The sequence below is a fragment of the Pipistrellus kuhlii genome, unplaced genomic scaffold (genome assembly GCF_014108245.1).
Source record: "Pipistrellus kuhlii isolate mPipKuh1 unplaced genomic scaffold, mPipKuh1.p scaffold_m20_p_8, whole genome shotgun sequence".
Lineage (NCBI taxonomy): Eukaryota > Metazoa > Chordata > Mammalia > Chiroptera > Vespertilionidae > Pipistrellus > Pipistrellus kuhlii.
Genome location: NW_023425584.1, coordinates 36,013,480 through 36,085,568, shown reverse-complemented (window position 1 = coordinate 36,085,568; position 72,089 = coordinate 36,013,480). Strand labels below are relative to the sequence as shown.

The following is a 72,089-nucleotide window of genomic DNA, read 5'->3' as shown; positions in this document are numbered from 1 at the left end:
AAACAACTCCACTAACCAAGTTAACACATTGGAACAATTTATTCAAATGAAAATTCTAAATCATCCTATTTTAGGCTTTTCTATGTTGAAAACAATGCATTTTTTTATGTTTTTGATAGATTTATGTTTTGATTTTGTGCTTCTTTAAACTCACACATTATTCCTCAGTGTAACCACATCTCTAAAACAGGAATAATGTAGTGATGTCATGGTAAGAACTGGAAAGACTTTCAAAACAGAGATAACAAACATGCTATTCTGTCTACCCATACATTCACCGATACAGAGTCAAACCTAGCGGGAGGAAAATTTTGGTTAACCTTGTGACCTTAGTTTGCAATGCTCACAGCTGGTTACTACACAGCCTTACGCTCTCTTTGGGGAGTTTTTTCCTGATCACTTTCTAAAGCAGGCTCTTTACAGGTGTTCTCTCACGTAACCCTATGCTTTCCTTGTATAGTTCTTTATTAATTAGCTCAGGGTGCCATAACAAAGTACCAGAGCCTGCATGGCTTAAACAGTAGAAATGTACTCTCACAGTCCTGGAGGCTGAATGTCTGAAATTGGGCTGCCAGCATGATCTAGTTTTGGTGAGAGCTTCCTTCCTGGTTCCCAGGGGGTTGTCTTCTCTCTGTGTCCTCACAAAATGAAGGAAGAGCTGTGGTGTCTTTCTCTTCTTATAAGGACACCAGTCCTATCAGATTAGGGCCCCACCCTTATAACCTTAACTCTAATCACCTCCTGAAAGGCTTTATCTCTAATATAAGTGTGTGTGTGTGTGTGGGGGGGGGGGTGTTTAAAGCTTCAACATAGATGAATTTAAGGGGGGGCATTCATAGCACAAATTCAGTTAATAGTAACTACCACGGTTTGTTTTGTTTTTTTATTACCTAATAAGTTATTTATTTGATGTCATCCTCCCCAACTCAATTATAGGATGTAGGAATCGGGCACCACTGAGTGTGAGCACTAGCATAACACCTGGTACAATATATTCTCATTGAATATATATATATTTTAGAGAGAGAAGAAGGGAGAGGGATAGAGAAACAGAAACATCGAGCTCTAAACATGGGCATGTGCCCTGATCCACAAACAAATCCATGACCTCTTGATTCATGGGTCGATGCTTGTTCACTGAGCCATACCAGCTGAGCCACAGCTACATCTTAAGTATATACATCAGTTTCTATGGAATATGCTCATTACATGTTTTGGGGCACTGGGTAAATTAGTTTAAGAAAATAACAAAGACAACTAAAATGAAAGACATAGTATATTCATTGTTCATTCTCCAGAGCTAGTTGCTATTACTAGTAATACTTACACTTTAAAACAAAGGCTCTATTAGCAAGAGACAAACAAGGAGCCAGCAATTCCACTCTGGGTATTTAGTCAAAGAGACTCAAAACAATAAATCAAAAAGACATATACATCCATATATTCATTACAGCCTATATTACAACAGTCAAGACATGGGAGCAATCCAAGTGCCTATCAAGAGATGAATGGATAAACAAGAAGTATTCCATATATACGATGGAATATGACTCAGCCATAAAAAAATAATGAAATTTTGCCATCTGCAACAACATGGGTGGACCTAGAGAGTTTCATGCTGAGTGAAACAAGTCAGACAGAGGGAGGCAAATGTGATATGATTTCACTCTTATATGTAATCTAAAACAAAAACAAACAAACAAACAAACAAAAACAAAGGATCAAACAGAACAAAAACAAACTCATAAATTCAGAGAATGCTTTTGATGGTTGCCAGATGGGAAGGAGGTTGGGGGAATGGATTGAAAAAGGTGAAGGGATTAAGAAGTACAAAGTTAGTAGTTAGAGAATAGTCATGGGGATATAAAGTACAGCATAGGGAACATAGTTAACTAGAGACCCACTTGGGGCAGGGGGATAGGGTCCCTCCTCTTGGCCTGCGCCTTCTCACAGTCTGGGAACCCTACAGGGAGCAGGCCTAAGCTGGCAGTCAGACATCTTAGTGCTGCTGCGGAGGCAGGAGAGGTTCCCACCAGTTGTGAACCCCTGTGGGAGCACACTGACCACCAGGGAGCAGCTCCTGTGTTGAGTGTCTTCCCGCTGGTGGTCAGTGTGCATCACAGAAACCGGTTGTTCTGCCATTTGGCCATTTTGCATATTAGCCTTTTATTATATAAGATAATATAATAATAAAAATAAAAAGCTAATGTGCAAATTGTCCCCTCAGGAGTTCTACCAACTGGGAATTTGACCGCTCGCTATGATGTGCACTGACCACCAGGAGGCAGCATGGAAGGAAGGAAGGAAAGAAGAAAGGAAGGAAGGAAGGATGGAAGGAAAGAAGGAAGGAAGAAGGAAGAAAGCAGGCAGGCCCTGATTAGCCCTAACCACTGGCCAAGTTTTGTGCACCAGGTCTCTAATAGAATAACTATGTATGTTGTCAGATAGGTATTAGATTTATTGGGGTGATCACTTAGTAATTTATATAATGTCCAATCACAGGGTTGTACACCTGAAATTAATATAATGTTGAATGTCAATTGCAATTAAAAAATAAAAAGTTATGTAAAGTCAAAAAGTAATTCCTATAAAGAGAAACATGAGAAATTATCGATAGCTGCACTGGTTAAATCGATATCTAAAAAATAATTATCTTGGTCTATTGGCCTCATAACACAGAAATGATCTAAGCAGCATCTGGAGAGGAATTGTGGTGTCAATTACATCCAGTATGCGTTTTAACAAAACACTCCTGTGTTTTACCTTCCCATTTTACTCAATCTAATGTATTTCAAAGTTTTATGGTCACCTTTTATTTAGTTCCACCAATACAATCAAGGCTACTTTTTTAAAATTTACCTCAAACAGCCTCCATTACCTGCTCTGATAGAAACGTCTATTTTAAAGATTCTGAGACATCCAGATATAATGGCAGAAGCACTGAGCTTAATTGATATGAACTTTACCTTTAGTATTACCACATCTTATAAACTAGATCTGTTCCTTTAATTTTACCCTTTTTACTCATCTAAAAATTGAGGATAATAATACTTTGATAAAATTAAATGAGGAAATTAACATAAAGAGCTTTCAACTACAGAGAACTTTACAAAGTTAGGCAATTATTGTCATTATTTTCACCAAAGTACTATGAATTAAGGCACTAGCGTAAAGGATTTATGTTCACAAAATTGCATGAAGCGTTAGTGGTGGAACTATTACTTCCCACTTTTAATATATTCCCCCATTATGACATTCCTGGCTTCTTGCTACTCTCTCACTCAATTTGCTTCAGGCAAATTGGGATCACTAATCAGATTGCTGCATTTAGAGAAAGAAATTTGGTACACATATTTTGGCCCCACCTTCCTTTTTTTTTTTTTTTTTTTTTTTTGTAATGAGTTCTGTAGAAAGTCATGCATTTTCTCTACTGCAGTAATTTTCAAGCCTTTTCATTTCATGGCACACATAAACTAATTACTAAAATTCTGTGGCAAACCAAAAACATATTTGGGGCTGACAAAAAGAAAATAGGTATGGTTTTGATTCCTTCACACTGGACAGCTATTGTTGTTTTGGCTGTTGTCATATTTTTATTTTATTATCTATGAGAAAAGAGGTCAGGTATTGCATCATGTATGCCACATCCATTGAAAATCACTGCTCTGCTGTGTTCTCCCAGGGCAAGTTCAGGGATGTACGGAGGAGGCCTGCCCCAGTTCAAGACAGCTAGTGACAGAAGGCTTGGTAGCCAGAACTCAACGTGGTCATCAATTATTTATGCACTTTAGTATTCTTGCCGTTGTGTAGTCCTATCCCACACTGAATGAATCTGTCTAACTTGTAAAACCAATAACATAATGCAGAAATGACACTGTGTAACTTTAGAGGCGAAGCCATGAAAGCAACTGCGACTTCTCTCCTGCATTTTCTTGGGTTACTCCCTCTGGGGGAGGCCACCTGGCAATGTCATAAAGACATTCAAATGGCCCAATGGAAAGGAACTGAGGCCTACTGCCAACAGCCAGCATCTGCGCATCAGAGATATGGCTGAGCTCTCTTGGGAACAGATCCTCTAGGCTCAATCAGGCTTCCCACTGTAGCCCAAGCCAACATTTTGATTGCAACTCCTCATAGGAGACCCTGAGCAAGCACCAGCCAGCTAAGCCACTTCTGAACTGCTCATGCTTAGAAAAGTGATAGAATAAGGGTTTATTGTTGCTTAAGCTGCAAGTCTTGAGATGTTTGCACAGCAATAGAGAATTAATGTAAGAGATGAAGTGCTCTTACATTTTATATCTGTTAGCAGATATAAACTATATTCTCCAGTATCAGCTTGAAATATCAGGGGTGAAATTTTTCCTTCCAAGCACTGAATCTTTTCTGTTTATTGTCATTACCTCAGAACTTGAGCAGGAAAAATTTTTGTGTGTGTTTTTTATTGTTATTGTTGTTGTTGTTGTTGTTGTTTTCTTTCTAAGCAGGAAATTTGATACTAGTTATTGAGCCCTCTCAAACATCTAAATATGATGCCTTGCATTTTATCAGTTATCCATCTATTCAACAAGCATTCTATTGAACATCTACTAAATTCCAAGTACAGTGCAAAAGCTGTGAATGCCAAAACATTTAGAACTTGAATATGAACTTCCATTGAATCTGAGCTTTCCAGAGACTATTAAAAAGGGCAGAACTTTTGTACACTACTAAATAATATCATAGAAAGTCAACTTTTAATCAATGGAGAATGAGGACAAGAAGAAATTTCAGGAAGTATAAAACTGATTGGCTATATTTAATTTAATTTAAGTTAACTCCTGTATGCATACATAATGTTGTATATGCCTGAAGAACAAAGCACAGTACTGGAGTCAGACTGTCTCAGTTTCTGTCGTGGCTCTACCTTTTGGGACCCGTGTGACCTTGGGCTACTTACTTCAGCTTTCTGTACCTTCCTCAACTGTCAAATGGGGTTATTTGAAGGACTTAAATGAGTTTATATATGTCAAGTATTTAGAATAGTGTCTTCCACTATATTATTGTTTTATATTACTATCAGGATTTATAAAATAATTTAATTATGTTGACCATGATTAGTCTCAACTTCCTCAAACTGATTCATGTACCTAAGAGTCAAATTACTCATCAAAGTTATTTTCATTAGTTAGTTTGCCAAAAGATATGTTAGAACTGTTATCTAACTTCCCGTGATTTTTAACCTCTTTAAAGTTTTACAAAACTGGGCAAAAATGCAGAAGAAATAGACTGATCATTTATCTTTTTTTAAGTAAAGAATCAATCAAGCAATCCCTAATTCATGTCCTAATTCAAGTTGTTCTGTAATCCCTTCTTTTTATAGTTTTTCTAAATTACTACATATCTTTTCTGAATACAAAGTACAGCTATTTTTCATCGAATCAAACTTTTAATTACTGAGCTATATATTTGATGGGCAAGAGAGATTAGCTTTACCACTCCATATTAGTTATAATATAGCATTTTTTGCTCATTGTAATATAAAATAATACAAGTTTTTACTGACTCATAGGAGTTTGAGATTTTTCACTGATGCACTGTCTATTCTTTTAACTTTGTGTAAGCTGAAAGTTACTTCTTCTTTCCCTGATTGATCAAGATTGTAAAGTGACATCAGCAAAGTGATGGGGTCAGGAGGTTTCTAGCCTCTTCACCCCAAAGAACACCCGTCTGACAATCACTCACAGACAAGAATACCTCTCAGAAGTCTAAGGGTCCAGCTAAGAAGTTCCAGCACACCATTGGAGAAAAAAAAATTTGAGGTTGGATACATATAAGATTGTAGGAAGTAGAGTTTCGCTTTACTCATGTCAACCCAGCAGAAGACAGTGCAACTCAGTGCCAAGAGAGATCTCCTTGCCTGAAATTTTCCTGACGGGGGAAGTGAGAGTATATGAGCATCTGGCTTCCCACTGTGTGGGATGCTGACCAAAAGACTCACTTCTCTCTTGCTCCATCCAGGATACTGAGGTGATCTGCATGACTGGGGGTGTCAAGAAGGAGCTGGAACATAGCCTAAACCTCACTAATCATCAGATAAATGCAAATACAAAATTCATTGAGATATCACCTCACATCTGTTAGGATGGCTACTAACAAAAAGGTAAAAGGTAACAAGTGTTGGAGAGAATGTGGAAAAAGGAAATCCTACACATTGTTAGAGAGAATGTAAATCGGTGCAGCCATTATAGAAAACAATATGGAAGTTCCTCATGGAAGTAAATAGAACTACCATATGATCCAGCAATTTTGCTTCTGATATATATTTTTTTTAAATGAAATCTGTGTCTTTCAGAGATATCAGCATTCCCTTGTTCATTGTAGCTAAGATATGGTGACAAACAAAGTATGCATAGGCTAGGGGTGTCGAACTCAATCAGAGAAGGGGCCAAAATCTAAAATCCAGCCTAAATCGCGGGCCGAATGGTTTACTGAACAGTCATAAACTGTCATTGTGATGGAAACGCAGCGGAGTGCAGTGATGACAGTGCGGTGCGGGCCACATTGCAAGGCCTGGCGGGACGGATTTGGCCCGCGGGCCTTGTGTTTGACACATGTGCAGATAATGGATAAGGAAGATGTGATGTTATTTATATGAATACACATAGATATATAATGGAATATTCTTCAGCAATAAAAACAACAAGGAAATCTGCCATTTGTGACAACATGCATAGACCTAGAGGACATTATGCCAAGTGAAATAAGTCAGAGAAAGACAAATACTGTATTACCTCACTTATATGTGGAATCTAAAACAAAAATGTCAAACTCATACAAAGAACGAAAAGGTGGTTACAAGGGACTCATGACGAGTAATTGAGGAGATGCTGATCCAGTGATACAAGCCTTCAGTTATAAGATAAGTTCTGGGGATCAAATGTACAGCATGGTGAATACAATTAATAATACTGTATTGTGTACTTAAAACTTGCTAAAAGAGATTAAGTCTTAAGCATTCTCAATTTGGAAACAGCCTACATGTCCATCAGCAGATGAGTGGATTAGAAAACTATGGTACATCTACACAATAAAATACTATGCTGCTATAAAAAAGAAGGAATTCTTACTATTTGCAACAGCATGGATGGACCTGGGAGCATTATGTTAAGCGAAATAAGCCAGTCAGAGAAAGATAAATACCACATGATCTCATTCATTTGTGGACTATAAAGAACATTAATAAACTGATTAACAAAAATAGATACAGGGGCAAAGAAGCATTGAACAGACTGTCAAACTATAGTGGAAAGACAAGGGAGGATTGAGGGGTGGTGGTAAGAGATCAACTGAAGGACTTGTATGCATGCATATATGCATAACCAATGGACGCAAGACACGGGGGCGGGGGAGGGCATGTGCCAGGGAGGCCAAGGGGAAGACAATGGGGGAAAAAGAGAGATATGTACTACTATTTGTAATACTTTAAACAATAAAATAGCCGAAACCGGTTTGGCTGAGTGGATAGAGTGTCGGTCTGTGGACTGAAAGGTCCCGGGTTCGATTCCGGTCAAGGACATGTACCTTGGTTGCGGGAACATCCCCAGTGGGGGGTGTGCAAGAGGCAGCTGATGGATGATTCTCTCTCATCGATGTTTCTAGCTCTCTATTCCTCTCTCTTCCTCTCTGTAAAAAATCAATAAAATATATATTTAAAATAAATAAATAAATAAAAATTTAAAAATCTTAAGCATTCTCACCCTCCCTCTTCCCCCCACCCACAGTCTTCTATGTTAGGTGATGGATGTGATAATAAACTCACAATGTATATCAAATCATTAAAATCATTACATTGAACACTATAAATATACATAATTTTATTTATTCAATTATACCTAAATAAAGTAGGGGGAAAATATGAAAGAATAAAGTGACAGTAACTGTAAAAAGAAAGTATGTGATGTAGGCCTAAATAAAGTCTTAAAGAAATACAGGAGATAGCATACTTTTAAACACTGAAGGACATCTGGAACAAAAGACAAATGAGCTAATGAGCATGACAGCTGTGTGAGGGCCATGATTTGCATGTAAGGTGGATTAGTATTTAGCTCATTCACTACGATTGGTAAACTTTTGCCCAAGGACTAAATCTGACCTGCCTCCCGCTTCTGTAAGTTTTATTGGAACACAGCTACGTTCATTCAAGTAATGGCCATGACAGCTTTCACACTCTGCACGCAGGGTTGGTAATTATGATAGAGATCATGCGGGCTGCAAATTCTGAAATATTAACTATCTGGCTCTTCACAGAAAAGATTTGCTGACCTTTGCTATAGATGACAGCATCAAAGCCAAAAATGTTGAGCAGAGGAGTAATAAGATAACTTTTAATGTAATGTGGGTTTTTTTCCTTAATATTAGTTTTTAGAAATATAATACATTTATTATTATTTTGGAAAGATAGAGAGGGGAAATATTGATATTTTGTTCCATTTATTTATGCATTCGTTAGTTGAATTCTTATATGTGCCTTGACTGGGAATCAAACCTGCAACCTTGGTGTATCAGGATAACGCTCTAACCAGCTAAACTACCCAGCCAGGACCCAAGAAAAAGAATTCTTCTAAATAAGTAAAATGTAGGTACAGTCATCTCCCTTTACCTTTGTGGAATACGTTCCAAGACCCCCAGTGGATGGCTGGAGCCTGGATAGTACTGAATCCTATATATATATATATATATATATATATATATATATATATATACACACTATGTTTTTCCTGTACCAGTACATACAAACCTATGATAACGTTTAATTTATAAAGTAGGCACAGTAAAAGATTAACAACATAACTAATAATCAAATAGCACAATTATAACAATATACTGTAATAACACTTGTGTGAATATGGTTTCTCTCAGAGAATCTCATATGATTATACTTAACCTTCTTCTTGTGCCCATGTGAGACGAAAAAAAGCAAAACCCTCGTCCTGCATCTGTGCAGCCACCCCTCACTTGCAGCAAAGGCTTGGGCTCACCTGAGTCAGGGCTCCCCGCTGACGCCTCTGTACAGGCAGGCTCATCGCTTTCAGGTGCAAAGCGTTGCAGTCCCGCAGAGCACGTCTTCCGTTCATGTCTCCCACCACAAACATAATGCCTTTGCCATTTTAACCAAGCATGCGTCAGGCACTGTGGCCACGGCTTTGGCAGTTTGAGGTGCAACAGCAAAACTATCATGAACTTCTTTTTCCTCAGTCGCAGTTTCATGAATAGAAGATTCGTTCATGCCATAGATCTTAGCAGCTTCGGCATAGGACGTTTTTCCTTTCCTTGTCCAGTAGAAAACTTTTTACCTTTCGTTTAGAGGAAGCACTTTACAGCTTCCCCTGGGCGCATCTGAACCCCAGCATCGCTGCTCTTACACCCTGGGCCATTCTGAAGTAAAACAGGGGTCAGTTGGACACAGCCAATTTGACAAGGTGGCTGCTGCGGGGCCCGCAGCGGCCTGCAAGGGAAAGTCAGCGGGAGACGCTGGCAGACGGGTGGGCCAGGTCCCCGCAGGTGCTGCGAGGTTTCATCACGCTCCTCGGAAGGGCATGCGACTTAAAACATGTCTTGTTTATTTCTGGAATATATATTCCATTTCATATTTTCAGACCATGGTTGAAGGCTAGTAACTGAGACTGCGGAAAGCAAAATTGATGCAGGGAAGGGCTACCGTAGTGGTTTTATGTGTATTTTCTCGTTTAGAAAAACTGCAGAGTAAATATTGTTTTATAAATCCATTACCTTGGAGTAGGTAACATCTAATCCATCATATATATATTACATATATAAATATTACATTAGTAAATTATATATATATATATATATACATTTACTTTAGCAAAAATTAAGACAATGAAGAAATTTGAGATAAATAAATTTTAATGGAAAATGAATTGGAGAGGTGACAAGATGGAAGAGCAGGAAAATAGGTGTTGGAGAAGGCAAGTTTCCCATAAGTGCAGAAAGAAGCCAGCAGCAGCTAGATGGGCAGAGGAGGAGACTGGGAAAGAAGTTGTTAAGGAAAACTGGATGAGTCATGAGAAAGAGGTAGGGTGCTGAAGAAGAAAAGCCACCCACATCACAATTTTCCCCTGAGTTCATGCTGGATTTACTTTGATGCTTGAAAGCGTTGCCTGTAACAGCTGTAAAGTGTTAAAATTAATTAAAGCTTCAAGAGCTAATGGTTGTTTTTCAATACAATAGGGAAAGCTCCAGTTAGCTTCAATGTCACGAGGAGAAAGAAGTTGATGAATCTTAAGAAATCTTTGGCAGAAAACTTGAAAAGTGTATTAATGCAGCTCAACAAACCATGACCATGAACAGCTTCTACAGAAACATCCCCACAAATACTGAGTATAATCTTGATTTTTATTATTTTAACATTTGAATGATATTTTTATTCTGATAATAATAAAAAGCTTACAATAAAAAATAGATGAATTTGACAAAACTCAATCACAGCATCCAGAAATATCATTGTTAACATTTTGATGTATATTTTACCAAATATATATATTTTTTGTATACAGAGTTGAAATCACACCATACAATTACATATCTCTATTTGCCATTTTGCAAATTAAGCAGAGCCCAAGTTTTATTTAAACCCTATAATACCATTTGATAGCACAGTATTTCATCATCTCAATATACTAAGCCTCAACCATTCCCTTATTCTCGACATTTAGGTTGCTTCCAATTTTTCACAATTATAAATTATACAACCTGATAATGAACATCTTTATGCCTGAATCTTTAACAAAATATAAAATTACCTCCTTGGACTAGATTTATGGACATGTGATTATAAGATAAAAGGCTGTGGCCCAGGCCAGGTAATTTAGTGGATTCCAGCATAGTCTGGTATGCTAATGTTTGGGTTTGATCCATGGTCAGGGCACATTCAATAATCAACCAATAAATGCATAAGTAGGTGAAACAACAAATCAACCCTTTCTCTTTCTCTTTCTCTTTTTTTCTCTTTCTCTTTCTCTTCCTCTTTCTCTTTCTCTTTCTCTTTCTCTTTCTCTTTCTCTTTCTCTTTCTCTTTTTCTCTCTTTCTCTTTCTCTTTCTCTTTCTCTTCCCTCCCCCACTTCCACCTCCTCAATCTCTAAGTCAATAAATAAAGTTTTAAAAAAGAAAAGAAAGATAAAAGGCTATGAATATTTTTAAGTATTGTGATCCTTTATGCCAAAACTTTCCCAAAAGAGGTGGATCATCTTACATGATCTCCTCCCAGCAGTGCAGGGGAGTAAATAGGCAACATTATGATGTGAGTGAAACCAAGTTCAAAAAAGGAAAGACCAAAATCCAATTCACTGGCAAATTTTAGCCTCAAGGGAAAGGTTAGGAAAAGGGAGTGGAGCTTCACCTTTTACAAAAGGGTTATAGAAATAGAGCCTACCAGGAATTCTTCCAGATGCAATGCAGAAGTTACCTGCTTTTTCCCTCTGCTCACCAACCTGGGCGACTCCCTATTTTCACTCCTCTTAGGACAGAGGGCTGGTCAATGGCACCAGCCAGCCCCCCTGGGGACAGAGAGCCTTGCCCATTAAGTTCATCACCCCAAAAGACGGTAGGAAGGGACCTTAAAGATCCTTCAATCCAACCCCTCACTTTATCAGATCAAAGATTAGGAAAAATCGTGGCAAATAAACACAAAAAAGGTCCTCCACATCATATGCCATCAGGGAAATTTAAATGAAAACAACAAAGAGATACCACTATACATCTATTAGAATGGCCCAAGTCAGAAACACTGAAAACACCGCATGCTGATGAGGAAATGGAGCAACAGGAACTCTCATTCATTGCTGGTGGGGATGCAAAATAACACAGACATTTTGGAAGATAGTTTAGTACTAAATTAAGCTTACTCTTAACATACAATCCATCAATCACACTCCTTGGTATTTACTCAAAGTAGCTGAAAACATTTGGCCACATAAAAACCTTCACATAGATGTTCATTGCAGCTTTATTCATATTTGCTAAAACTTGAAAGTAACTGAGATGTTCTTCAGGAGTGAATGGATAAATAAACCGTAGCAAATCAGACAATTAAATATTACTTAGCACTAAAAAATAAATGAGCAATCAGGCCATGAAAAGACATGGAGGAAACGTAAATGCATATCACTATGTGAAAAAAAGCCAAGTTAAAAAGGCTGTCTTGATTATTTTAAAATATATATATTTTATTGATTTTTTTCAGAGAGGAAGGGGGAGGGATAGAGAGCTAGAAACATCCAATGATATACCTGCAACCAATGTATTTACAATGCCCTTGACTGGAATCGAACCTGGGACCTTTTAGTCCGCAGACCGACATTCAATCTATTGAGCCAAACCTATTTTGGCAACTGTCTGATTCTTTAAAAGGCAAAAATGTGCAGAAAGTAAAGGATTAGTGGTTGCCAAGGGTTTGGGAGGGGGTAATGAACATGTAGATAGGAGAGAATTTTTAGGTTAGTGAAACTTCTCTATATATTGCTGTGATAGGTACATGTCATTATAATTTGTCCAGACTCATAGAATGTATCACACTCAGAATGAACCCTAACGTAAACTATGGATTTAGGGTAGGCAATGTTGATAATGGGGAGACTATGCATGTTGGAGGAAAGGATTTATGTGAAATACCTTCCTCTCAAATTTGCTGTGAACCTAAAAGTGCTCTAAAATATAGTCTTTTAAAAATAAATTGAAATAAAGCAATAAATCAAATTGCTTACCTGAGACAGGGGTATTATTGCACAGAGGCACTATGATAGACCTTTCCAGGTAATGGTAATGTTTGTTCCATATTTTAATGGTGGTAATGCTTAAATGGGTATATAAATTTGTCAATGTGGTACAATTATATGCAAATTATACTTTGTTAAAGTTGATTTTTTAAAGTAAAAGATGTAATTGCCAAATGAAGAAAAATTTAATAGCCTTTATGAGATAAAAGAGATGGATACTCTGAGTAAGTAGTATATATATTTAAAAAGTAGTATATAATAGACATAAAATAAAGTATAGGGGACTGGTACAAACCATGTTGTCAATATAGTAACTCTCTTCATAGAAACAGTCAATATTACTCAAAATAAATACGGACTGAGCCTTAGAAGGGTACTGTGCTAAAGGGAAGAATCCTGAAGCTTAAGAATCATAAGCTTCCATCTGGTATTTACATTTCTCATGAGTTGAAACTCCATAAAGTTATATCTTGTGAAGTCTAATTTAGTAGAATCTGGCTCATTCAGGTTTTTAATTAAAGTATGTTTATGGCCCCATGTGCTTTATAATGAGAATAATTCCAAATAATATATTAAGTTTCATTTTATTTGTAAATAAAATTGGGAGTTAAAGGCAGAGAGAAAGGAAAACTTTGCTCAGTTAAATTTGCAGTGTTGTAGCCTAGGAAATAAAAGAAGTCAACGGGAACTGGTTTGTGATCTTTGTTTTTTCCCTTTTCCAAACACATTGCATCATTCATTTAACCCCATTACTAATCCTATTTAAAGTGTTTTCTTGATGTGATGTTCAAAGGATTTGGGGTTTCTCTTTTCTAATCTAAAGAATGAAAAGTCTCTAACAATGATGTAACTGAAATATTCTCAGTGAAGTTCTAAAGTCTGATAAGATAAACGTAAGTGTTATTTCACACAACAAGATCATCCCAATGTGAAAACATTTCTCTAATAACATGGAAATTGCTTGCAGTAATGTGGGAGCAAGAGGAAATAAGAAAGCACAGCCACCATTTTAACCTCTCTGGCCTTTTCTCCACTATGTATTCAAGTCAATTAAAAAAGGGAGCAAAAAGAAGTCTCAATGGCATATCTCTTGTAAACAAGTAAAATTAGCAATTGGAAACCAGGAAATGAGCCTCCCTAGGTTTAAGATGGGAAATGGTGTTTTATAACACAGACCTTGTTTAAAAAAAAAAAAAAAAAAAAAAAAAAAAAAAAAGCTAAACTATTTTGAATAATCTGAATACAACTTGCAATAAAAAATAATTGATTGTATATCTGCATTTAGATCAGTTACTACTAAACTTTAAAGATAAAGTAAAACAGTGGTTCTCTTGGCAAAAGATGGTCATTTACATCATAGTCTTTGAAAATTCTCACCTACCTCACACTGTTTTCCACACTATCTTCCCTGGCTCCCACAAAACAACCTAGATTACTGGAAAGTCCTGGTGTTGGGTTGATGACATTGATGTATTTGGCACAGGTTTATCCTCTGTGCCAAACCTCTGTGCCAACGTTTGTTTCATTTTCCCCTTTTGCTTCCAAAAGCCACTATACGAATGGACACAGTGTGCTGGGATCAGAGAGAGATAAACTATGATAACCCTAGAGATGGCCCTCGATTTTTAGCACATTGGCACCAATCGTTTAAATGTTATTCTTACTGTAGACAGGCATCAATTAAAGAAATTAATTATAAAGAAAAATGGTTGACAACACTAATTGAAAAGTATGTCTGGCCTCGAATTGGGAGATAAGATTGTAGACATCAGAGCACCCTAGGAAGATGCTTGCGCCAAGAGGAAGGAGAGTCATGAAAACCAAATGAGAACACATCATGTCTTTACCTTTGAGTGGCTATGCTGTTTATGATGACATCACTTCAAAAGTGTTTTTAAATTTCAGTTGTATTTATAATGTATGGATCATATTTAACATGTTTCTTTAGGAAACAAAAATATGCTTGTTGATGTATGTATAATAAGAAAATAGAGTTCATATGCAAGAATAAGAAAATATTGAATTCCTGTTTTTCCTATTAAGTACACAAAAGTCGAAGAATTTCTGAAGAAAATCAAGAAAAGGTAACCAAGATTTCATTTAATGTTTTTAAATGTGGCTGTAACTGAAAGGCACTAGGCCCTGCATACATTTTCTTATCCAGAGCCTGTCCTGTGAAGCGTAGCTTTCATTGTTTTATTTTCTAACCCACTGATTTAATTAAATGCATCTGCAAACTAAAGAGAACTTTAAAATTATAAATACACATAATGGGGGAAACTCCAATGGTTCATCAAGCACATTTTGCCATTTCCCCAACGCTGTGAGTTTAATGAAAAGAAAACTATATCTGGGTGATTCATCTAAAATTTCTTATTGAGAAATTATCTTTTCTTCTTTTTTCTTCCACAATAGAAATACACATTTCTTAAGATAGCATATTCTTTAGGAATGTACTCTGCAAAACTGTCACAAAAACTTCAGCACCATGCGAACCAGGTCACCAGAATAGTTCCTACAAGCTGTCCTTGCTGTCCTGAGTCCATTAGAATTATGAGATTTTAATTTTTCCTCAGTCAACATAGTTTACTGATGAAAAAATCTTTTGTTAGCTAAATGGGATTTTTAAAAAAAGAATAATTCTTTAAAACAACAACCACCCATTTTATTCATAGAATTAGCATAGTGATATGCCCAGGAGGCTCTGCCCTGAGCAGGCCAGTCCTGGCTATGGTGTGCTACCATCTCCTGCAGGGGATAGTCTAGCAGCATGGAAACTTTATGCAGAGAAAATTACAAAGTAGTAATCAGAGATCCAGTATTAGATATCACAGAAGAAAAGCAGAATGTGAAATGAACTTAAATTTAGCTAATGTGTGGAAATAAAGCTTTAATTTGATGATAGTAAGATGTATGGAGCTTGTGAATACTCTGAAATTACTTAAGAGTATCACTGGTCTATAAGGTGGGAACCACTAATAGGATATTGCCCGATTCAACGGTTGTGGTATAAAATATATTCATTTTTTATTGACTTTTAGTACTTCTTACTATTTGATATATTTTTTGTTAAGAACATAAATTTTGCATATCATCCCAAGGACAGACACTCCTTCATCCTTTCACTTTAACAGTTGCAGATTTTAAGGGCATTGGGATGAAAAAATGGTGTTACTCATTATTAAAAAAAAAAGCCAACTTATTTGTCCTCATCATTGAAAACAAACATAAATATGTTTCAAGGTGTCATATTTAGAAACTACAGAATGTTGTGTTGTTTTCTTAATTTAATGAAGTAGTACATTTAGGCAAAATTTAGCATTCTATGTGTGGTGTTAGTTACAAATTTTACTTTTTATTACTAAAGAAAATTGGAAGTCTGGCTTTATTATTGTTAATTTATAGTCATTATTCATGGCTATTTCTTTGCAGTGAACAAAGATAATGTTTTTTATATCCTAATAGATGATTTGACAATTGAATATATGAGTTAAAGTTTTAGAAATAAAGAGGTTCACATCCTATAATTCAAATTAATTTATTCCTCAATTCATTTCCATAAGAATTTATCACGTGCCTATTGAATGACTGTATGAAATACATTCTGCTACAGTGTTTTTAAAAATTTTATATTTTTATTGATTTCAGAGAGGAAGAGAGAGGGAGAGAGGGAGAGAGAAAAATATCAATGATGAGAATTATTGATTAGCTGCCTCCTGCACTGGGGATGGAGCCTACAATCAGGGCATATGTCCTGACCAGGAACTGAACCATAACCCCCTGGTTCATAGGTCAATGCTCAAACACTGAGCCATGTCAGCAGGCCTCCACCAGATTCTAAAGGCACACATTAAAAAAAAAAAGTCTAAAGCAAAGTAGATAAACACAATGCAATTGCTTTAATGAGACATACACAGAAGAAGAACTCAGACTGCTGGAGGAATCAGGAGAGGTTTCACAAATAAACTTAAAGCTGAAATGTGAGAGTTTTTCTGGTGAGTTGAAGATGTGAGAGCAAAGAATTCTACAGAGAATACTTCTGCAGGCATGGAAGTATCAAGAGCTCAAATAATTGAGTGCATACAGAGCATACAAGGGAAAAAAGCCAAAAGATAACGTGGACTACCAGTTAGGTGCCCTAACAGGAAGAGCTATAAATATGTTAGGCGTAGCCAATTAAAAAAAAAAAAAAAAAAAGAACAGAGGAGCAAGATGTCAGCTTTTTGTGTTCCACAGACTATTTCGCAATAGTATGGGAGATGGAATGCATGAGGTTGAGGCTGAAGTAGGAAGACCTGGAGAAATGAGAATCTGAACTAAACAGTAACAATGAGAAACAGAAGTGAGGACAGATATAAAAGATAAGGAGATGCCAAAACTGGTTTGGCTCTGTGGATGGAGCATCAGCCTGCGGACTCAGAGTCCCAGGTTTGATTCCATCAGGGCATGCACCTTGGTTGCCGGCACATCCCCAGTAGGGGGTGTGCAGAAGGCGGCTGATCTATGTTTCTCTCTCATCACTGTTTTTAACTCTATCCCTCTCCCTTCCTCTCTGTAAAAAAATCAATAAAATATATTTTTAAAAAATAAATAAGATAAAACAGCATCCACTTATTATTTCACAATGTCTGCACAACAGGAGTCCAGGCAGTCTCAAGTGGGTTTATGTATTCAAGGTTGAAATCAAGATGTCTACTGATTGTGTTTTTATGAGGAATTCAAGGTCCTCTTCCAGGCTCATTCTTTTTTTCTTTTGTAATGTGTTTTTATTGATTTCAGAGAGGAAAGAAGAGGAGAGAGAGAGAGAAAGAAACATCCATAATGAGACAGAATCATGGATTGGCTGCCTCCTGCATGCCCCACACTGGGGACTGAGCCTGCAACCTGGGCATGTGCCCTTGATCAGGAATTGAACATGGGACCTTTCAGTTTGCAGGCTGATGCTCTATCAACTGAGCCAGACCGGCTAAGGCCAGGCTCATCCTGGTTCTTGGTGGAATTCAGTTCTCTGCAGTTACAGGAACTAAGATCCTCACTTCGTTGTCTGGGGTCACACTCAGCTCTTTGTGGCCACTCTCCAACCCTTGCAAAAGCTCTCTCCATCTTCACAGTCAGCAACGGTGCATCAGATCCTTCAAACCGGAGTGTTTCATTCCAGTGTACAATTTGTGGACTTTGATTCTGATATAACCTCCCTACCATGAACTTTTCAAGAACTGTTTCTGCCTTGATCTGAGAGCATACACTGATTAACATATTTTCCTCTCTCCAGATTCTGGGTCCTGTTATCAAATGGCAGCACCTTGTTGCTCTCAAATTTCAGGAACCCTATGAGGGCTTCCTTTATGAGACCTGTGTACATATTTGAAAGTCTTGCTTTTATCTTATCAATGGCAGATTATAGACTGAAATGCCAGGCACGTACTTATATGGCATTTCTATCTTCTCTGAAAGCAAATAATAAATGTATATAAGCAAATACAAATAATAAAATAGTCTTCATTCATTTTAATTGGAATTTAGCCAAATTAAACTACCATTTGAAATGTGACCAAGTATCATAATACAATAAATATTCTATTAAATAGATATATATTTCGAGAAGATATTGCAGATGTCAGTTATTAAATGTGAAATTATTTTGAAAATGTTCATGTACATTTTAATACACACTAGTTAATTTACTCATTTATTTATTAATAATTAACCAAACTAAGCAAAAACTCTACTTGACTTTCCTGTTCGAAGGAAAAATTCCTTCAACCACCAATGACTAAAGAAGGCAAAATTTTGTTTTTAACCTCTTTAAAATAATTTAATTAGAGATAGAATGATAGGCTAGTTAAAACCAGTACTTGCTTATAGAACTAGAAAAAAGAATATTGTCAAAGTCAAACAAATTATCAATCTCTGTTCAACTATGACATTCAAATTTTCTGAACCTTAACTCTTTAAGGTCCCATTATATTGAATAAAAACAAATTTTGATAAACACAGAACTGATACTGAGAAGAGTTTCAGTGTAAATGGATATGTGTGTGTGTGTATATATATATATATATATATATATATATATATATATGGACTTTATTCCTATTTATTCATGTTAAGTCACTCATTGAATTTAAGAGCTGTTTTTTTTTAATGGCTAATGGATTTTATTTTTTTTAATTTCTTTATTGATTAAGGTATTACATATGTGTCCTTATTCCCCCATTATCTTACACCTCCCACTCATGCCCTCACACCCCTGTTGTCTGTGTCCATTGATTAGGCTTATATGCATGTATATAAATCCTTTGATTGACCTCTCCCCCTTATCCCCACCCTCCCCTACCTTCCCTGAGGTTTGATGTTCTGATTGATGTTTCTCTGTCTCTGGATCTATTTTTGTTCTTCAGTTTATGTTGTTCATTATATTCCACAAATGAGTGAGATCACGTGAGAAGCTGTTTCTTAATCTGGAGTTTTGTGGCATAGAAGGGCATTATTCCTTTATAATAACACAGATTATATATTCTTGCTTTTTTTTTTTTTTTTCTGGTGGAAAGTTTAAATTATGTGTCAGATCCTAAAAGGTTTCCATTTGTGGCACTTCAAAAACATGACCGTAATATTTTGCACCTCATTCCATCAAAGGTGGAGTTTATTTTGCCCCTTGAGTCTGGCCCGTCCTAGTGAATGGCTGTGACCTACAAACTTGGCAGAAGTGACGCTGGCTGAATTCCAGAACAAGGCCTCCAGAGGCTTCCAGATTCTGCTTGGAGTTCTGAGACCACCTTGCTGTGAAGCAGCCATGGGGAGAAGACACGTACACACATACACCGCCCTCTCTGCAGCCACCCTCCCCACCTGCTCGCGGCCCCCCACCCCCCACCCCCAAGCCAGCTGAATGCAAGTGCATGAGGGAGCCCAGGAAGACCATCTGGAGCCACCCAGTCAATCCCCACATTGTGAGAAACAGTCAGTTTTGTTTTCAGCCACTAAACTTTAGGTTATGATATATGATGTAGCAACAGATAACTGGCACACCAAAAGCCTTATGGCCCGCAAGAGGTTGATTTAGAGGTAAAAAACAAGTTTAACTTCCAATACTACCGAGCCTTTTTTGGCAAATATGCTAGGAAAGACTTTTGTCAACATTTTAATGATGTTTTCTTCTACTACTAAGTCAAAATGTGGTAATATTGATTTTTAAAAAAAATTTTTTTTTTTGATTACTAGTTTCGGACTTTAAAAAATATTTTTAAATTAATTTTTGTTTAACGTTTAATTGATTCTACTAAAGATTTTGTTCTGTTTGTATCAAGTCAACATGTCCAGGATCATTTTTTCAACACAAGTCATACTCAGTTTCATCAGATGAGGCCGCCATTTTTACAGATATATTTGCTCCCTCTATTACTGTCCGATAGGCACAGGGGGTGCCATCCAGGCTTTTTGTTACATAAGAGAAACAAGCCCTTATGTAGCAGACCATGGGAAGTGGGTTCTGTTAAGGGTACTCACACATGATCTGGGATTTGAGACACTCTGGTCTGTGAAGTGCATCTCAGTCCATTGATTGATGCCACCTGTGGTTGTGCAGTGCACAGCATGTGTATGTGGTGACTCTGGCCAAAACCATACTTTCCTAAAGCAATACCTCCTAGTATTACCATGATCCCACCTTACAGACAAGGAAAGGGGGGGGGCATATATATGAAATGTAAGATAAGCTTTAAATAAAACAGTCTAAACGAGTCTGAAGATTAATTACAGTTTAGCTACCCCTTATGTTATTTAAGACAGCACTCATGAGGGTTTAGCTAGCATTAAGAAAACAGCCCCACTTCTCTATTGGGCAGGAATGATTTTGATCATATTAGCAAATAGTTTTAATGAGAATAATACCATGTAAATATTTCTCATTTAATTGTTTTTCTCTAAACATAATTTAACAGCCATGAACCGGAGGGGGTCAATGACTATAAAGCTGCATGAAAACTAGCTGTATAAACAATTGACTTGGTAATGAAAAGTGCTTCAGTGAATGTAAATAAAAACTAGATTTTAAAAATTAATTCTCATCACTCTAAATCTAGAGAATTAGCCTTCTGCCTTTTTTTTTCTTTTTTGCTTGTGTTTTGGAAAACAGCCCCCAAATTCACAGTAAATGAATTAGTTAAATATTAAGATCAATAGACAATGGATGGGGAGTAAAGAGCATGGAAAAATAAGCACACCCCGTTTTTTCTAAATATGAAAGCTACACTTTGAAATTCCTAAAACCAGGTGGAAAATAAAGCTTACTATTTGGGAAACAAACACATTCACATTAATGAAGAATTGGAGATAGAGAGAGCGCATGGTTTTAGCAAAATAGCATAGTCCATTTTCTACTCTGTCAGTTGACAGTAGGTACATTTACTTTCCCAGCAGAAACCTGAAATCTAAATAATCCAGTCCAGGGGAGTGCGAAGTAAAGTCCTGGACGGGCTGCTGAGGGTCTGACCTCGACCCTGGCCTTTCTCCCCGCAGCGGCCTCTGAGGTCACCCACCTGCCCGGTGGGCGCCGCCCCAGCCTCCCCCCAGGGGGGCCCCTGCCCTTTCCCCTGCTGCTCTCCTGTGTACTCTTCCCAGTCTCTTCCTTTCTTCCCTGAGCTCCAGGCTAAGAAAGTAAAAGAATAAGAGATCAACCGAAGGACTTGTATGCATGCATGTAAATACAACCAATGGACACAAAACTCTGGGGAGGGAGGGCATGTTTGGATGGGGGTGAAAGGGCAATGGTAAGATATGTACACAGATAATAATTTAATTTAAAAATGGTAAAAGAATCGCCGGAATTTAATGGATTGAAAGGCAACCCGACGCCTGGAGAGGAGGACGGAGCTGGAGCGGCCCTTTGGGACCCGCGGCCCCGAGGGGCCCTCCCCGGCCCAGCGGCCCGTCCTACGGGCGGATGCGGCCCCCGAAGCCGGCTGGTCCCCGGGGCCCCGCAGACAAAGGAAGGCCGGGGCCGAGCGGCTCCGAGAGCCCGGGGACGGGAGGGCGCCGCCTCCGTCCCCTTCTCCGCCCCATCCCCGGGAAAGGAGGGGCCTCCGGGCCGCCCAGAGGAAGAGCTCCCCGGGCGCAAGCCGATGGTCTCCGGCGGCCACACGCGCCCAGGCAAGGGCGGCGCCAGGCCCGCCGGTGGGGGAGGGGCGGGTCAGGGGCGGAGCCAGCAGGGCCGGGGGGCGGGGCCTGAGCGGTGGGCGGGGAGGGGCGGAGCCTGCGGCGGAGGCAGAGGCTGACGGAGGCGGGGGCTGGGCCGTGGGCGGGGCCTGGGCGGGGAGGGGAGGGACCTGGGCGGGGAGGGGCGGGGCCGGCCGGGCCCGGGCTGCTGGAGACAGTCACTGCCCTGGCGGCGGAGGCGGCGGCGGTTGGCCGTTGGGGGCTGGGAGGAGCGGGACCCTGGCCGGCGGCGCAGCTGGAGGAGCTGGCAGCGGCCGGGGCCAAGCGGAGGATCCGGCGCGGGCGGGGAGCGCGCCCCAGGCCGGGCGGAGTCCGCGGCTGCAGCGGGAGAGCCGGGCGTGCTGGCCTCGGCGGCGGCGTCTCCGAGAAGCAAGTGTCTGAGGCTGAGATTCGGCGGCGGCGGCGGCGGCGGCCGGGGCGGAGGTAACCGAGGGCGGCGGCGGCGGCGGCGGCGGCGGTGCAGCCGAGGCTCCTCCGCGGGTCGGAAGCCCCGGGGGCTGCGGCCGGGGCTCGGACCGGACTCGCCCACGCGCTTTCCAGGCTGGGACCCCGGCCGGCGCGGACCCCCTCGCTGCGCGGAGGGCCGGGCGGGCGGGCGGGCGGGGGGCGCGATCGGCGCGCGGGTCGGGGGTGCAGAGCGGGGGCGCGGATCCGGAGGCGACCCCTCCTCGGCAGGGATTGACAAGGACGTGGGGCACCCCTCCCCCTTCGAAGAAGACACACCCCAGTCTCAGGGCGGGGCGGGCTGCCCAGGATTTCCCAGCCGGTGCGAGGGGAAGACCTTCCCGAGGAGGCTGCACCCCGGTCTGCACCCCCCACCCGCATTGCACCCCCCAACCCACCGAGGCGGCCCCCTGGGGCTCTCTGGGGCTGCACAGACGGACGGAGGTGGCTCTGTCGCCGGGAATCCCGGAATTCCTTTTGTCTCTCCGCCACCGAAACCAGCGGCCGGAACTGGAGGCAAACACCCACCACCGGCGCTGGGGCTCTCCACTCCCCATCCCCTTTCTGCCCTGGAAGGAATCCTCCCCGGCAGCCGGTCCCCGTCCACGGGAGAGCGGGCTGCCCTCCTCGCCCCCATCCGAAACCTTCCTCTTTGGCACGGAGCGAGGAAAGACTCACGTTGTACCTGTGTTTGGATTTATCATTCATGTGAGATCATCCCCCTCCGCCCCTCTTTTTTTTTTTTTCTTTCTTTCTTCTGTTTAACCCTTTGCCATCCGGCCTCCGCCCTGGTATACATGCCCCAGGATTTTGCAAACTATCAACAAAGAAGTGTGGCTAGTGGAGTAAACAGAGTCCTTCCTTGGCTGGGCTGGGCTGTGCAAGTTCATAGAGCTTCCTTCACCGGTGCCGTTCTGACCGGGCTAGTGGAAAGGTCTTTTTGGCTAAGGCTTAAGGATGTGCCTCTGTGGGCAGTCCTCTTTTTCCCCCCGCCCCTCTTCTAACCTTTTACAAATCTAGGGTAACGATTAGAATGTAGGTCTTTGGAAAGCATGACCGTAGTGGAAGAAAAAATACAGAAGGAAAACATGTAATCATTTTTTTTTTAGGGTCAATCATGAAAATGTGGGTTTTGGGGGATTAACTGGTAAATTGCATCCTTTGATGAGTGGTAAGGTTTGAACCTATATTTTGCACGGAGATATGTTTGTCTGTTTTATTTCGTTTACTTGTGGAAATTGTCGATTACCCAGACACCTTAGAAGAGGAACCTGTGAACAAGTTCATTAAGAATTTGTCTTGGAAAATGCATTTTATGAATGCTTTGAAATAAGAGGGGTTAACAGTGGCTTGTCATTTATGCCATGTAAGAGACCACAGCCTACACGGTTGCGTCCCTGGCAGTGGTCCCTGTGCCTGTAAGTGGCGGGATCTAGCAGTCTTAGGGGCTATTCTTCAACAAGAAGTGTAGCGCTACCTACCTGCCGGCTAACCATCATCTCTGATGACATTTACTGTAATGGACACCTTTTCTGACCCGGTTCTCAGATACAGAATTAACCGTTTGAATCTGGAGAACATTCTGTACAAATTGAAAGACTGGGCTTTCTCTTTCATTTTCCAGATGTATGGTCTCATGTGCATGCTTGAAGGATCTACAATCACATAAACTCGCTTGTAACCATGGAGCCACGTGACCCATCAAGATATAGAAAAAGCGCTGCTGAGCTTGGGAACCAGGCACGTGTTCACCAGTTCAACAATTAAACCAGCATATTCTCTGCTGACAATCAAGAATCAAGAGCCAAGTCAAGTCCTGCGCATTCTGTTGACAGATGGACTCTGTGGCTGTTGAATTTTACCGTAACTGGTGACTCTTGTCATTCCAAGTCAGCTCCCCACGCCAGTTGTGTCCTAGGGGATGCAAAGACCTGTGTTGATGTATCCTGATGTTAGCAAAAGTTGAAGATAAGAAGCCTATTATGACTAATCCTTGGGAAGAGAAAGTCTGCAAAATGGCCCAGACGAGTTTACTGCAGGGGAAGCAGTTTTACTGTAGGGAGTGGGTTTTCCACAAGCTTCAGCATTGCCTCCAGGAGAAAACTAACTGCTGCAACAGCACTGTCAACACGCCACCCCTCCTGGTGAATTCTGGGAGCACTGCTGGTGTTGTTTCTGGAAAAGGCGCTGCCTGGGGTGTGCTGTTGGTAGGAGGGCCTGGCAGTGGCAAGACAGCCCTGTGTACTGAGCTCCTGTGGCCAAGTTCGCCTACAGGCTTGCAGAGAGGTCTACATCGCCAGGCTCTGGCCTTCCATTTCTGCAAAGCCCAGGACTCGGACACGCTGTGTGTGGGCGGGTTTGTGAGAGGGCTTGTTGCCCAGATTTGCCACAGTGGGCTGCTCCAAGGATATGAGGACAAGCTAAGGGACCCAGCCATCCAGAGCCTCTTGCAGCCTGGGGAATGTGAAAGGAACCCAGCAGAAGCATTCAAAAGGTAACAAGTCAACTTACCATGCCTGTCATGTTCTAGTGGATGTAAAGACCTGTACTGATGTGTTCTGCTGTTAGAATAAGAATGTCATGGTGTTCTAGTTTCTATACAAAAATGAACATTACATTTTTTAAATTATCCTAATTTTTGTATAAAAAAATTCATGAAGTACCTGTACTTCTGCTAATTTGGGGGTAATCTGTGGTTGTGAGTGAACATGTTTATCTGAATATTGAAGGGAACAAAATTTAGGCTCTGTTTGCACAGGATATGGATTAAAAATGTCTTTTATAACAGAATTCGAAGCACTGTAGAAACAAATTGTTTTTCAAATGTATGCCAAATATTTATTTGCTTTTCTAATATTACTTATCATTGATAAGGGATATCTGTTCTTACGGTCGTGAAGAACATATAGCTACTGGAAACAGGGTAAACTATACCTGGTTCTGAGTTTAAAGGAATTCTCAGCATAGAATCTACAGTCTTCTTTGTTTACAGTATTATCCCTTTAAATAAGAAAAGTTCTCTTAGAAAGAAACCATTGAGAATCTGAAGAAAATTTGCTAATATGTTTTGTAAGTAAACGAAAAGTTGACTGATGAAATATGTGATCTTTATAAAATAATGGAAATTTGTCATCATTTTTAATACTTTTAGTGAGTGATACAAAGAAAACCCCAGCACACCCAAAAAACAATTTTAAGTTGTTTTTCAGAGTGATTCCAGATCCAAAATGTTTAAAAACAATGATTACTTGAAAATTTTTTGCATATCACCCCTCTACTCATTGTAAAAGGAGGCAAATAGTGATTCTGTGCATATACTTTTATTACTTACACAATAAGTAGTTCTTAGCTGGCATAGTTTGTTTCCCAAAGACTGGGAACTGAAGGTTAGTGTGTGTGTGCGTGCGTGTGTGGACTCATTTGAGCAGGCTTTGAATTGCTGTGAAAGTGATTTTGTTCTTTTGATATCCTCAGATCTAATAGTATGAAATCTATTGAAAATAAGAATAGTAGCAAGCACTTTGTGAGAGTAGCTGTTGAAGTGCTATACCAATATTAAATCATTCAATATTCATAACAGCCCTGTGAGGTAGATACAGTTATTAGTCCCATTTCATAGATAAGGAAACTGGCACAGCCTAAGTAACTTGTATAAGGTTACAGGCTAGGAAAGGGCAGAGCTGGGATATGAAAGACGTGTGTATGTGTACAGGTTTGTAATCACAGACATCCTTTGGAGGACTTATGGGGAAGAGGAATAGTTTTGAAGTTTGTGGAGAATGGATGTTTGTCACAGTTGCAGTTTGAGTGTAATTTTCAGATTACCCATATATGTGATCAGTAGTTAGTCTGGAATGATCGTTATGAATAGAGGCACACAGTTCCAACAGGTGAGAGGTTTTTGAAATTCAGCCAAAGGGTTGTGTCTTTGAGAAGTGTGATATTCTTGTAGACCTTTTAATGTATAAGTGCTATCCAATCAAATCTATTATCTTTTGCTGCTAGCAATCAAAGTCTGGGTTAAAACTATTATATCATTCATAAATCAATGAGGAAGTCGGCTAGCACAAACATGAGATGCCAGATTTGATGGACAATGTTTAATATGGACTCACTATGTTTATATGGAACTAATAATCTAGGCTTTATTATAAAACTTTACTTTTTAAGAGACTTCAAGCCTCTGTACATAAACAACTCTTCTCTTGACTTAATGCTTTTTCTGAAGACACTATCACTAGTTGAAGAGGAGCTGAATTTGCATTTCATGTAAGTCATTTCAGAAGCTATTTGGATTTATTGACACCTTAGAAAATCAGTTTTAGAGTATAGTCCACATGTGTCAAACACAAGGCCCGCGGGCCAAATCCGTCCCGCCAGGCCTTGCAATGTGGCCCGCACCGCGCTGTCATCACTGCACTCCGCTGCGTTTCCATCACAATGACAGTTAATGACTGTTCAGTAAACCATTCGGCCCGCGATTTAGGCTGGATTTTAGATTTTGGCCCCTTCTCTGATTGAGTCCGACACCCCTGGTATAGTCTAACTAAATTTAACTTAGCCTAACTAAATATGTAATTTATTTTATTGGAATTCATATTAATTTCCTGATACTTTTAAATATTTGAAATCATGTCTGATAACTGTATATTTTTATATATTCTGATCCTGAGCAGATCTTTATTGTATTACAGATTTTCCTGGAAAACATCCTTCTACTCAGAGTATCCTCTTATTTTTGTTTTCCTGTGTGAATTTTAGTGACTAGCTAATTGGAGAGAAATGAGCAACTGGAACAGTGTGTAAAATCCACACCAGTACGGACTATCTGATTGGCCGAAGGAGCGAATGAATGCTTTGTATTCCTAGTCTGTATTTTGGTAGAGAAAACCTAGTGTTTCTACTTGGGCCATTGTGATGCTCTAACTTAATCTCCTACTAGATCTTTCAGAAACCTGAGTCACTTTTTTTTTTTTTTTTTTTTCATTAAAGTAATCAACCATTCAGTAAATTAGGTAATTTTGGTATTGGAACAACTGTTTCTGATAATTCATTAGATATATACTTCCTCTATGATTAAGAGGCTGTAATATAATCATAGTCAAATGTAAAAATGAGAACACAATTCAAAGTTAAAAGAAATACTTTTGCATAGTCTGTGGCAGTGGTCAGCAAACTCATTAGTCAACAGAGCCAAATATCAACAGTACGAGAGCCGAAAACTGACTTCTGTGTATGGGTCACGAAGTTTCAATCACACTGTATGTGCATGTGTGGTATTTTGTGGAAGAGCCACACTAAAGGGGCCAAAGAGCCACATGTGGCTCTCGAGTTTGCCGACCACTGGGTCTATGGCATTAGATGGTTGCAGGCCTCTACTTTTGGACAGATAGTCAAAGTTTTATTGTAGATTCGGTTAGTGACTGCAACTGACTTGTTAAATAGTTCCTTCAGAGAATTTTAATCGGAATGTATAATATTTTATTTAGGCCAGAGGTAATTCAACAAGTAGACAATGGGGAGAAGATCATTTGATCATTGTTCTCAAGGAGTCAACAGTATTTTGTGGGAGATGGAGATGCAAGTAGCTAAATAAATATAAAGGGAGGAGAGAGGCACCTGAGTTAGGGAATAAGGGGGTGGAGCAGTGGTTTCAGGTCCTGTACCTGGTTAAGAAGCACAAGTGAAGATGGTTATTTAATTCATTCAACCGTGAACTCCTTTTTGAACCTGCTGTCCCTATTGTCATGCCTTGAAGCCAAGGATCTTTTCGGAGATCTAGATGCATGTGTCCTGTGATTTATTTAACAATCTGCAAGACCAGGTTGAGTTTTCTGTGTATGATGTCAATTTTCCCCATGTTGAGTACAAGGTTGTCCTCTGTGTGATACTAGGAATGGCTTGTTAGGATAGGAAACTGGAAGTCTGAACTCTGCTTTCTATCTTGAATAGGAATCTTTAAATGGTGGAATCTTTTCCATTCATCTTCTTCCTGACTCTTATACTTATTCCTGGATACCTCTTTAGATTTTAAATTCATTTGTAGTTATTTATGCCTGTATCTTCTGTTATTTCTTCTATTTGGCAGATGCTTCTTCATGACATTATTCATGACTGATTAATTTTTCATATTTACCATTGTGCTTTGAACAGCACTTTTCATATAGTAATTGCTATATGATTATCATTTGAATGACTAAATCATGCTACTTACCTATCTAGAATATGTTTGAATCTAATTGAAGGACTGCTGGAAGTTCTTAAATATGAAAGGAAATTGAAATGTTTTATCACTTAGGTCAGTTTTCAATGCAGACCAGAGTGGTGTAGTGATTATTAATTTATTAACCTGCTGTCTGTTCCTTAGCACGTGTGCATATGGCATCGTTCCAGATAGTTTTAAGTGGCCAGATGTCTATCTTCTGTCTCTACTGGCTCCAGGTATTTTTGGCAAACTCAATAAAGGGTTGAAGAACAGAATGGGACTAGGAAGGGTGCTTCCTTCTTAACCTCACTGGTGGGGTATTTTCAAGGCAAAATATTCCCTTTTAATGATCTACCTTATATAACTAATACTATTTATCATAACTATTATCCATTCTTAAATAATGTCAGATCAAAAGATCTTGTGAAAGTATCTTCACTGTTCCCATTTTGAATAAAATAAATGAATAAATACAATTTTCATAATCAAAATCCCACTCTTCCTTTAGTCTAAGTTTGTCACTTTTTAGTGAAATGTCTGTTGTTTCCAACATTTAACTGTTAAACTTATTTTAAGATGGACTTTCATTTATTCAGACTCTTCTTTCTCTTCATAAAATCTTCCCTTTCTTCATTGGATGGGCTTTCTCGTTTATGCTTCATGTCTAACTAAGTGCTGTTTCCTCTGGTACTCTGTCCTTCACTGAACCAGTCCTCAACCTTTATTAATCACGTCTGCATTATAATGGCACAACATATTGCTCCATACTTACACCATGCAATGTTAGCCACATTCTTAGTTCTGCTTGGCCATGCTTTTATTTGTGTGCTTTTCAATAACTCAGATTTTATTTTAGACTGGAGAGTAAAGTGGTGCCCTACAGGGTGAGTATGTTTTTCACCCAATTCAGGAAATTTAGGCTCTAATTTCTTTGGAGCAATAATCTGGTTGAGCTGAGTTAGCTGCTGTCTGTAGATGGGCTTATACACTAATCTGATCCAGTTTTCCCTCACCACCCATCATTCTATCCAAGGCCATTTCATTTGTTTACATGTGCCAGCCTGGCTCCAATAGGCGTTTTCAAATAGGAACATGTTTCCTATTCCTTTGTAAAAAAGAAACACTATGTGTTTATCTCCCCCTAAATTTGCCTTCTTTTATCACAAATTTGTATATATAAGTGCTTCTTCCCTATCACCTTCTTTCCTAACTTACTGAGACCTGACTTCTCTCTTAAACATGCACAGAAAGTTGTTTAGGTATAGTAGCTTCTGAACTTACTGCTCTATCTTTAGCCTTAGATGGTATGTTTTAAAACAACTTCTCATTATTATCTGTACTTGGTTCCTTTCAGAATCCCCTATCCAACTGTGTTCTTTAGTGGTTGTTCCTCTGGACTGTGCCTGGGTGTTTGCCCAGCAAAACTTAGACCTTCTCTCCTCACACTCATTCCTTCAAACATTGTATTTACTTACATGGATACCAATGCTTGTATCTATTAAGATAGCAATCAAAGCTGCATCAGCAGCCTTTATCTTCACTCTGATTAATATATATCTTTCTACTGGAGTGTCCCTCAAGTACCTTCCAGTATTCAAATCAGCATCTCTTTCAGCATTTCTGTTCATTGACTCATTCATTCATTGCTTAAATAAACATTCAGTTCTTCTATGTGCTCAATATGTGCGGAGTGACAGGGCTAAGGAGGTGAGCCAAACAGGACACTGAATTAAGTGTGTGTTTGGAGGGGAGGTGGGGAGGAGACAGGGATTGCATTAAATAAGAAATTACAGATATAAAAATTCAGCTTCAATACATGCTAAGAAGAAAGGATGATTTAAAAACATGTTATGAAGCTTGATCATTCCTGGGAATTCTGGGAAAACTAATTATCTAAGTTGTTTAATAATTGTTCTTATTTTTAGACCCTTTCTCCCTAAAAGTGTGATCTTAAAGATGAACATGTTGGCAACTCCTGGGAGGTAATAAGAAATGCAGAATCACAGGTCTACTGACTGAACCTGCAGCCTCTGTCTCCAAGTGAACCCCGTGCCCTGACGTTTGAGAAGCATTACCCTGGCCTAGATGTTCGGGTGTTCTCTATTTTCTGTTATATTAAATCATAACGTATTTAATCTTTTTCCTGGAATGTTTCTTGAATTTTTACCCTAATCTAGAATGTTTATTCATCTCCTCCTACTGGGTCTACTTAACGTTAGCCCCTTTTTATTCTGACTCACTTGGTTCCAGTTGGACAAGTAAGCACAGTGAAGCAGTGCTTTCTTTAGGTCATTCCTCGGAGCCTGTGATAATCTGCACAAGTTCAAATTTCTCTGTCTGGCTTTAAAAGCTCTTGATAATTTGGTTCTGCTCCATCTAAATGTGTATCATGTTTCCAAACTTCATCAAAGCACATTAAGCTCACTTATTCTTTCAAGAAATATTTCTAAGCATCGGAGATAGTATTAAGTTGGTAGGGAGATATGACTAAATAAGGATATTATTTTTCTTACTGGTTAGTAAGACCTTCATATATAGTAAGGATTTGGCCTTTAATTTTGTTACATAGGTTGCAGATTTTTTTGGTTTGTTTTTTAGCCCTTCACTTTGTTTTTAGCAATTTTGTTTTCTTAAAAGAGTTTTATGAAATAGAATGGTTTTTATACAGTAAAATAATTTGGTTTTATGAAGTAAATACCTAAATACTTACTTTTCTGTCCTTAAAAAATCTTTAAAGTGTATTCTGATTTGTGGCCTGACTTTACCCTCTTGATCTAATGATGTCTCTGACCACATATAATTGTTTTAAATTTCAAACCACTTTCTTTCATGTCCTAATCTCAGAAATACTGCTAATGTCATTTTTCTATTATATCCATGTATAACTAGTCTTTTATTATAAAATACACTTTGAAAATGTTCGTGTAATTGCTTAATTAAGATAAGCATTAGTTAAGAGTACTAATTATGTCTTACTTGTGGTTATCTTGAAAAAGGATTTGGAGCTTTCCAGAAACTGGTGACCTTTTACAATTCTGACTCATTTGCATATGTAGAAACTAGTGCATGGACTCCTTTTCCTTTGTTTTCATGGGCTCCACGCACCCTTGCTCTTTGCCATGCGCTGTTGCTGGTCCTTGTGCAGAGAACTGTGCTTCTCTGGCTTTTTGTTTGGGCTCAGCCATGTGGTGTCCTTTGGCCAGCGGGATGGTAGCAGACAAGACTCAGACAGGCTTAACATGCGAGTACGAGTGGTTGGGCCTGGCCTCTGTGTTGCCATCATGTGAGGGGGATATGTTCTGGCGAGCTTGTTGGTTCAAGAAGGAGGAGGAGAGAGATGCGGAGCAGACAAGACCCATCCTGCAGCCCGACTCCAAGTCTAGAGTAGATCAACAACAGACACAGGAGAAAGCACAAATGATTGTTATTTTAAGTTAAGCCGCTGAGTATTGGGATGGTTTGTGATATAACAATAATGTGGGGGGGGGGGGGGATTAACACAAAACCTAAGGAAATAATATTTTAAATGGGAAATCATTAATTTTCACAAAAAATGTAGGAGTCCTCATTGATTCCTCAATTTTACTCACTACATTGATTCATCAGCTACCTTTGTTCTGTCCTGAGATAAAACAAACACTTCCACTCTTCTCCATCTCCTGTGGCTGCTGCTCCTGTGATCTCTTGCCTAGACTCCTGCAGTGGCTCCAATTTGGTCTTCTTGTTGCTATTGTTGTCCCTCTTCACAGAGCAGCCAGAGGAACAGGTCATGTTACCTCCCAGGCTTACACTTGCCCACAGCTTCTCACTGCCTTTAGAGCAGTCTGAGCTTCCCGGTGTCCAGGCCTTACCTCGCCTTTGACCTCAGCTTGTACCCTTCCACCTTGTTTATCGCTGCTCATCCACTCTGCCCTTATTCTGTCCTGAAGTAGGTCAAGTTCTGGCTGGCAGATTTTTGTGTGGCTACTTGCTCTGTTATCACTTGGGTGTGTCAACTTTATTATTACCTCCGCAGACAGCTTCCCTGTCCACTGAGTCTTTAGAATACTCCATACCTGGTCATTTTTTTAAATCACATCAGCGCACTTTGTTTTCTTTGTTCCTTAATTTTCAGTGTCTTTCATGATTTGGAATTATTTTCCGCCTTTGTTTAATTGGACTTCCTGCCTGTTTATGGGAATGAGCAGAATACTTGCCTGTCTGTCCCTTTGTATCTCCAGGGTTTAGAATATGGTGAGACAAAGTTTAATTTTAAACATGATGATTTGTCCCATTGATAACTTGTATTTTATCCTTTAAAATTCATATTCACTTAGAAAGGAGAAAAAACTATTGTAGCTTCAGTCTCAGTTACTATGTTTGTTAAATTGTCTCTTTAGAGAGAGAAGCAGCTTGCAAATCATGGACTTCGCAGGAATTGAAAGAGTAACACTAATGGCACCAAAGGGGAAGAAACGGTTTTAGAAAACTTTAGTTTATGGGACTTAGGAATTGTTCCAACCCAAAAGTGTTTCAGTTAGTCAGGAAAGTAAATAAAGAGGAAAAACAAACAAACACCATTTTGCCACATTTCTTTAAGTCTGGATTTTCTGTTTTGTTTTAAAGAAAAATAATCCACATTACAAGTCCCCCGTCCTCTTCCTAATTCTGACCCCCTCACTCCTGATATGTGGGCCCTGCTGTGGATTTGCGTGTGGTTTGGTAGTCTCTGCAGTTTGAGTACGCTGGGAGACCTGTGTGTTGACACACATACTTGTAATCTGCTCCTGTTTTGTATGGTTTCAAATCAGTAGTTCTCAAACCTTTTTATTATAGGTGCCATTTACATTCTTAAAAATTATTTAGGATCTCAAAGAACTTTTGTTTTGGGAGGTTATATCTATCAATATATGCTTATTTGAAATTTAAACAAATTTAAAATGTGTATTAATATAGTTAATAACTATAAATTTATTACACATTAACATAAATAATATTTAATAAAAGAGAAATATCTTGTCCAAGACAAAAGAACACTTAAGAGTGGTATTGTTTTACTGTTTTTGGCAAATCTTTTTAATATTAGGCAAAATAAAGACATCTGGAGCATCATAACTGCTCCTGCGTGCAGCCTCTGGAAAACTCCATTATGTTCTTGAGAGAGAAGCGGAGTGAAAAAGGCAGATAACATCTTAGTTTTATTGTGACTTTGAAAGGGTCCAGAGAGTAGGAGACTCCTGGGACCCCCAGCCCACACTTTGAAAACCACTATTCCGTGTGAATGGTGTCTATTCTGCAACATGTTGTACCTAATACTGTTCCTGTGTATTTACCCGTGTTGTTACCTGTGGGTCTGGTAATTCCTGTTAACTGCTACCGTTGTATGTAATTCACTTGTTGTTGTCATATTGATAATCATTTAAGATGTATTTAGCTTTTTAGCTTTACAACAGTGCTGCTGAGAACATGTTTGGGTGTCCTCATGGTTACATTCTAGGGGCAGTGAAAACTGACTCCAAGTTGCATACTCACAAGTGAAATTTTGGATGATATGGTGGTATGTTTATCTTCAACTCTGAGACAGTACTAAATTACCCTTTAAATTATATCAGCTTACACCACTGTCGTAGAGTGTACTTGGATTTACAGATTCTACTTAGGTCACCAACACTTGCTCTGTTGTCAAAGTTCTTTATGTTTTGTAAAGTAAGTATGAAATGGTATCTTATTATTTTAAATATTTCTGACCCTGTGGCTATAAAAATAAATATAGGCAAATATATCAGTCTTTTTCTATATAATTTCCTTTATGGATTAGCCTTTTTCGGTCTTAATATTTTAAAACTTGTTTTCTACCTGATCCAGCAACATTTGTTAATTGGCTGGCTCATCTTTCACTATTAATTTGTAATACTACCACAGTAAGACACACACACACACAAATAGATGTATGTATGTATGTATGTATGTATGTATATATGTATTTCTAAGTTTTGAATTCTACTTCGGTTTATTCATTCATTCATTGGTTTACCAAATATAATTACCAGGAATATACCAGATGCTATTAGTACTGGGGTATGTTAGCAAATAAAAGTTCCAAGTGTAATCTGTGTTTGTGAGAATTTTAGGGTTGGTGTGTGTGGTTGGTAGAAAAATGAAAACTTAGCATCTCATTGGCAAGCAGTGCTATGTGGAAGATGAAGGCAGAGTAAGGAGGAGAGGCCTGAGGTGCTGGCGAGGCTGGGTAAAAGGGGTGCCGTTTAAGTAGGAGGGGTCAGGGTGCTTTGAAGGAAGTCTCTGGCAAGAGCATTCCAGTCCTGTGGTTGGGAGCTGGCTTAACATTATCCGGGGAAACAAGGAGAGCCTGTGTGGCTGACACAAAGTAAACAAGGTTGAGGAGAGGAGACAAGTAGCGAAGTAGTTAGGAGCCATCCAGTGCATGGACTTGGAGGCTGTGGTAAGGACTTCCATTTTTATTTTCACTGAGAAGATTGGAAGGAGGCCATTAAAACTTTTAAACAGAGGAGTGACATAATCTGACTTAAGAATTTAAGGCTCACACTGGCTACTGTGTAGAGACCCATGGTGGTGAAGGTGGAACAAGGAAACCAGGAGATGGCTGGTTGGTGCTTGAACTTGGGCGAAGTGGTGGAGGTAAGCAGGAGTGTTGTAACTTTTATTTTTCTGTATAATAAGTTTTGATTCTATGTTAGCCAATGTGCAAGTGATGGTAGATTTCCAGACAATGTCTTTTCATCAGAGAAGGTTCCCCTTTCTTCCGCTGGCAGACAGGCTGAGGGGACGATACAGTCAGGATCAAGCTAGGCCAGTGGTCGGCAAACCGGCTCGCGAGCCACATTTGGCTCTTTGGCCCCTTGAGTTTTTAGCAAAGGCCAGTTTAGAAATTCCCTAATTAAGTTAATAATAATGTACCTACCTATATAGTTTAGCTTTAAAAAATTTGGCTCTCAAAAGAAATTTCAATCGTTGTTCTGTTGATATTTGGCTCTGTTGACTAATGAGTTTGCCGACCACAGAGCTAGGCCAGTGGTACCTCTGTGGTTTTAGTGAGATCACTGGCTTATTTCTGTCATTTTGGTGTGGTCCTTCTGAGTTTGAGAGTTCTAAAGAGACTATTGATAATTCATTTCTTCTCCCACAAATATTTGTCCACTGACATTAATCATAAAATAATTATAACAAAATTATTAGGAACATCTACCATCTACTAATTTTCTGGAATTTCAATATTGAGGCAAGTGACTTTTAGTACAGAATCTGTGGCAAACAGACATGAATGTTCAATGCTCTCAGAGAAGTAAAATTTGAGAAGTAGTATATTCAGTTAGAAGATCTTAAAATATATAATATTGTTTTTCCTATGAACATATTTTTAGATAATTTAAATGCTAAAAAATTAGCCACTTACTAATTTAGTCAGGTTGCTCTAAGAACTTAACTGTTTAATTGGACCTTAAGCTCATAATATATATATATATAACTTTTTGATATTTTCCTAAGCAGTTTAGCATAATAATTAACAAGAGGAACTTTGAAACTTATCAAATTCATTCCCACTCTGCCACTTACTACTTGTTTCACTTTGCAATCTACTTTCCTCTGTACCTTTGTATCTTCATCTGTGAAATAGAAATGGTAATAGTATGTATTATAGGCTTGCTGTGGGAGATAAATTGATAAATCCATAAAGATTAGTTAGCATCATGCTTCATACTTAGTAAGCACTCAGTAAATGTTAGGTTTACTATGTTTATTTCCCATTTTTATATTTTAAATATTTGGCTTCCCAAATAAAACAAACATACATTATATATAAAGGCCTGATGCATGAATATTTGTGCAAGAACAGGCCGTCCTTCCCCTGGCTGCTGGCACCGCCTTCACTCTGCCAGAACCGCCTTTTTTGCCTTCCCATGCTGCCCAGAGGCCCTGAGAGGCTGGGGCAATACAGAATGCCTACGTTGTCGCTATGGCGATGACACAAGCATCCCACCTGGCCCCTTGGCGCCTGTATCTGCAAATTATCCCTCCATATTTTTTGGGTTAATTTGCATACTCACTCCTGATTGATTGGTGGGCACCATGAAGGTACAGTCAATTTGCATCTTAATCTTTTATTAGTGTGTGTGTGTGTGTGTGTGTGTGTGTGTGTATATATATATATATATATATATATATATATATATATATATATATGGTTCAAAAGACAGATGCAGTTAAAACTGGTTTGGCTTAGTGGGTAGAGCGTTGGCCTGCGGACTGAAAGGTCCCAGGTTCTATTCCAGTCAAGGGCACGTACCTTGGTTGCGGACACGGCCCCAGTAGGGCGTGTGCAAGAGGCAGGTGATTGATGATTCTCTCTTATAGATGTTTCTAACTCTCTATCCCTCTCTCTTCCTCTCTGTAAAAAATCAATAAAATATATTTTAAAAAAGAGACAGATGCATTATTACATCCTCTATCATCAAAAAGCCTTGCTGTTTTAACATAGCTAACAGTTCAGTCATTTCCAGACCCGGATCTTAGTTTCTGACTTTGAATGTTAGTACCTGAGAATTTTGGTTACCAACTTCTAGAAGCAAAGCAGCTTGAATTAATATACTGCTTTCAAGTAGATGGGAGTCAGTAATTTTGATTGCTGTTGTAGATTTATGAATAAAACTCCTGTAAGCATTCATGCACAGATTGTAGAGTAGCCTAAGTTTTCACTTCACTTAGGTAAATACCTAGAAGTGGGATCCCTAGACCATGGGGCAGTGGGGTAGGTGTACCTTTAACTTTTTAAGAAACTGAAACTTTTCCAAAGTGGCTGTACCACTAGAAATGGCAGTCTCATTGCTCCTTAACAGTGACAGCACTTGCTATTTTCAGGGGTTTCATTTACTTCACAATTCTAATGGGTGTCTAGTGGTATCTTCCTGTGGTTTTAATTTGTATTTCCCTAATGAGTTAATTGCATGATGAGAGACATGAAGCACATGCCAGCAGAAGAAACTGTAAATGAAAAGGCCTTTGTATAATTGTATCTGATAAACGTCATTGAAAGAAGGCCACTGTGACTGGACTGTCATTTTGAAAAGAATACTCCGGCTGCAGCAGGAACTCTGGAGGGCGCGCTGGGAACATGTGGCTACTATGGTGGCCCAGGGGACAGATGATGGCAGTTTGGACTAAGGCAGCGGTTTTCAACCAATATGCTGCAAGAATTTTTTAAACATGCAATACCTGATATTTAGTCAGGGGCACTGACCTCTTTTATCTTAGATTGTCAAATAAACAAAGACAGTAGCCAACACAACAATGGCTGTCTGGTGTGATTCAATCAAAATAGATCTTTTTTTGTCAGATTGGCAAAAAAATAATATTTTTTGCTGGGGTGCTGCAGACTTTTAGTAAATAATTTGTGTGCGCCACAAAATGAAAAAGGTTGAAAATCACTGTTATAGGCTGAAGTGGGCTTGAGAGATTTTTATGAAGAAATATTGTTACGTCATAATGATAAACTGGATCTTGAAAGCTATTGGATTGAAAGGTTAAGACAGTCATGGGAAGGATTATCTAAGTTTGTTTATAATTACATGGGTTATGACCTCCACTGTGTATATTTCAGCACCTCACTCAGCACAAGGCCTGTATAAAGTAAATATTTGTTGAAAATGAATGAGCATTTAGTTATGAACACATTATATTCAACTACAGTATAAATTATGAGGAGGAAATATATTCAGTAGAATTATACCCAATAATTTATCCTTTATATTGAAATTTAAAAATACACTGTACATTCAACGGGACTTAGACCACAGTTTATTTTTGTATAGTTTTTCCTAATTACATTTGTGTGACAAGCTCATATGCAGTACAGTCATTTTATAAGAGAACTTATACTGAATCTTTACTATTTTTCTTATTATTAAAGTGGTTCCCAAATTTGTTCCCCCCATGCAACACACTTTAGCTTTGTCATAAATAATTGTAGTTTTTACCGATTCAAAAAATGAGAAAGAAAATATTGAAATCTAGTTTCTTCAAGTTCCTTCTGCTCTTCAATTATGCTGAATTACTAACACACACACACACACACACTCACACTTTATTGTGGAAAATGTTATTGGCACCGCAACTATTTTGGACGAGTATTTTCCTTAAAGTAAGGAATTGAAACCTGTACAATATTTTTATTCTAAAACCTTAATTCATTTGGTAAAGCATATTTGTCACTAGTAATATCAGTGTTCGAATTCTAAATGTTAACATCACAGGCGACGATGCTCACACTGCTTGTACGGATGTGCCTTGCAGGTGCGTTCTGCTTCCGCTCTTGGGAATGAAGCCTCCCCAGCAAAGCCTGTATCTGCTTGTGGACTCTGTTGACGAAGGCTGTAACGTCACTGAAGGCGAACAGACATCCACCAGCTTGTCGGGGACTGTGGCAGAGCTGTTAGCTGGTCACCATGAGTTCTTTCCACCGTGGCTATTGCTTCTCTGTTCTGCCCGGAAACAGAGTAAGGCTGTTACTAAAATGTTTACTGGTAAGCATGATTCCTTCTTGCTATCCTCCAGTGGTTTTCATTGACAAACTAGTCTCTGTGGCTCCTTACAGTGGAAAATCTGGTGGTTGCTTCCAGCAGCTCTTTGCAACAGGACTTGTTTAAAGTTGTGTTAAAAATCAGCCATGGAATGTTTTTTATTTATTTATTTATTTATTTTATTTTTATTGATTTTGCGCAGAGGAAGGGAGAGAGATAGAGAGTTAGAAACATCGATGAGAGAGAGTCATCGATCAGTCGCCTCTTGCACCCCCTCCACTGGGGATATGCCCGCAACCAAGGTACATGCCCTTGACCGGAATCGAACCCGGGACCTTTGAGTCCCCAAGCCGACACTCTATCCATTGAGCCAAACCAGTTTCGGCCAGCCATGGAATGTTTTAAGATCCTTTGATATTACCTTTTCTAATATTCTTTTCCTAATTTTCTTAGGGAAGATCATGAGTATTTCATGCCATGGTAGCTGCTATAGGTCTATAGAGCTTCATTGATTATGCTGTTATGTCACTGTCAGTTGGTGATATTCTAACTAGACTAAGCATCTTGAGAGTTGTGAATATGCCTTTTTGAAAATCAGTGGTAGCCCTGGCCAGTGTGGCTCAGTTGGTTGAGCTGGTTGAGCGTTGTCCCATGCACCAAAAGGTTTCCGGTATCAGATCAGAGCACATGCCCAGGTTTTGAGTTCAATCCCCAGTCAGGAGTGTGCACAGGAGACAACTGATTGATATTTCTCTCTCTCTTCCTCTCCCTAAAATCATTAAAAACATATTAAAAAAGTAAATCAATGGCAGTTACCAAGAAGGATTTCCTGGTGTCAGAGGAGAGACAGAGGCAACAGCTTTTTAGGATACCTCTTGAAATAAATCCTTTAAAAAAAAAACAACTCTTTCCTGATATATGAGTAAACAATTGGTATAATGTAAAAAGTACATAATCAGTTGTTTTTTCTTTTTTAACTTTTTTTTCTGACTCAACTGTTCTACTTTTCTTACTACCACAATAAAGTTGTGATCCTGTTAGATCATATACAGCATTCTTTGTGCTTTATGAAATAAAAAAGAGTGTAAAACAAGGACCACTCACAGGGTTTATAGTTGGAAAGAAAATAATTAAGTTATTGTTTAAGTAGCTGTGTCAATTTTAAGTATTATAGTTCTATACACTTTATAGTATGGTGAAATCTTATTAATTTGTTCAAATTATTTCCTTCCTATATAGGTTGTCTCTTAGATTTCTTTGCTGCTAATGGCAGTACTTTTAGTTTCTATGTATAGTATTTTTTGTTTTTGATAAAAACAGTTAAGTTTGGGGTTAAAATGACAAGAGTGAACACTGATGGAGCATCTTAAGCCATCTCATCATGCAGGCATTGTTTCATCTCACATTATCACAAGAAGAGAAAGACCACATTCACATAACTTTCATTACAGTATATTGTTATAATTTTTCTATTTTATTATTAACTATTTTATTATTAACTATTCATCTTTCTGTGAACTTTATCAGAAATATTTATGTATAGGAAAAGACAGTGTATATAAGGTTAGGTACTATCCATGGTCAGGCACCCTCAGGAGGTCTGGGAATGTATCCCCTACACATAAGGGGGGCTACTGTGATTCTTTTCCATCCTGTTCTAGCAAGCCAGAAATTAAGTTAATGTTGACTCCTCTCTTTCCTCCTCCATACTCGCTCAGCTCTGTGCATCTAGCTCTTACTAATAATTCCCAAACTCACATTTCATTTGTATGTGTTCTGCTGTGGTTGTTCAGACCCTTAGTGATTCTTATCTAGATGGATCACAGGCTCTTTGCAAAGTCTTGCCTCCATAGTAACAGGTGACCATCTCTAATCTCTGCTCAATTTCTAGAGTTGTTTCTCTTAAGGGAATTAATTTGCTCCGTTTTTTTCTGCTGTAAGATGAATACGTGTGTTTAATAAATTCCTATCTGTAAATCAGGATATCATCTCCCTTTAGAAAATGAAATTATGGTTCCCTTTAAAGAAGTTAAAAGTGAATTTCAGATAGCTTTAACTAGTACGTATGTTGGTTTAAATATATTAAGCTGCTTTATTTTTACAATGCTGAAGTTTTTGTAGCAAGTTGCATCATAAGGTTCAAGCTATTTATTGACAACCTGACATTTAATTTGACAACATGTAAAATAATGTTATTTCAAGGCCATGGCAGGTGATACTCTAACTGGATATGAATATTCAGTCCCCTAATTAAAACTAGTATATACTTAGTTATGCAGGTAGAAATATATAAAATTTTTATATGAAAAAGATCTGCTGTAGAAACAAAGCAAATCTTATTTGTTGCTTCCTGCACTTTTTTTCCTAATCATTTGAGTGTTCAGAAAATCTTAACATGCCTTTATGGATATGTATGTATGTATGTATGTAAGACTATCTAATGCTTATCACTGAAGTTGAGAGGGGCACGGAGCCATTACAATATGTCCCATTTGTAAACTGGAAAATGAAATTGTTTCTCTGCTATCAGTGTGTTATAGAAGGAAAAGAAAACTGATTTCTATACTAACAGGTATGGATTTCTTAGTATTAGTTCATGTATTATTGATTTATTTGCTTATTGGTTTATTATACACTGAAGACATTTTCTGAGTGTATGGCAACTACTGTAATTGTTTTCAGATGATGACATCTATTTTTTTTGTCTCTAGGTTTTCGAAAAATAAGTTTAGATGACCTTCGGAAGGCATACATTGTTAAGGATGTGCAACAGTACATTCTCCATCGTTTAGATCAAGAAGAAGCTTTGCGACAACACCTCACAAAAGAGACTGCGGAGATGTTAAATCAACTGCACATTAAAAGCAGTGGGTGCTTTCTTTATCTAGAACGGGTTCTAGATGGAGTTGTAGAAAACTTTATTATGTTACGAGAGATCCGGGACATCCCAGGAACTCTAAACGGTCTCTATCTTTGGCTGTGTCAAAGACTTTTTGTGAGAAAGCAGTTTGCAAAGGTCCAACCTATTTTGAATGTGATTCTTGCTGCCTGCCGACCTTTGACCATAACAGAATTATATCATGCAGTATGGACCAAAAATATGTCATTAACCTTGGAAGACTTTCAACGCAAGTTAGACGTGCTCTCGAAACTCCTTGTCGATGGACTAGGAAATACTAAAATCCTGTTTCACTACAGCTTTGCCGAGTGGCTTCTGGACGTGAAACACTGCACCCAGAAGTATTTATGCAATGCAGCAGAAGGACACAGAATGCTGGCTATGAGTTATACCTGCCAAGCCAAGAACCTAACACCACTGGAAGCACAAGAATTTGCATTGCACTTAATTAATTCAAACTTACAGTTGGAGACAGCTGAGTTGGCTCTGTGGATGATATGGAATGGTACACCTGTCAGAGACTCCCTGTCAACCTTAATACCCAAGGAGCAAGAAGTGCTACAGCTGTTGGTGAAAGCTGGTGCTCACGTGAACAGCGAAGACGATCGCACGTCATGCATAGTCCGTCAAGCCTTGGAGAGAGAGGATTCCATTCGGACCTTACTAGATAACGGAGCGTCAGTCAATCAGTGTGATTCGAATGGGAGAACACTACTGGCTAATGCTGCATACAGTGGCAACCTTGACGTGGTGAATTTACTTGTCTCTAGGGGAGCAGATTTAGAGATAGAAGATGCTCACGGGCACACACCACTTACCCTGGCTGCTAGACAGGGACATACCAAGGTGGTTAACTGTTTGATTGGGTGTGGAGCAAACATCAATCACACCGATCAAGATGGCTGGACAGCACTGAGATCTGCCGCTTGGGGTGGTCACACGGAGGTGGTTTCTGCGCTGCTCTATGCCGGTGTGAAAGTGGACTGCGCGGATGCCGACAGCCGGACAGCTTTGAGAGCGGCGGCTTGGGGAGGACACGAGGACATTGTGCTGAACTTGCTACAACATGGTGCTGAAGTCAACAAAGCTGACAACGAAGGTAGGACTGCTCTGATAGCGGCGGCATACATGGGACACAGAGAGATTGTGGAACACCTTCTGGACCACGGGGCAGAAGTGAATCACGAGGATGTGGATGGCAGGACCGCACTCTCTGTGGCTGCACTTTGTGTGCCTGCGAGTAAAGGACACGCATCCGTTGTCAGCCTTTTAATCGATCGAGGTGCTGAAGTGGATCATTGTGACAAAGACGGCATGACCCCGCTGCTGGTGGCTGCCTACGAAGGACACGTTGACGTGGTTGACCTGCTCCTAGAGGGGGGAGCAGACGTGGATCACACAGATAACAACGGGCGGACACCCCTCTTAGCAGCTGCTTCCATGGGCCACGCCTCCGTCGTGAACACACTGTTGTTTTGGGGTGCGGCTGTGGACAGCATTGACAGTGAAGGCAGGACAGTCCTCAGCATAGCCTCAGCCCAAGGCAATGTTGAAGTGGTGCGCACCCTGCTGGACAGAGGGCTCGATGAAAACCACAGGGATGATGCTGGGTGGACCCCTTTGCACATGGCAGCGTTCGAAGGCCACAGATTAATATGTGAAGCACTTATTGAACAAGGTGCTAGAACAAATGAGATTGATAACGACGGACGAATCCCTTTCATATTAGCTGCGCAGGAGGGGCATTATGACTGTGTGCAGATATTACTGGAAAATAAATCCAACATCGATCAGAGAGGTTACGATGGTAGAAACGCACTGCGGGTTGCTGCACTGGAAGGCCACAGGGACATTGTGGAGCTGCTGTTCAGCCACGGAGCCGACGTTAATTACAAAGATGCTGACGGGAGGCCTACCCTTTATATTCTGGCTTTAGAAAACCAACTTACCATGGCCGAGTATTTTTTAGAAAACGGTGCCAACGTAGAAGCGAGCGATGCGGAAGGAAGGACGGCGCTCCACGTTTCCTGCTGGCAGGGCCATCTGGACATGGTGCAGGTTCTGATAACCTACCACGCCGACGTCAACGCCGCGGACAACGAGAAGCGGTCCGCCTTGCAGTCTGCGGCGTGGCAGGGCCACGTCAAAGTGGTGCAGCTTCTGATCGAGCACGGGGCCGTGGTTGACCACACTTGTAACCAGGGTGCCACTGCCCTCTGCATCGCAGCCCAGGAGGGGCACATCGACGTGGTGCAGGTCCTGCTGGAGCACGGCGCTGACCCCAACCACGCCGATCAGTTCGGACGCACCGCCATGCGCGTGGCAGCCAAAAACGGACACTCCCAGATCATTAAATTATTAGAGAAATACGGTGCATCTACTTTGAACGGCTGTTCCCCCTCTCCTGTTCACACCATGGAGCAGAAGCCTCTGCAATCAGCGTCTTCAAAAATGCAGTCGTTGACAATTAAATCAAACAGCTCCGGCAGCACTGGCGGCGGGGACATGCAGCCCTCACTGCGCGGTTTACCGAACGGGCCAGCGCACGCGTTCAGCTCTCCTTCCGAATCTCCAGACTCTACCGTCGATCGGCAGAAGTCATCCTTGTCAAATAATTCCCTGAAAAGCTCCAAAAATTCATCTTTGAGAACGACGTCGTCCACGGCCACGGCTCAAACCGTGCCGATGGACAGCTTTCACAGCCTGTCGTTCACGGAGCAGATCCAGCAGCACTCGCTGCCCCGCAGCAGGAGCCGGCAGTCCATCGTGTCCCCGTCCTCCACCACCCAGTCCCTGGGGCAGGGCCACAACTCCCCCTCCAGCGAATTCGAGTGGAGTCAAGTCAAGCCCAGTTTGAAGTCAACTAAAACAAACAAAGGGGGGAAACCAGAGAATTCCAGCAAATCTGGGTCAGCGGGGAAGAAAGCTAAACAAAATAATTCCTCACAGCCAAAGGTTTTAGAATATGAAATGACTCAGTTTGATTCCAGAGGGCCTGCCGCCAAACCCGGGTCCAGCACCCCCCCTACACAAATCCCCGCGGAATCGCAGTGCAAGATCCTGGTACCGTCCGCTCAGCAAGAGGTCGGCCGGTCGCAGCAGCAGTTTCTCATTCACCAACAAAGTGGGGAGCAGAAGAAGAGAAATGGAATAATGACAAACCCGAATTACCATCTTCAGAGCAACCAGGTGTTTCTCGGGAGGGTTTCCGTGCCAAGAACAATACAAGACAGAGGGCATCAGGAAGTGCTGGAAGGGTACCCCTCGTCAGAGACGGAATTAAGCCTTAAACAAGCCCTGAAGCTTCAGATTGACGGCTCTGACCCTAGTTTCAACTATAAGAAGGAGACACCGTTATAACAGGTAACATTTCATCAACATTAAGAATAAAATGCAAAAGTCTGGTTCCCTTCACTTAGGAATTTGAACTTTCCCAGCCCGAGCACTCCCTTTCCTCCTCTTATTGTCTCAAGAACATACTATTTCACAGACTTTATATGTTTTTTTTATTCTTGTTTATTATTTGTCTCCTTCCACCTTAAGTGTAACCTTTGTGAGGGTAGGGATTGTTACCTGTTTCACTGCTGGATTCTATGCATTGGGGATACTGTTTGGATTTACAGTAGTGTCTCAGTAAAAATGTGTTGAATAAGTGAATAAATGAATGAATGTACTATTTATGGATCTCAGATTAAGAATTCCCTCTTTTAAATATATATATATATTATTGATTTTTTTTACAGAGAGGGATAGATAGTTAGAAACATCGATCAGCTGCCTCCTGCACACCCCCTGCTGGGGATGTGCCTGCAACCAAGGTACATGCCGTTGACCAGAATCAAACCCGGGACCTTTCAGTCCTCAGACCGACGCTCTATCCACTGAGCCAAACTGGTTTCGGCAAGAATTCCTTATACAGTCATTTTCCTTCTTAAAATTTGTTTGATGGTAACGGGGAGAGGGGCTATTTCTATAATACTCCTTGGTTTGAATAAAATAGTGTATGTAGAGATTTGTAGATAGATAGTAAATATTAATTCCTAACTTTTTATTCAAGGAGTCCAAGATTTAATCAGCAAAAGGTAATTTTTAGTAGGACAGATTCTTAAGACTCTTCGAGTAAAGTTTGCACACACCAGGAATGGGGGTGGAAAAATTAATGGCTATATTGGCAAGCGAGTTTTTAGGTCCCACTATAATTAGACATAAGAATTAAATGTTTAAACCTTGAAAATAAATTCATATTTATTAAATAAAAACATCTTTTTCTTCTTCCCACCTCAGTGGATGATTCATTAATTATATAAGGGAAGTTAATGGGAAAATAGATAACATGATTTTATATTATCGATACCTTTTAAAAAGCACATTTCTGATATTAGAGATAGATCAAAGATTTCATTAGGAATATTTTCCTACTTTTATTACAGGTATGTTTTCCCAGTTTGCTTAATTATTTTTATCCTCTATTGTACTTTTTCCTTTTAGCAAATGGAAATCTCTTTCTTATGCTTCTTTTGTCCTTGGAGATATAGTATTAGGTGACAAATTATCATAAATTTTGCTATATCTTCTAATAGTAAACATTTCCATGTGAATCTAGGAACAACTGGTCAAAGCTCATTAAAAAATAATATGTATAAAGTACTTAATTCATTCCCCATTATTGTTTTTTAAAAAAAATACTTAAGTTCTGATAGTATCCAGTCTCCCACTCTCATGATATCTTTTTTTGTTTGTTTGTTTTGTTTTGTTTTTTTTTAAATTTATTTTATTGATTTTATACAGACAGGAAGGGAGAGAGATAGAGAGTTAGAAACATCGACGAGAGAGAGTCATCGATCAGCTGCCTCTTGCACACCCCCTACTGGGGATATGCCCGCAACCAAGGTACATGCCCTTGACCGGAATCGAACCCGGGACCCCTCAGTCCCCAAGCCGACGCTCTTTCCATTGAGCCAAACCGGTCCCGGCTCATGATATCTTTTGTAAAGGCAAAGTATAAATATGTATATTAAACAGGAAAACACATGAATTAAGGTAAACATTTTGTCTTTTAAACATTTAATCTTTAAAAGTGGTTTATAAGTTAAATAATGAACCTCAGATAATCTACTTTGTTCTTTACATGGTAAGCTTATATAGTCTAGTCTTATAGGGTTTTAAAATTGTATGTAGTTAAAATAAGTATAATGTAGAAATTAATCTGTTTTTTTTAACTTTTGCATTAGTTTCCTGTTCTGTGAGACAGAAGACATTGTGATTGGAGTGGTTCTTCAACTACTGGATGGAAACATAACATGCCTGTTGATTGCTGGAAAAAAAGAAGAATGTGATATTTGCAGTTCAGTTACCTTAATTACTGTAATGTGCCTAAATAGCAAGGCTGCCTTCTCAGTGTAACCCTCTGTGCTTAAAAATTTCATTTAGTGTGCTTTGTATTCACTACACAAGAATAAGCACTTTTTTTTTTTTTTTAATGCAGGTATATACTGCAGTTCCCTGATAAAAGCTGAAAAATTTTTGAGTATTTTAAGTTAAGATTTGATAAATGTGCATGTGCCATGATCAAATATATATGAAAGGCAGTGTTCCTTGTATTTATTATTTTTTTCTTTTTGTGGCAAACAAAAGTTAAGCCTACTGTTTCAGTCACATTTGTATTGTTGTAGTGTGTGGCTTGTTTCCTATATCTTTAAAAATGTCACTCATTAAAATAAATCATGCAACTATTTATACTCACTACACCTTGAGCATTGGTTGAAAATGAGTTTCTATTTAATGCCATTGAGGTAAAGGAAAACGGTTTCTTCATAGATGTAAAAATAATTTCTAGTATTTTAGGGAGCTGCTCTAAGTAGTTTAAATTTGGATTTCCCAGTAGAATCCTCCCAATCTCTGGCTAAATGTGTCAAAAAGAAAAAGACTATAGGCAGAACAAAGTTCTGTTTCATTTCAATGGGGTACAATTTCACCTTCCATTCTCTCATCATTCCACCTTCAAGAAGACTTCCATGCCACCTTCTGGAGGCATGGAAGTCTCAGGACAGACACACTGCAGCCGCACGTGTGTGTAGGAGGAGCTATGCCTGTCTCTGGGGGTAGATTTTTGATCCCTGAACAATTTCATTGACTACCCTTATCTCTACCGCCCAGTTGAATCAAATACAATTTACCAGTGTGAATTTTAATGCTGGTTTCTTTCTCATTTGCCTCTATTTTGTAAATCGCTGCATGATGGAAATAGCCCCCACTCAAAATCAGTTGGATCAATTTTAGTGGTTAGTTTGATGAATATTCTTGAATGTAGTAAGTGTTGTCCTTCACAGATGATACCACTAACCTGTCAGTCATAACACGTGTATTTTTTTACTGGTATTTGATAAACAGTAATTTTTTGTCCACATACTCTTTCCTGCTTTCTTCTTTGAACAATTGTCTGTGGGATGATTGAATGCTATGGTTAAGGGTGAGGTCTGTGTCCAAGGAAAACAAAGTTGACCAGCTCAGGAGCGTGTGACCCACAGCCTTGGCCTCCCAGAGGGACTCTAACCCAGGGGGACAGCTGAGTGGGTGGTTGTATGTCTGGAAAGGTTAGAATGTACTTATTAATAGAAGCCAAGGGTGTGGGTTTGATATTTAAATAAGCCCTGAAGAATCTCACAAAATCCAGAAGTTCTGTTCTTTCCATATATTGTTGATAAGGAGGAGGAATGAGGAAAGAGAATTTGGAGATTTAGCACAAAACTTACTATTGGAAGAGAATATTTAGAAAATGTCTTGGGAACAGAGGTCAGTAATGTCATCTTAAATGAAGGATACACATGTAGTGCATCGTTCACAGAAACAAACGTGGAATTGGTTGTGATAAATGTTTCACTTGGATCTTTGTGTAAGGCTTTTCATTTTGCTTTTGTTTTTTTAAAGTCAGCAGCACTCTTTTTATGTCATCAAGTCATAAGCAGGAGTAGGAAATGCATTAATAAGTTCACTCGCTATTAAGGTGACATGGCAATATGAATAACTCGAATGTGAATGTTTCAAGTATTGAATTTTTTGTCCCTATGGGACATTTATTAAATACACTTAATAGGACTCTTGCAAAATAGCCTTAGAAGTGTTAATGATTCTATTAATAAATATGAATATACACTATTAAGAGAACCAATCTTACTCATATCTCAAATACAGTACATTTACATTACTGTAGAAGATGAAGCTCTAATGTTTTATTAGGTGTATTTTTTTTAGAAAGAGAACCCTGAAAGCTGCCAGTTTTTCTATTAACCTTGAATTATTGGAATTGTATTTATTTAATTTTATTGTTTGTTTTTTGTTTTACAAAAAAAATGCACCTTGTGGCCAAAGGGCAAAGATATGACTCATTACATAAGGGATTTATGTTTTTCAAAGAGCTAAATGTTTTCATGTTCACATTATAGTACCACTTGTGACAGTTGGTAGGAAGAGAACCTATTGGGAAAAAAAAGATTTTCGATATGATGTTTTTATATTATGTTTGGAACAGGACAAACACGGCGTTTGGTCAGGCTGAGGGTGACAGGGTGCCAAGATGCCCGACTGCTGACTTCTTCCTGTACTGACTTAATACTATGATGGAAAATGGCTTTTCATCCTTAACAAGAGTAAAAATAGTCCCCCAACTATAACTCCTAAATAGCTATTTTAAGAATTAAAATGTTTAAATTTTGTAAATCACTTGATGCCATTACACACCTATGATGCAATGTGCTTATAACGTTTTTATAATATGCCATCCGTGTCCATCCCTAAAAGTCATGAGGTGGTAAAAGGGGAGTGATAAAGAGCACAGTTCTGAAGAATGGAAATCTGAATGCCTGTAGGAAAGGTCTGACCAGAACTCTGTACTGTGTGGCACACAGTATCTTTTATTCCTTAGCCTTGCCCCTCTCCTACTGGAACCTTCACCAAAAACAATTCCTACTTAAAAAAACAGGAGTAAATATTTTTCTTAATATTGTCTGGCTATGCAAATGTTTGTTTTGCTTCATGTCTCCATTTACATGTCTCAGCAAATGTAGTTACAAATACTTTTTTTTTTTTCCGTTGGTTTGAGGTATGTAAATAGCCTAAAATGTACATTGAACTTCACAATGTAAAAGTTTTATTTTATTCCTTGTATTATATTAAGCAAAAATCCCTATGTATATGAAAGTGCATAATAAATATATTTGCTTTACAGAGGATATCTTGTTTTAATTTTATTTTTGAGCCAATAGAACATGCATGACATGTTTACAGTAAAACAACTGTTACTTGTTTTACATTATTAACTTAGTTTAAATAAATACTGAGCAAATGAATTTGGAACTATTTTTTTTAAAATGAGACACGATTACTTTCCACAGGAAGGCAGAGAAAAAGATCTAGCCTATAAGTCTTCCTAAAGCTTCTGCAAGGACATACTGTTTGTTTCTCCTGGCTTACACAATGTCTCCCCATGTTAGGTGTCGTGTCTGCGAGATTGCAGTAATCCAATAAATTGTGTGCATGTATGCTCCTTGACCGTCAGAATATTATGGCCATCTTGCATTTGAAATTTTGCAGTTTTATTGCGAACATGGCCATTCATTTTCCAAATAAATTTCTGTGTATCCTTCACTCAGTAAACTTGAGTCACTTCTTCATGGCCTTCTGCTTCCCAAATCAGAGCACAATGGTGTGTGTGTGTGTGTGTGTGTGTGTTTGTGTGTGTTCTATTACTCCAAAGAGAGGTTTCTAAAAAGGCCAGCAAGGTCTTTTTTTGTTAGGTAATTTTACAGTAATTACAGGGTTCAGTAATTACCTTATATTCTTTATAAGTTTGTTGAATTAATAGAAACCTTATTTTAAATGATTTAATGTTTAAACACAAATGGTTGATTTACATAGAAAAAATTAAAACAGACTGGTTGACTAAATAAACATGGAATTTTCTAGCTGGTGGTCCAAAAAAATACACTGAGAACTTGGCAATGACTAATGTTTTCACTCCTTTGCTCTAGTACTTGGAAGGATTCCAACTAATAGTACTGAGATACACACTGAAGGCTTAGATTCCTGAATTTCTGGGAAAATTTCAGTCATCATGCAATTATATGCCACTAATCTTATTTTCAGGAGAAGGCCCCTGCTTGCCTATTTTGCTGTTATAATAAAATTAAAATCATCCAAATTAAAATGGAGCCATTTGAAATTTATTGTATATTTATGTTTCTACTCTTATTTTTACTTCTATTTTTCAATTACAATTGATATTCACTATTATTTTGTATTAGTTTCAGGTGTACAGCATAGCAGTTAGACAATCATCTACTTTATGAAGTGACCCCACCAATATTTCAAGTACACATTTGACACTATAGTTATTACAATACTAGAGGCCTGGTGTACAAAATTAATTTGAGCATGGGTAGGATCCCTAGGCCTGGCTGATCAGGGCCTTTCAGTTGCCAGCCAGGGCCTTCCTTTGTTCTGCACCACCCTCTGGTAGCCAGTGCACATCATAGCAAGTGATCAAACTCCCAGTAGAACTCTTGAGAAAACACTGCATATTAATCTTTTATATATAGATTAGAAGCCTAGTACTCGAAATTTGTGCATGGGGGTGGGGCGTAAGGGGGGAGTTCTCCTCAGCCCAACCTGCACCCCTTGGGTCCCCTTGAGCCTAAACCGGTAGTTGGACATCCCTCTCACACTCGGGACTGATGGCTTCTAAATGCTCACCTTCATGCCTGCCTGATCACTCCTAACTGCTCCCCCTGCCAGCCTGGTCACCCCCAACTTCCCCTCCCCCACCCCTGCCGACCGACCTTGTCACTCCTCACTGCCCCTCCTGCCGACCTGGTCATCCCCAATTGTTCCCCCCTGCCATCCTGGAGGTGGGTAAAAATTGTGGTACGTACCGTGTTTCCCCGAAAATAAGACATCCTCCGAAAATAAGACCTACTTACAGGTTTCCTACTGAGTGAAATATAAGGCAGCCCCCGAAAATAAGGCCCCCCTAGGCTAAACATGAGAGATTTGGTCCACTGATTCTGAAAGAAATGGAGTCACAAGAAATTCACCAGGAAATTCAGGAATTGGATTGTTATGATTATGTTCCAGAAGATGATGACATGATGGTCATTGAATAAATGAGTAAATTCTTGATACTGTAGGATTCACAGTTTGTCTGGTTTGTGTTGACAACTACTGTACTACCATACCGTATACAGGTAATAAATTTCCTTTATTTTCATTTAACAATAAATGTGTACCGTATTCTTCATGGAAAAATAAGACATCCCCTGAAGATAAGACCTAGCGCATTTTTGGGAGCAAAAATTAATATAAGACACTGTCTTATTTTCGGGGAAACAGAGTATATATATATATATATACAATGAAATATTACTCGGCATAAAAAATAATGAAATCTTATTCATATTTTTAAAGGACAGTTTGATGAGTTTTGGCAAGTCTATACAACAGAAACCCCACTGCCATTGAGATACACAATATCTCCATCACTTCACAAGATTTCTTTACGCATGCCCCTTAAAATCGATTCCCTCCTCTCACCCCAGCCTCTGGCAACCATGGTCTTGATTTCTGATAGTTTTGCCTTTTCAGAATTGTCTATAAGTAAAGTCAGATAGGCACTCTTGTGACTGGCTGATCTCACTTAGCCTAGTGTTTTGAGAGTCACCCATGTTGCAGTACATGTGGGTAGTATGGCTTTTCCTGCTGAGTGTCAGCCAGTTAGTTTTCCACTCTAATGCTGTACCACCATGTCTGTCATTCACATGCTGATAGATACTTGAGTTGTTTCCCATTGTTGGTGATTATGAATAATGCTCTTATGAGCATGTGTGTTTAGATATTTGTCAGCATATGGTTTCACCCGTTTTGGGTGGGATTAGTGGGTTGCTGCACATGTATGTTTACATTTATAAGGAACTGACCAAACACTTTAAAAGGTGGTGGTACCATTTTGTATTCTCAACAATGGATGAAATTTCCAGTTTCTCAACATTGTCACCCACACTTGGTACTGTCAGTCTTCTTGATGGGAATTTTTATTGAAACGACTGTAGACACATATGCAGACAAGAGAAATGGTACCGAGATCCTAAGTACCCGTCCTATAGTTTCCTCCCATGGTCACATCTTGTGAAACTGCAGAACAATATCACAGGCAGGATACTGACAGTGACACCATCCGAGTGTTACTCGGATTTCCCATTTTACTTGTACTAATTTCTGTGTGTGAACACGCACACATTTTTAGTTTCATTCCATTTCAGTACATGCATAGGTTCCTGTATCCACTAGCACAGTCACAGTACACAACAGCTCCATGTCTACCAGGAGCCCTCCTGCTGCCTTTTATAACCAATGCTCTCCTGCTTCCTGCCCAGCCCCTCCATTCCTACCTCCTGGCAATCACTAATCTAGTCTCCATTTCCATAATTCTGTTATTTCAAAATTGTTATGTAAATGAAATCACAGAGTCTGTATCCTTTATAAGCGGGCTTTTTTACCCAGCAGCATTCCCTTGAAGCTTATCCAGTCCTTTGTATCATTGGCTTTTCTTCTTATTGCTGAGTAGCATTCATTGTATGTACATACACAGTTTATTTAATTGTTTACCTATTAATGGACATGCAGACTGTTTCCAGTTTTGAGCTATTCTGAATAAAGTTGCCATCAATATCCATGTGTAGGTTTTTGTTGAACATAAGGTGTAATTTCTCCAGGATAAATGCCCAGGAGTGCAATTGTTGAGTCAATTGGCAATTGCTTGTTTAGTTTCATAAGAAACCACCAAACTTTTCCAGAGTGATGTGCCATTTTATATTTCATCAACAATGTACGTGTACTCTGATTTCACCCATCTTTGCCAACAATCATCATTGTCACTTTTTATAGCCACTCTGATGAATGTGTAGTAGTTCTCCCTGAACCCCCTTAACCAAGACTCGTTTCCTCTGTGCTGTGCCTTCTTCAACCCTACAAATCAATGGTAGATGCATTCATGGCTGTGATCACAGTGCAGACTCCAGTTGGCCTTCAGTCTGTCTCCTTTGTGGTCTGTCCTTCATGGAACCACCAATTATCTTTTCAGAACATGACTCTGGTGACGGTATGCTTCTCTCTCTCCACCTGCAATAGCTGTCATTCCTTACAAAATGGCACTGTGATTGCACAGCACAGAAAGTCCTTCACAGATTGCTTTTCTCCCATCCAGTCCACTGGACGTGCACCTCACCCCCTGCTCCCATTTCCTTCCCACAGACCACTTGCTATTGCTAGAATGTTCCGTGCTCCTTCACAGCTATATTTTGCTGCTCACGTTGATTTCTGTCCCAGTCTCCAAGCCAGAGAGCACTTCTCTTTAATTACTATTGTATTTCATATTGTCATTTATGGTTCTTTTTCGGCCTTGTGCTAAACACATTATTTTCTTTTCTCCTGAGTTAGTCTTGGTGTAGGCAGTAATCGAATCTTACTCATGATTGTATCTTTTAAATTGTCTTGTTCATAAGTGTTCAAGACTATTCTTTTTATTGCACTTCCTTTTCTTTTTTTAAAAATTTTTTTATTTATTAAATTATTATCTGTGTACATATTTTAAAAATATGCACTTCCTTTTCATTCAAAGGGAATTGTGTAGTGAGAAACATTTAAATTCTGCTATGTTAGGCCACTTGTTAAAACATATTCTTGGCTTATCCAAGCTCAAAGAAGGATCAAATTTAGTACAAAATAGTATATATTTTCTTATCACTGATTCCTCTACCATCTATTATATTGACTCAATTTGTGTTGAATAAAGGAGAAAAACAGGCAAATTAGCTATTGCTTATTAGTTTAAACATATGTGGTTGACTGCTTGATTGCTCTTGCTGATAACCTAACCTGACCTCTTTGTCTTAGAAACAATTAAGTTGAATTCAGTTGATACTTTTAAGACAAACTTGATAGCTGTCACTAAAGTCAAGAAAATATATCCATTTGTCCTTTAATTATCCAGCAAGCATGGACAACCAGCAGTTCTCAGGGATGCGAAAGGAGCACCTCTGGGCTGTCAGCCCCATTCCACATCACAGATACATCCCTGCTTGATCAACCCTTTCTCTGAGAATCCACCATGAATTCTTCTGAGGCAATAACAATAGGCATTTGATCAGAGGCCTAGGAATAATTCATTTGATATAAATTTTAATAGAAGTTGAAATGGAAACTGTTGGATCTGTAGCTCACTATAAATGAAATAAACATGGTGATATAAAAGTATACCAGGATGAAAAATAAAATAAATGTGATTTTTAAAACAAAAAAAAGAAAGAGTCTAAAAAAAAAAGAACCCAGTAGAGATGACAAAAATCAATCAAGACTATGATTTTGCCTTATTTTAAAGTTATGGGTTATATCTCATTAGATTTGTACAAAAAAATTAAATTATGAATTAAATTCTATTCCTATATATTTTTTAATTTGTATTTTTCACATTTATTAATTTTCTACTTAATTGTAATGGCATTTACTTTCTAGCTAAATTCTTATTTATTTATTTAATATTTTATTGATTTTTTACAGAGAGGAAGGGAGAGGAATAGAAAGCTAGAAACATCGACCAGCTGCCTCCTGCACAACCCCTACCAGAGATGTGCCTGCAACCAATGTACATGCTCTTAACTGGAATCGAACCTGAGACCTTTCAGCCCACAGACTGATGCTCTATCCATTGAGCCAAACCGGTTTCGGCTAAATTCTTATATTAAGGAATGATTTTCAGAGTTCATTGTCCACTGAGAACTATTATACTTGCCTCACATAAATGCAAAGAGAACTTATTTCTTCATCCCCTTGGGTTCTAATGATTTTAATTTCTATCTTGGACAATTGTTTGTGGTCAATAATGCAGATATTCAGTGGCAGAAACTTCTCATTGAAAGTAAGATCATTTATTTAGCCAGTAAATTTTTTGAATAGTTAATATCTGCTAGTTACCATAATAAAAAATAATAAACAAGAAAAACAAAGATTCTGCCCACGAAGGATTTATATTTTAGATTTGTGAGGTGATAGACCTGGACTGGCTGTTTATGTTAGAACTAGAGGCCCAGTGCATGCAATCGTGCACGGGTAGGGTCTCTAGGCCTCGCCAGTGATCAGGGCTGATCAGGTTCCCTGCATTTCCCCTTCCCTTGACACCTGTGTGCCGCCATGGCACAGTTCACCCACCTCCCTGCCTCCTTTTTCCCCTCACTCCTTTAGTGCCCCTCCTCTGCTGCTGATCACCCGCCATGTTTCGCACTGCCCCCTGGTGGTCAGCATACATCATGGTGAGTGATCATGCTTCTTTTCTCCTGGTCAAACTCCTGAGGGGACGCTTTGCATATTAGCCTTTTATATATACTAGAGGCCCAATGCACAAAGATTCATGTAAGAATGGGCCTTCCTTCCCCTGGCTGCCAGCACCACCCTTGCTCTGTCTGGAGCTGCCTTTCCTCTCTGGCCTGGAACTGCCTTTCTACCTTCCCACACTGCCCAGAGGCCCAAAGTGGCTGGAGTGCTGTGAAATGCCTGTATCATCGCCATGGCATTCCTTCCCACCCCTGGCCAATAGGTGCCTGCATATGCAAATTAACCTGCCTTCTTTGTTGGGTTAATTTGCATTCCCACTTCTGATTGGCTGATGGGCTTCACAAAGGTATGGTCAATTAGCATGTTACTCTTTTATGTGTGTGTGTGTGTGTGTGTATGTGTGTGTGTGTGTGTATGTGTGTGTGTGTGTATCTCCGCCCCCCCCGCACCTTGGTTAAGGCAAACAGCAATCAACTCCCAACTCAAGCTAAAGGAAATGTATTCTGAGGATATTAAAAGTTCACAAAATTCATGGGAAATGGTTGGAACCTGGTCTGGTCACGGGTAGAGTTCAATTAAAGTATAGATTCTAGATAAAGTATGGGCAGAAATAGTGGGAAATATTTGTTTAGGGGATTCAGATTCACCCACATTACAGCATGTGTGAGTGGCATGGTTTTTCCTGCCGAGTGGCAGCCAGTTTTCCACTGTTTGTGTCATTCTGTCTAAGTTCCAACGAGGTTAGCTCAGATCATGCCCCCATCTCTTACCTAGGAAAATGACAGAATACCTAATTACATTTATGAGATAGTATCCAATAGGGAATACAGAATTCTCACGAGGGAATCGGGGTGCAATTTGGAAAGGGAAATAAACACTAGAAAATGTGAGCTATACTGCTCATGTCAACTGAGGCATATCAAGAATTGTGACAACTCTGCTTTTACCTCACTCACAAGCTCACAGGTCAGCCTGTCAGTTTCATAGATGCCAGCAGAAGACACGACTTGTGTCACTCAGAGCAGATAGCATCATGATCTTCCCGTTTGCATTCGATTTGTTCACAAGCTCTACAACAATAATGCAGAGGCAGGCCCAGAAAGATGCTTCATGCTCCACAGTGATTCTGCATCACACCTAAGGAACTCTGAGCCTTGGAGATTCTCAGTTGTAGAAGAGGACTGCTAGCAAACTTGCCCAATCTTAATCTTTGCCTTAAAGAGAGCCATTGTCTTTATTATCTCGGATGGTGGGGGGAAAAAGTCTTCCTTTGGCACTGAAAGGGGATACCATATTTCTAAGGTTATTTGCTACGAAAAAAAAAGAAAAAAAAAAAAAAAAAAAGATGTCACAATATAGGCAGAAACATGAGACCTCCATGGAGAATTGTCTACCAATAAGGTCAGAGGATGAGTTGGGAGGGACAAAGAGACATTGACAGAGGAATGTCTGATACAAATCAAAGATGAAGAAAAGGGTCAATGTCCAAAACATTAGAACTCAAGTTCAAAGGGACTAGCAGATAAGATAAGATTAGGGACCCAGAGCTGAGAGAGTCGAGTTTTATAGGTTGAGAGAGAACACGTGGTCACGACAGTGCTGGTGTAAGAGGAGATCTCAAACCCTGATTGTCGTTTGTTGCTGGTGCGGGTCAGGCAGGCTTGTGGTACCAATGACAGGGTGAGAACTGTGTCAGTCTGTGCCTCCATCTCTTTGGCAGAACTTGAAGAACTACATAGATGTACTAATGAGAGAAGATGCAGGAACATGTGCAAATCAGGCAGCTCTCAGTTTGGAATTCAACCAAGAGACCAGCTTCATGCCATTACTTTAGTTGCAGAATAGTCACTGCACACAGTGAGCTATTCTTTGGAATGAATCCCCATAACCACCACGCCTGTGCCTTTCACTGCTTCCTACCTAAGATGGAAAAAAATGGGCCATCATGCTTTGAAATATTTTCCCCATCAAACCTCATTAGGTTTGATATAGGTACCTTTTTCTGTCCAAGCTCACAGGTACTTCCTGGGAGAAAAGAAGCCAATCTTTGTCCTTGTCAGCCTGGCCCCTCCCACAGGACAGTGATGGAAGTGCTGTAAGTGTGGGACTTGAGCCAGGAGCGACACCCTAGAACCTTAATGGGAGATGGGCAAGTGAGTGAGTATCCCTAGATCTATTTCAATATTTCTCCTGTAAAGTGCCTCTCAGGAATATCCAAAGGAATGGTCCTTGGTTTCTGCTTTAAAACCATATCAGTTGGCATAAGGGTAAAAGTAAGTATTATAGAAAATAAAAAACAATCTGAAGGTAAACTTTTTTATTAACTGAAGCTTATGTTAATATAGACTAAAGTGCAAGTCAGGTCTTCAAGCAGTTAGCCCATGTAAATGGATGCTTCTACATAAATAATTTAAAACTGTCCTATCCAAAGAATTTAAAATAGATATTTTAAGGGAAATAAAAATTACTCATTATTTTTGAAAGTTAAGCAATGAAAACTCAACAAGAAAACAAAACTTTATGTTAAGCAAGATATCTGTTATCACTTATAAAGTCATATAGAACCTTTTTCTAAAGGATTTCCTCCATTTTTTAATAGTGGCCCTATTCAAATCTTGAACAATGAATTATTTCAGATTAATGAGATTCTTCACAATATATCAAAGAAAATTTTAACTTCTTGCATGAATGGTTGCAATTCAGGATATATTTCAGTAAAACACACTCTTAAGAGAATGCTTAAGAACAAAAATTTAAAGGTAATCCAGAATTTCCAGTGGATAAAGAGCAATCATAATAATAAAAAAAACACCAAAAAACCTCTCTCTAAAGTCTGGAAATGTATATATAGGTTGGTTAAAGAGCTCTGACTTTTCCAGTGGATTGTTAGCTGGAAATAGCATTTATATCTGCAATGGATGTTGTTACAGTCCTGCTTAAAACAATAATTTTGCTGTAGAATTTACCTTGTGGATTTCCAAACCCAGATGGCCATCATATCACTTCCTGGCAGTTTTGAAAATCCACCCTGGTTGTAACACATAGCTTTGTGTCATCTAGTTCAACTTCCTTCTTTAAAAGAATGACTCAGTACATTTAATCTTAGTCATAGGACAGATCTTAATCCAAGCTGAAGGATTTCTATCCCTGCCTCAACCGCTAAGATTCTACTTTTCCCATGGATTATTCTAACATTCTTCCTTTTCCACAAGGGAATCCACAGTGAAGTTTGATTATTTCAAAGGGAAGTGGATCATATTTATTTCTCCAACCTGTCACACCACCAAAGGAAGATACCTGTTTTCCCATCAGAGATCAGTACAGGAAATAGTAGCGTATATCCCTATCGTGAGCAGTTTTTATCAAATTTTTCAAATGGAGATAACAATGCTGTATGAAAATAGAACTACAACAGGTATGAAACAGACATGAACCTTGAATGTATACAGACAAAACAATATTATTGAATTTCCTTTTATTCATAAGCATATCTTAATATCTAAAAGGTCTGTTTCTATATGAAGAAGTAAGTCCTATATAATCAAAGACTAATATGCTAAGTGTCCAGTCAGACAGGTTGGCCGATCAATCAATCAAAGTATAATATGCTAATAATATGCTAAGGCCACTCAATGGCTTGCTATTACATGCACTGAAGCCAGGGGGCAGATGCTTCAACTGGTAGGTTAGCTTGCTGCTGGAGTCTGGCTGATTGGGACTGAGCAAGATGGGCCAGACAAGCCCTAGAGCCCTACTGTGGTCCCTCCCCAGCTGGCCAACCTCCCACATCTCACCCCGGCCCTGATCATGCACCAGTGGGGGTCCCTTGGCCTGGCCTGTGCCCTCTCACAATCCAGGATCTCTCAGGGGATGTCAGAGAGACAGTTTCAACCCAATCCCACAGGGGGAGCACAACTCAGCCAGAAGCCAGGCTCACGGCTGGCAAGCACAGCGGTGGTGCTAAGGATATCCGACTGCTGGGCCTAAGCCATCAGTCGGATATCCTCCGAGGGCTCTCAGACTTCGAGAGGGTACAGGCTAGGCTAAGGGACTCCCCCACCAGAGTGCACAAATTTTGTGCACCAGGCCTCTTGTCTAAGAATAATCAATCTCAGGGCGAGTTTTCTCAAATATAAGCAAACTTTTCATTTTAGTTATAATGGTGTTGAGTTCTCATTTATTCTTTATCTGGACTCATTCTATTTAAAAGATGATAGACTCTTTGTGTTTCCCAAGTTTTTACACACACTGTTTATCCATTTTTTTATAGTTCTGTGAAAACTTCACTGCTCTCCCTTCAGTCTATAAATCTCCAAGCACACACAGCTATATATGATGATCATCATGTCACCTCACTCAGGGCCTGTTGGTGATGGTCACTGAGTACCTGTGATTTATTTCACCCACAGACAACAGAACATGTCATTGTACTGTTTCCTTGTCTCCCAGTGACAAATCCTTGTGACATTTTACAAAAATGGATGATTAGATGCGGAATGCTTAGTGAAGAAATATGAGCTACATCCCATGAAAGTCAAGAATTAGTCAAGAAGGTTCACTGTCACCACTATTATTTAATATTGTTCTAAAGTCAGTAGCCACCATAATTAGAAAAAAGAAAAAAAAAGGTTGAGTGTGTAAAGAAGGTAAAGTTATCACTTTGTGCAGACACTGTCATCACTTACTTGGAAAAGTCTAAGTAAATTAACTGAAAACCACCATAAGCAATGACACATTTCAACGAAGTGGTAAGGTACACATTAATATGTTACTTACAGAGGTTTTCACATATATAACCCATAACCAAGTACAACATATACTGGAAGAAATACACCATCAGCATTTTTTGTGCTCTATCAGAATGGCAAAATTTCCCAAATTTGATTTTTTTTTAAACCTCTTTTTTGAAAGTCCCTGAGAAAATCGCATGCTCACACACTGCAGGTGGACCTACAAGCAGCCCCAGCCCCTAAGGAAAGCCATTTAGTTATTAGGTAAGAAAACTGCAAATTCATTTACTCTTTGATTCAGAAATCCCTCTTTGATATAGTTTACCTACAGATATGCCTAAACATGTTGGAAATGACGAAGGAACTAGTTTATTCATTGAAAGAGAGAGTTACCCAACAAAATGTGACTGTACAGCAAAGAAACAAAAATTGAAATGGCAAGAAATTGGAAAAACGTGTCTGTTGGTAGGAGACTGATTTAAACAATTTATTCACAATAAAAGATCTCCAAGACATTCTGTCATGTGAGATAAAAAGCCTAGTGCTAAACAACGTGTATCTTGTTACCTTTTGTAAGAATGACATCGAGGTCTGCATGAAACAAGGGTTTACATCTGAGAGGAGGAGGAGGATACCTCTTATTTATTTACTAAGGGCATTTATTCCCGATTCACAAAGAAAAACCAATGAAACACATTCATTTGATTTTTTTGAACTTATTTTCCAATTCAGTATTTTAAAACATCATTTATTCACGGGGGCCCATTTAATCTTTTTCCTGCATGTAAGTAGACCTCACCTGTCAATGTGTACACTGGCTGGAGCGAGGCCACGGTGACTCATCATAATATCACTGTAGGTACCCTGGGTGCAACCCCACGAATTAGCTAAGGATGCGAAACTGCTTCCTGCCTGAGCGGCAGGCCACAGGGAAGCTATGAGCTTTTTAGTCAGGCTTAATCTCAAATCCAGTATCTACCATTTCCTAGCATTATGCCCTTTGGCAAATTACTTAACCTCTCTCAGCTTAAGCTTCCCTTCTGCAAATTGAAGATAATAATACCTTCCCTGCGAGGTTGTGGAGATGAAAGGAGTTAACATGCAAAACACCTGTTGAGGCGCTAAACAAATGTTCATTGCGTTTTTCTTCTCTCCCCCTCCCCCACCCCGCATGACTTGCTAAGTTTAGCAAATTATATTCTAAATTAAGTGACTTGCACCAAATAAACGCTCCTTATTCACTCATTAACAATTTCTGTCATCATCGATGATCTGAGTGTGAACAGTTTTGATTTAACTTTTTAGTCTGAAGGGGACCAAATTTTGCCCCCTTAAAACCGTCTTTTGAGATACTGATTTTAAGCTGCTTACTAAACTCCAAAAGAGGACTTGAACCTCCCCCTTTCCTGACCAAGAGATTCACATGGAAAAACCTGCTCCATGAAGGAAAGCTTAGCTCATTCACCTTTGCCTAATTGAAATTAAGTAGACGGGGCCCTGACTGGTTTGGCTCAGTGGATGGAGTGGCATTAGATGGGAACGGCTCCAAGTGGGGGCCTGTTGACTGGATCACCTGCATGGTCCATTGTTTCTGAGTTGCTTCATAAAAATTTACCTGCAGGTAAGTTTTGCTCTTCCTCAGCTACTTATAGCCTATTCCCTCTTGCCTATTCCCTTTGGAATCTTAGACCCCTGACTCCTCTCCTCCTCCTTCTCTTTCAACCAAAATGACATACCGGTCGGTATATGCCCATTTTTACCTCACTATCTTTGGAATGTTCATGCTTATGTGAATTCCGTGTACCTAGGTATTCAAACTTGATTTTCTTCTGTTAATCTGCTCTATGTCTTTTGAATTATTAACCCAACTACATAAAACTTAGATGGTAGGAAGAAAAGTATTTTTTTAGCCCTCAAAGTTTATACACATTGTATAGCCTTTTCTGTTATCTTGACCCAGCCTATGTATGTTCAATCTATATTCAGTTTAACCGATAGCATATTCCTTCATAAAATGCAGACTGATAATTAATGGATTTCTTTGGACAGTTAATTCCATAAAACAGCTAAATGGATTTTTGTGTGAGACAACTTTTCCCCCCCTGACTAAGCAGAATCAATTGTAGTGCATACAGCTATACAATTTTACACCTAATGGGTGACATGCTAGTGAAAGGAATTTTAGGGATAACGTAGGCAGGTATAGGAAGTTTTAGGAAGGAAGAGGGAGCTTGGGGGAGGAAGGCATAGGTGAAGGCTTGGAGCTGCCAGAAGGCATATATTTGCGGAGAATAAAAATGGTGCCACAGTGTAAGGGGAGAGGAAGACATCCATTCACAGAAGATAAGGAAAAGCCATAGAGTATGGGGGGAAAGGGAACAAACTTTCATAGAAGTTAGAGAAATGCTGACAAATGGCAGAAAGAGGAAAACAGATTTTCACAGGAGATAGAGAAATGCTACAAGACAAGGGGGAGAGAAAAAGGGAGCACCACCGTGGGGTTTGGGCTTGAAGCTGATATTCTGCAAAAAGAGTGGCCAATTAGAAGAGTATAGGATAATAAAGTGAGGAAGGGGTCCAATTAAAAGGGAGCGTGAAGAGACAAAGAACAACAGCATTTATAAACCTTAGAAAAAGGGTCTTTGTGGGTTACCCCCTTGGGACCTTCTCCCTACATGGGAGTTTGTATTAGCTTCCAATAAGTTTCCAACCTTTCCACCTATCACCTTCTATCTGTGGCTTCATTCTTCGAATCCAGCTGGTCAAGGACTAGAGAAAGAGATCACCCTTGCATTCTGCTCAGGAAAACAACCTGAATCGCTAGTAATGCAGGTAAAGCAGAGACAAATAAGAAAGAGGAAAAAGCCAAATGAGCAATAGCAATAAGGTTTCTCTTCAAAGACTAATAGATATTCTGAAATATTCTATTTAGAAAAATGAAACTGCAGGTTAGGTCCTGCAGTGGGAGATGTGATTTATTGGGGATTTCTCATGAAGAGATTGCTGAGACTTGTGGAAACAAATAATGAACCTCACAGTTGAAAGTCAGGATTTCCAGTTGAGACACATATATTGTACATACTTCTTCAAGTGATAGCATTGGGTCCCCCAAATAAATTTCAGAAGAAACGTTCTGAAATTTCATGTCATAAACAAAATAGTTATCTTTGAGAACAATCTATAATGGAAATAGCATTGCAAGATTTGCCGTGGTATCTGATTTATTACAATATTACAATCTGAAAGAGAGCCAAAAAACAACAAGAATTGTACCATGGACCAAATGTATAAAATTAACTTTATCTTCTCGCCTTGCCGTTGGAGGAAGGCACACCAAGTTCTGAGGAAAAAAAAAAAAGATGTCTTTAGGTCCACATTGACCAATAATAACATCACAAATGACCACTCCCGTTGTCCCTAAAACATTTATTTAAAAAATAGAATGTATGGAAAAGGAAAAGAACCGGGCTATTATTTTAGTTTTATTTGTCGTAAAAGCTTTAATTCTTCTTTTTTCATGAGAAGAGTCTTTCCTTGATATACATATAAAATGCCGTTGGCCTTTTATAAGGGACAGGTGCCTGCGTTGAAGGTGAATTCTTTAAAGCAAATTATAGACAGAAAGGTCCTCCGGAAAGGAAGAGCGCAGGCATGGAGCTTCCTACGGGTTGAAAGTGACACCTGTCCTTGTGTTCGCTTTCAATCCCCAGGCCAAAACTTCCGCCTACCTTCTGAGATTCAAGCTTCAGCTCTTTGGAATCACTGGGAGGAAAATTAAACCATACCTATCTGTCAGTTTCCTACAACAAGGAATTGAGAATGTTCCTTTTTTCTTGTTCATCTTAAATGTTAATATTTTTCCCAATGAAAGGAGACTTTTAGGACACAGAATTAGTTATATGGGGATTCTGAGGAGAGCATCAGCAGGAGATGGCACCCTCCCTGCTTCCATGTTTGTAGGAAGTGAGCACTGTAATATGCCTTCAGGGGCCTGAGCCATGTGTCTTTACAGTTCATTACCCTTTCGGTCTCAGGAGCAACACCTTCTATAAGGAGTTGCTCTTTGCTCGCTGAGCAGTTTAGAATAGAAAGTAACAATGGGATTAAATTCATTCTGCTGCTCTGCAGGTTTCTGTCCGCAGGGCGCCCTCAGTTTGAAGGATAGTAACATCAGCTCAGGAGTCCGGGAAATGAGAACAGCAGGCAGAACACATGGGTGTAAAGCAATCAGAGGACACGTTTGCAAAGAAATAGGCTAATTGGGGCAGGCCAATAGGCAAAGCCAGACACAGAGTCATCACACCAGCACATGGGCAGTTAAAGGACAGGCAGCACTTGTAAATTGGCCAGAGTGGGAAGAAAATCCCTGCATTTTGGTAAAAGGCTAATTTACCGAAAGGCCATGTGGTTTTCTTTTTGTTTTTAAAGACGAATATCTTGTAATATTTGAGACCCACGGGTACTCTTTCTCCTCAGCCTAGGGATCATGAGAGTACACTTTTTACCAAGTGCTTCTGTGCCAGGTACTGTGCATAGTATAGAATTCTCTTATATGTATCCTTATAACAGTTTAATGAATTAAGAAAAATAATTTTAGAGAAATTGAGCAAACTAGGTAAAAGGAGAGAGCCAAGATTGTGTATTTGTTATTAGTAAATATTAAGTTAAAGGAAAAGCTGAAGATATAGGTAATAATTTAGGGTCTATGGACAAGAGTCAAGCAAACCGAGATCACCTATGGAAGACTACATTATCATTTGGACTTCTACAGTTCACCCGTCACTTCTATCTTTTCTTTCAGCTTAAGATCAAGGTCTACACTCACCCTTCACATTGTACTAGGCACCAACAATTTCAAAACTTTCCCTGATTTTGATAATATAAGGTTCTCCTTTCTCTCAACTGGTGGGCAGAGTTATGACATTACTGGCATCTGTCACAGAGACATCTCCAAGACATTGAACCACCAATTAGTGCGTGCCAAAGAGTCCTGGAGCCCGCCCCTTCCTGTTCTGCCCTGGGTCCAACCCTGTCCTGTTCCTCCCCTTAAAAAAATCCCCAGACCAGCCACATGTTGCTTGTCCTCTATGTCCAGGCGGCAGCTGGACTGGGTCCATTTCCCCTCCCAACTCCTTCAATTCTGATTTCTCTACCTCAGTAATGAGTCCTGCTCATTACTGGGAATAAACTTTACTTTAAAATGTCTTGGTGGTCAGTTTCCTGCACCTCAAACCTTACAGATAAGACAGGAAAAGGCCTACGTTCCCTAAGAAGTTCAGTCAAAATAGGAATTGTTGCGATCTTTAAACATTCTCCTTTTCCCCTCAAACATGCTAGAATATATAAAGGATTCCCGTCCCCTCCCCACCCCGCCAAATGTATACACACACTTTGAGTAATTATAAAGGCAGTGTTTATTAAAATAAATTTCATTTTCAAAATTGAGCCATCAGTTCTTAAAGTGTGTGTACACTTTATTGAGACACCCTGTACTTTCATCACCAACTAACACAGGATTCAAGAACCTGGTGCCCAAAAGAAGTTTCCAATGACATTTTCAACACGTGCAAAAGGAGATGAGAGGAAAGCTGAATTTATAGAACCACACAGCCTTGTCTTTAATCCCCCAAATAAGCTTTCTCATATCGGTTAGTTTCTCTTTATAGTAAATACATTACTGTCAACTCAAGAGGAAAAAAGTACGTGGAAGGAAGAGACAAGCATCTTGCCCAGGGCACTTTAATTGATCTAAACAAAGGCTGGGCTCCAAGCAAGTTTAACGTTGGAGATCAGAAGATTGCAGCTGTTGGCAAATAAGCAGGTTTTGGGAGTCACCCATGGGGAGGCCCGCTGGAGGCCTGCTGCGACTGTTCCAGCCCTTGCATTGCGTCTGTGGATATTGAGCAATCCAACATTCGGGATTTGCATGGAAATTTGCTGCAAGCAGGTGTGAACATACTGACTAGAGGTGTCGCCCTGGGATTTTTGGCCTGCTTTGGGATTACCTTTAATGGGAACAAAGAACACAAAGGATTTTCTGAGCATGTACAGAGCTGTATTTCTCACGAGCTATCTGAACTGTTTCCTTACATCAGCATGAGGCTAGAGCTCTGGGAAACGAGCTGCTGAAAGTCCCTGGTTGTAGACTCATTACAAGCTTCACATTCTGATTTACTTTTATAAAGCGTGTTCACAGAACTGTTTACTTTTATCAAGTGCTGTTCTCCGCCCTATCACTCACAGATATGTGCTTATTATAAAATTAATAACAAAACCAAAACAGCTCCTGTGTCCCACAACCACTCCTCTCCTACAGCCCAGAACTCATCACATTAAGAATGTTCTCCTGTCTTTACACCTAATGTATTGAGCTAATCTGAATATAAGTCCACTTTGATCAGAAGCCAAGTTCAGGTGAACGCCAAGGGGCCTGGAAGAAGATGAGAAACATGCCCACTCATACAAAACCTCTGTGAAATTTCTTTTTTGACCTAGAGAACAAGATAATGTACACAGACCCTTCATCAGAAAACGTGAGTGCAGACAGATATAAGGTCTTCTAAACTGCATGACGAAGGGCCAATTAAAAAAAAATATATATATATATATATTATTGATTTTTTTAGAGAAGAAATGAGAGAGATAGAGAACTAGAAACATCGATGAGGGAGAAACATCGACCAGCTGACTCCTGCACACCTCCTAACCAGGGATGTGCCTGCAACCAATGTACATGCCCTTGACCAGAATCAAACCTGGGACCTTTCAGTCCGAGACTGACACTCTCCACTGAGCCAAATTGGATTTGGCAGAAGGGCCAATTTTAGTGACAAATATCTTCTGAAAGGAAAAGTGAAGTCTTGCAATGTCTTTGAAAATCTACTTCCTAGGAGACGTTTTCACAGGACAACAGGAGTCTATTTGCTTCAGAGAAAATTACAGAGTAGTAATCAGAGGTCCAGGATTAAGTATCACAGAAGGAGAATGTGAAATGAACTTAAATTTAGCTATTGTGAAGAAATAAAGCTTATAATTGGATGACAGTAAGATGTATGGAGTTTGTTAATACTCTGAAATTACTTAAGAGTATTACTGGTCTAATGGTAAAGCCTTGTGGGAAGATCACACTAGCTAGGCAAGGAGACACTCAGGCCCGACCAGGCCAGATTTTGGATCTCATAAAAAGGAAGGTGATGCAATAGTGACAGGTGACAAACATATTAATTTTGTGTGTTCTGGTATGCAAAGGCATCCATTCAAATTACTTCTGGCAAAGTGGGGATTGAGAGGCTGGATTGCCCAACTATAGAATGTCAGAGTCACTTTAGCCTAAGGATCCTGACACCCTTTGATTGTATCTCTTCTGTTTGTAGATCTTTCATAGGATTGGGATCTTCAAATATCATAAAACTGCCACTTGAGGGGGACTTCCTCTCTCCCTAGGGAAAAATTCAGATTGGCTCATCCTTGGATGAATCAACTCTGACAAAAACTGTAGGGTGCTATTATTCTCAAAAGTCATTAGAAATTTGAGTATAAGTGGAAAAAAAGAATAGCTTTGAAAATAGAAGGGGGGCAGTTCCCAGAAAAAAGACAAGTACATGCAGTAATTAAACAGGCGGCAGATAATACACCTAGAATGAGAAAAGAAATGATCAATTCTACTCAAAAGAGAACCTTGGTAAGAGGGACTGAGGACAAGGAAGCCCAAGCGGAGATGAGAATGTGGGAAGAAGGCTGGGACTGACTTTTAAGGCAGAGAAGAATCAGTCAGTGTCCTGTTCAAGTGGCTGTAACCAAGCCTAAGAGATTATCAGACTGGTGAGGTAAAGAGCAACAAAGAGGGCTTTTTAAAAATAAAGTTGAAAGCAAGAGAATGATTCAAGCTTTGAAGTTCCGGTGACTCATGACTTCCAGGAAATCCCTAGTGATCTTCTAAAGATCACAACCTCAGGGTTCGTGAGGCCCTCTGCTGGTCCTCGAGTACTCAAGGCTGAGGTATTAGTACCTACTGCTTCTCCATCTCTAACCCATTCCTAGGCAACCTGATTTCCTCATCAAATCAAACCAAGGTCAGGCTTTTATTTCCAGCAAATTCAATGGAATGAGCAATGCACCACTCTTTCTTTTCTCTTACTACCCAGCTAGGTCTGAAAACAAACTAAAGGCAAACCAAAACAAAATTTGCTGAGAAGTATCTTTTATTCTGATAATAAACCTTGTTAACTCTGATTTTTTTTTTTTTTAAAGAACTCTTCTGTCTTTTGTTTAGAAAATGTAGTGCATATATGAGGCTGGTGAAAAGATTATCTCAAAGCAAATCATCTTTCTCCAAAGATGACATACAAATGGCCCACAAGCTTGTGAAAAAGATGCTCAATATCACTAATCATTAAGGAAATACAAAATCACAATGAAGTATCACCTCAGCAATGGTGATGGCTGGCTACTCAGAAAACAAGTGTTGTTCAGGATGCAGAAAAATTGGTGAGAATGAAAAATGATATAGTCACTATGGAAAAAAAAGTAGGGGGATTTTAGTTAAAAACAGGATTACCACATGATCCAGCAATTCCACTTCTGGGTATATATCCCAAGGAAATGTAAGCAGAATCTTGTAGACATATTCACACATCCATGTTTGCAGGAACACTATTCATAAGAGCCAAGAGGGGGGAACAACCCACGTGTCCTTCAGTGGATGGATGAATAAATATAATGTGGTATACACATACAAATGAATGTTATTCAGCTTAAAAATAGAAGGACATTCTGACACATGCTCTAACATGGATGAACCTTGAGTACATTATACTAAGTGAAGTAAGTCAGTCACAAAAGACAAATATTGTATGATTTCATTTGTATGAGGTTCTTAGGGTAGTCAGAATAATAAACAGAAAATAGGATGATGGTTGCCAGGGCCTGGGTGGAGGGTGAGACAGAGAAACCAATGGATGTAGAGATGAGGTTTTGCCAGATGAAAAAGTTCTGGAAATTGGTTGCACAACTACGTGAACATATTTAAACATCACTGACCTGCGCACTTAGAAATGGTTCAGATAATAAATTTTATGTTATATGTGTTTTTTACTATAATAAATATGTAAATTATAGTCAGAATTTGTTGATATAAAAATATTTAATTATTTATCTAAATAAGAATGTTTATGAGTTGATTTGATAGAAACTTGTTTTTTATTTCTTATAATCTATACTTCTTAATATTGTGTAATGGTTTCCTTTTAAAATTATATTGGTTAAATTGCTGCTAATTTTGTAATGACTGCATTCACTTTTTAAAAATTATAATAAGACGTCTACAAACACTATTGATTTTAAAACTGAATTTTTCCTTCTGTAATTCTGCTTTTAGGAACTGAAGAATAATGTATTTTAAAGAGTATTTAAGTATATCATAATTAATTATGTTTCCAGATACATCAACTAAGCTGGGCCTTCCGAGCAGAGGGCTAATTATGTAGACAATGCAACCTCACTGTCCCCAGGCTTGTTCAGCTACTCCGTGCTCTAATTTAGACATGCAAGTGTTTGCTGTTAGGCAACACCTGATAAAAATATTTAAATATAAGCAAAGACAATTATATACCTATGAAGACATGCAAAAAAGTTTTATGTGAGGAAGATGATTTATCTGCTTGAACTTTTGAATATTTTCTTTGATCTTTATATGTCTCTAATACAACCAGCAATATGGCTCTTAGCACAAATCTAGACTGTGAAAGATACTGAGCTTTTAAAAGGTGAGATTATAGTCCATCTTCCATGTATTCACAGTTGTATAGGTTGCCTGAGCTCAATGGGAAATTCTCTTTTGGGTTTCTCATGCCATCTGAAGGTTTAATGGTGGATATCCAAGCAGTTTCTTTGCTCATATGTCTGGAGACGCAGACCTCCAGGGCTGCCTCTCCAGGTAACTGTGTTTTCCTATGTGACCGCTTCAGTGACACCCCTTAATCTTGTCCAGAGGCCCACGGTCATGTCATGACTCAGTGAGCCTGGGCCCCTCCAGTGTTATTTCATGACTGACTTGAATGTAATATGTAGCCCCAAAGGAAATAAGTTAACCAAGTTTATGTGTGTCATTTTAAGATTTGTAATTTAGTACAGTCGATCTTGATTAACCTTAACCCATCTAACTGGAACCCTTAATTAACTTTTTTTCCCCTAAAAAAGCTGGGGAAAAATGAGGTGCCACACAAAAAAATATGTTTATATCCAAGTTTTACTTAAAAAACTTCCACTCAAAACTTCTTCCAGATCTATTTAGAAAAAAAAGTTTTCCAATCTACTATTCTTTTCATCACATAATGACTACAGTATACATGCCCTAAATATTGATACCAGATTATGTAAAATTATATAAAATAAAGTCTTTTATTTAATATAATCTACTCCTAAGGGGAGGAAAAACAACAATAAAATTAAGTAAAAATATAATATAAGAGTACTAGAATTTGAGGCAAGGAGAGATTAATCAGAAGAGGAAAATAAGCATTGCGTGGTTACTAGAAATAGAGTTGAGAGGTAGGGCTGAATTCAACAAATGATGAAGAAGGAGCTGTCATTTTAGGGAGAGAGAATATATTGAGACGAGCCTGGGGGTATTAGAACACATGTGAAAATGTCCAGGTACAGTGAGTGATGGCTGTGACTGAAATTACAGAAGGCTAAGCTTGGTAAGGCAAGTGGGATTCAAGAAATACAATGAGATCTGTGTTAATAGGATAACTTGCTAAGGTTGCTTAATATAAGATGTTATTAGATATTTAGGAAGATAGGTCATGAAGTAAATAGATATACAAACTGGGATGGGTACATGTGATATATATATCTCAGAGGCCTGATGCACAAAATTTATGCAAGGGGTTTGTCCCTCACAGCCCCGGCTT

The 72,089-nt window shown here is 39.2% G+C and overlaps 1 protein-coding gene across 2 annotated transcripts; it reads left to right on the top strand.

Moving 5' to 3' along the window:
* Positions 1-22,255: 22,255 nt before the first annotated feature.
* Positions 22,256-49,896, top strand: ANKRD50 (ankyrin repeat domain containing 50). Of its 2 annotated transcripts, none has more exons than XM_036423571.2 (5): positions 22,256-22,413; positions 24,059-24,928; positions 38,945-39,174; positions 41,883-45,433; positions 47,302-49,896. In XM_036423571.2, the coding sequence occupies exons 2-4, from the start codon at positions 24,384-24,386 to the stop codon at positions 45,428-45,430; spliced, it is 4,323 nt and encodes a 1,440-aa protein (XP_036279464.1). In that variant the 5' UTR covers positions 22,256-22,413; positions 24,059-24,383; the 3' UTR covers positions 45,431-45,433; positions 47,302-49,896. The 2 variants fall into 2 exon arrangements, with proteins under 2 accessions (XP_036279464.1, XP_036279465.1); XM_036423572.2 differs by lacking the exon at positions 22,256-22,413 and adding an exon at positions 22,844-23,142.
* The last annotated feature ends 22,193 nt before the right edge of the window (positions 49,897-72,089 follow it).

Coding starts and splice junctions, on each gene's coding strand:
- ANKRD50 (XM_036423571.2), top strand. CDS start 24,384: ATGTTAGCAAAAGTTGAAGATAAGAAGCCTATTATGACTAATCCTTGG. Junction 24,929..38,944: donor CCAGCAGAAGCATTCAAAAG/GTAACAAGTCAA, acceptor TGTGCCTTGCAG/GTGCGTTCTGCTTCCGCTCT. Junction 39,175..41,882: donor TGTTACTAAAATGTTTACTG/GTAAGCATGATT, acceptor TTTTGTCTCTAG/GTTTTCGAAAAATAAGTTTA.